At 38.7% G+C, this 62,044-nt stretch overlaps 3 protein-coding genes across 5 annotated transcripts; all 3 read left to right on the top strand.

Annotated features, from left to right (window-relative positions):
- The first annotated feature begins 1,967 nt into the window (after window positions 1-1,967).
- On the top strand, window positions 1,968-28,924 carry LOC127643728 (N-alpha-acetyltransferase 15, NatA auxiliary subunit-like). Of its 2 annotated transcripts, XM_052126567.1 has the most exons (21): window positions 2,144-2,207; window positions 7,906-7,990; window positions 10,029-10,714; window positions 12,123-12,227; window positions 13,404-13,561; window positions 13,896-14,030; window positions 14,571-14,724; window positions 15,147-15,266; window positions 15,388-15,483; window positions 16,149-16,255; window positions 16,348-16,420; window positions 16,612-16,781; window positions 18,839-18,991; window positions 19,096-19,224; window positions 19,384-19,597; window positions 19,710-19,903; window positions 20,129-20,237; window positions 20,470-20,568; window positions 25,563-25,706; window positions 25,790-25,887; window positions 28,296-28,924. In XM_052126567.1, exons 3-21 carry the CDS (start codon window positions 10,648-10,650, stop codon window positions 28,494-28,496), a joined length of 2,526 nt encoding a protein of 841 aa, XP_051982527.1. In that variant the 5' UTR covers window positions 2,144-2,207; window positions 7,906-7,990; window positions 10,029-10,647; the 3' UTR covers window positions 28,497-28,924. The 2 variants fall into 2 exon arrangements, with proteins under 2 accessions (XP_051982526.1, XP_051982527.1); XM_052126566.1 differs by lacking the exon at window positions 10,029-10,714 and having other exon boundaries at window positions 1,968-2,207.
- Window positions 28,925-29,608: 684 nt separating this feature from the next.
- LOC127643732 (ras-related protein Rab-33B) lies at window positions 29,609-34,287 on the top strand. Its single transcript, XM_052126573.1, has 2 exons — window positions 29,609-29,918; window positions 31,075-34,287. The coding sequence occupies exons 1-2, from the start codon at window positions 29,706-29,708 to the stop codon at window positions 31,552-31,554; spliced, it is 693 nt and encodes a 230-aa protein (XP_051982533.1). The 5' UTR covers window positions 29,609-29,705; the 3' UTR covers window positions 31,555-34,287.
- An 11,362-nt stretch (window positions 34,288-45,649) lies between these two features.
- Window positions 45,650-56,052, top strand: LOC127643731 (serine protease HTRA3-like). Of its 2 annotated transcripts, XM_052126571.1 has the most exons (9): window positions 45,655-46,355; window positions 47,952-48,051; window positions 48,308-48,530; window positions 50,803-50,997; window positions 51,298-51,330; window positions 51,412-51,526; window positions 54,144-54,201; window positions 54,452-54,547; window positions 54,694-56,048. In XM_052126571.1, the coding sequence occupies exons 1-9, from the start codon at window positions 45,938-45,940 to the stop codon at window positions 54,866-54,868; spliced, it is 1,413 nt and encodes a 470-aa protein (XP_051982531.1). In that variant the 5' UTR covers window positions 45,655-45,937; the 3' UTR covers window positions 54,869-56,048. The 2 variants fall into 2 exon arrangements, with proteins under 2 accessions (XP_051982530.1, XP_051982531.1); XM_052126570.1 differs by having other exon boundaries at window positions 45,650-46,355; window positions 51,298-51,526; window positions 54,694-56,052.
- Window positions 56,053-62,044: the final 5,992 nt, after the last annotated feature.

Genomic DNA, 62,044 nt, shown 5'->3' with positions numbered 1-62,044 from the left:
TATATATATATATATATATATATATATATATATATATATATATATATATATATATATATATATTCTACATTAATAATGTTATGGCAGACAAAACCTGCAAAAATAATAAATAATGGGGGCCTGGATGGCTCAGCAATTATTGATGCTGACTACCACCCTCGTGAGTTCGAATCCAGAGTGTGCTGAGGGCCTCCAGCCAGGTCTCCAAAGCAACCAAATTGGCCTGGCTCCAGTCACATGGGGTTAACTATTTGTTGTCACAATTAGTGGTTCTCGCTCTCAATGGGGCACATGGTAAGTTGTGCATGGATCACAGAGAGTAGCATGAGCCTCCACATGCTGGGAGTCTCAGTGTCATGCACAAAGAGCCACGTAATAAGATGCACAGATTGACTCTCTCAGATATGGAGGGAACCGAGACATGTCCTCCGCCACCCAGATTGAGGTGAGTAACCGCGCCACCACGACCGAGTAAGTAGTGATAATTGGGCATTCCAAAAAAGTGCTTTGCTTGACTATGACATTAATAATGACATTACCACATTTTCAAAATCAATGATTTAACAAAAGTTTAGCAAAGGATCTCGCTTTTACGGTTCTCCAGTCCAAACTATTCGCTGCATCGCAGAGCAACTCTGCTATCGACCTCCTCTTCGCCAAACTCCGACTATCTACCTGATAGTCACTGGAAAGTTTGTCTGTGATTCTTGAACAGCTGTTGACAGCCTCTCATTAGCATGTTGTGTGATGTAAAAATAAGGAATTGATAAGAAATAAATGAATGATTAAGAAATATAGAAATATAGAATTAAAAATCAACTAGAAATATAGAAATGTAGAATTGAAAATCAACCTTTCTTTAACATTTTTGCATTTTCCCCAACCATTTATGTTTTATATTGTATTATTTTTGCATTGATTGGTGCATTTATTTAATTAATTATTTGTATATTTCCTCGCACATGTAATTATTTATATAATTATTATGCATGAATATGCAGATTTATTTCTTAATTTATTTCTTTACTATTTTTCACAGGTTTCGTCCTCCATAACCCTATGTAATAAAACCCACTTTGTATCAATTTAATTGTAAAATGTTAAAATGTTATTATTTTCAGAATAAAAACTAAGAGTAATATTTCAATTTAATTTCACAAAATACAATAAAATCAAAATAAAAGTCCTAATCATCACGCCATCTCTTTAGAAAACAATACAATACAAAAACACTTCCGCATTATCTGTCAAAATAAAAGTCCCCATTTATTTATGCATTTCTTTTAAAAGACGCTGACATCTTCCCCTCTGACTCTAATGTCAAAATTAAAGTCCCAATTTATGAATCTAGTCCACAAGATTCTATTTTTGAACAAAGATATCATATGAGAAGAGCTAAAAACAGTTTTCAAATGATCCGTTATAACCACTAATCTCTCTCTCTCTCTCTCGCTCTCTCTCTCAATTTTCAATTTCAATTTAAAAGCACTTTATTGGCATGATTGTGTTTACATACAATATTGCCAAAGCATTAATACACAATACTCTCTCTCTCTCTCTCTCTCTCTCTCTCTCTCTCTATATGTCAGTGGTTATAACCATGTTATTAGGCCCATATCTCTGCCACAGCAATACAAGGCAGTTAATAGACAATTTTCATTCATGTAATGTAAGAGATTACAAATATGAATTAAAAAACATATCTAATTTAATTAACGTAATTTGTATAAGCCTCTACTCTATTGCCTAAGGCAATACAGATTGCATCTAACCAAGTAATGTGTATATTTTATCATCAAAGTTAACTTTACAGTTTTTTAATATATGTATTTTTTCTTAGACTTACGTACTAGTCCGTATTGTCAACAATGAAATGCATAAAACATTGTTTGGCCCATAAATAAAGCGCCTCCTGCTGTCCGTGTGGCGACGAGCATCGGAGCAGCTTGACCCGGAGGAGAAGCGCCGAATCGGCCATTTTGGGCTCAAAGGGGGCTTTTCTGACACCACGTGAGGGCTGGGTTAGTAGGTCCGTGTTGGGCACCAAATTGAGCCGAGCGAAGACTCCGAGATCAAGGGGGTAAAAACCAGTGTAGGGGCTGCCACTCACACCCGCACTCATTTCACATGTGCTGATAAAGAAAGCGGAAAGGATGCCGACCGTCCCTCTGCCACCCAAAGAAAACGCTCTCTTTAAGAGGATCCTGGTGAGTGCTAATGCTTCCCTGCAACATTTATCAGCCAAAGAAGGCCTGCTTTCTACCTTCATGAGTGTGTTTGAGAACCAAAGTTAATGCTTGGACCGAACTGAACCACCAACAGTGTCTTTCTGTCAAATGGAGGTTAGCTGGTTAGCTGCTAGCTGTCAGTGTGCTTATGTAGCTTAACATTTAGATACATTGCTGAATGTTTGAGGCTGTCATGTAGTATTTGCTCATTTTATTTGAATGGTAATAGACATATTGCTACGTTTACATGGTGAAACCGTGTGAATCAGATGTGATTCTGCATGTAGCATGTCAGGGACTGAAGTCAGACTCATGGCCTGTAATCCATCACGCCACTTTTAAAGATCCACAAAGGTTCACCACTTCACCGGTTAAAGCTAGAGTTTTTGTTGTTTACAGAATTAGTAGTTTAGATGGGAGGAGTTTGTCTGGTGTTTGCTGTTGAAGGAAACCCTGGAAGTTGTGTGATGCTCAATTTAAAACCTGCAAACACTTGCCATGTTTATTCCCTTGCAATGTGTTGTAAAACCGTAGTCTCTTCACCAATCTGATAAATGATGAATAGCTAATTTAAGTTAATATGATATTTAGGTAATCAGGCCTTTTGGCAAATAACTGTGATTCTGTAAGCAGTTCATGAACTTAAATCAGTTTCATAGCACTCAATTAAGCCTCTTTACATGCTTCTTTCACAAAGCAAAGTTGAATTAAGTTTGATCAGCGCTATCCCCTATTCTGGCTAGTTGGCTATTGCATGAGAGTTCACACTGACAGGAGGATGGGCCTACACAGACATGAACTACACAGACATGAACAGCCAGGCAGTGCTCTACAATTGTCATTCCACTTTTTAAAAACCAAAAATTGCTGTATTATTCACTGAATGCATATACAGCTCTGGAAAAAATTAAGAGACCACTGCAAAATGATCAGTTTCTATGGATTTACTATTTATAGTAAATATATTTATCGGCTGATCATTTCTAAAATGTATTTATTAGATGTTAAAGGAGCAATATGTCATATATTTACTGTACTAAAGCATACAATTATCATAATATGTTATCAGAGATTTAGGAAACGTGCCAAGTGGAAATACTGGCTTCTCCGAAAACAATGCTACAGCTAGTATTATACTTTGACATGCCCTTTCCTGCGGGAATTTCTGTTTGTGTTTTGGCCTGTGTGATCCCGGCCACTGGCCATTTCCCAATTGTATTTGACACCCTGGGTTGCCAGATTTGAAACAAGTTAGTGGACAAACTTAGTGAGCTGCATCCATGGAAGCCAGCAATACTAGCAAACATTTAGGCCTGTCATGATAACTACTTTTGCTGGATGATATGTTGTCCAAGACATAATTGCGATAAATGATATTATTGTCATTTTATACCATTTTATGCCATTACAGTATATAATCAAATCAGTGGCATCCTTTCAAATAGCAATGAACTTTTAATTCTTAAGAATATTCAGACATTGAAATGTCAAAAAAATTAATTAAAGTCGGGAAGGCCCCTCTCATTCAGTGGTTTGGGACTGAAACAATTTTTCTCCCTAACGTCTCAAAAGTCAGACAATTTTTGGTAACACTTTACAATAACATTTAACATTAAATAATGCATTAGATATCATGAACTAACAATGAACAATATTTTACTGCATTTATCAATCATAGTTAATGTTAGTTACTAAAAAAAAGTTAATTCTCACCAGTTGCATTAAAAATGGCTGTTTGATATTGACAAAATGCATTGAAAATGTTAACAGATGAAATCCTAAGAGAAACTTGCTGCTAAATAACTTATGTTGTATATTCAAAACACAATGCATATTAAAGATTGATAAAATGTTTTCATTGTGTATAATTTATTTATGTTATGGTGTAAGTATAATAAGTATTATTATAATGTATATTGATATACTTATTCAAATTGACTGATACATGGAAGAGAAAATACCTTGGATACATTCATTAGATGGAGCTCTAGAAAGATGAGAGAGGTAATGGGTGCATAAGTCTGTTTTAAGCATTTCTCTTCACTCTACAGATGGTATTATTACACAAAGCCTTTTTGCAATTTCTGCCTTGCTGTATCATGATCGAGGGAGTTCCAAGATGTCACACGACAAAATGAGATCTCTACAATGTCATGCGCTTGCGTTGAAGACAGCTTTGTTGATTATAAACAAGAGCAATAGTTTTATTGCATCGCTCGCATGTAGAGACGTGCTACAACACCATTTGCATGTCCAATTAACAGGTGGCAATCATTACTTCAACAGTCAATGCACAGGTGTACAATGAAATTCTGGACTGTTTTCTCATCCCAGCAATAGAAAATAGGTTTGGTGATGAAGTAATTTTTCAGGCTGACAATGCATCTTGCCACAGAGTGTTAGAGCTTGTCTTCAGGAAAGGCAAATCAACTCAGTGGCATGACCAGCAAACAGTCTGAATCTCAATCTGATTGAAAATTGAATATACCAGTTTATATACTGTATGTGAAATAAAGTTCAGTAGATACTTTCTCTCACCAGCTGCTGAACGCTGCACCACAAGTGAAGGGGATAGAGGGAATTCCCAGCATTTTGAAAGTGAAACATGTGGGAATTATTAAAATTGTGCGCAATCCCACGCTATTGAGCTAACATTCGTTATTAAGATTTTAATCAGGGTACTTGTCTGGTCAGGGAAGTAAAATTCTCTTTAACTTGCCCGTTTAAAAATTCCACTTGTCCTGGACACGGAGATGAGCATTAATGTCGAGTCACGTAATCTTCATCTATCACTGTCCGCTGTGTGTGTGGAGGAGCTTCCTGAGACCCGCCTCTTGAGGAAAAAAAGAGCGGACAGAAACCGCACGACTGATTAAAATGTTGGTGACATTCATTCTTATGTAAACAAACATGCATGTAAACACAGTGTGCAATATCAATGTCAGCAAAATTGATCGAGGTCATGTCCATATATCGAACGATAAGTCAATAACGTAATCATTGACCGAGATGTGAAAAAATCCACATGAGCTTGTTTATAATTTGCAAACAATAAAAACATTGCAAAGTGTACATTTGCTGATCAACTTGCAGTGTAAGGCTCGTCGCTTGCCATTGTCAGTTTGCTTGTTCCTGTTGCGTGCCCTCAACCTTGCAACCCGCATGAGCTTCGAGTCTGGGGAGGAAGTGCCGAGGGAGGCATCTCTCTCCAATATTTTGAATTTGAACTACAGTACCCATTTTCAATGCTTGATGTCAGGAATATTAAATGAACCATGAGAAATCCCAAGAGTGGCCCTCATAATTCAGCAGCGGCGCTGCAAAATACATATAGGGGAAACACTGGTGTCAATTTTTTAAGATAACCGATAGTTCCAAAAAGCAACTTTTGGCGCAGATAAATGGGTAACACCGATATAGCTAGGTAGTAGCAACTATTTATAAAATGTTATCCCCTTTTTCGACCAATTTGTAATTCCCAATTCCCACTACTTAGTAGGTCCTCATGGTGATGCGGTGACTCGCCTCAATCCGGGTGGCTGATTACAAGTCTCAGTTGCCTCCGCTTCTGAGACGGTCAATTCGTGCATCTTATCATCTGGCATGTTGTGCATGACACCGTGGAGTCTCACAACATGTGGAGGCTCATGCTATTCTCTGCGATCCACGCAAAACTTACCACATGCCCTATTGAGAGCGAGAACCTCTAATTGCGACTACAAGGTTACCCCATGTGACTCTACCCTCTCTAGCAACTGAGCCAATTTTGTTTCTTAGGAGACCTTGCTGGAATCACTAGGCACACACTGGATTTGAACTCGCGACTCCAGGGGAGGTAGACATTTGCATTTCTAAAACAAATACAGACACAAGTCTAAAAATGCAAATTAGTCTGCAGTTTGTGAGAGAACTGTAAGAAATAGGCTGAATGAAATGGGATTTACATATAGAAAAGCTGAACAAAAACCAGCACGAACACCTAAACAGAAGAAAACAAGGCTACAGTGGGCTAAAGAGAAGCAATCATGGAGTGTGGATGACTGGATGAAAGTGATATTCATTGATGAATCACAAATCTGCATTTGCCAAGGCAAAGATGCTGGAACTTTTGTCTGGTGCCGTTCTAATGAAACCTATAAAGATGACTGCCTGAAGAAAACAATCCCCAGTCATTTATGATATGGGATTGTATGCCAGGTAAAGGACCAGTGGAGATGGCAATCATTACTTCAACAGTGAATGCACAGGTGTACAATGAAATTCTGGACTGTTTTCTCCTCCCAGCAATAGAAAATAGGTTTGGTGATTAAGTAATTTTTCAGGCTGACAATGCATCTTACCACAGAGTGTTAGAGCTTTTCTTCAGGAAAGGCAAATCAACTCAATGGCATGACCAGCAAACAGTCTGAATCTCAATCTGATTGAAAATGTATAGGGAAAATTGAAAAAAATGGTCCATGACAAGGCTCCATCCTGCAAAGCTGATCTGTCAACCGCTATTCGAGAAAGTTGGAACCAACTAGATGGAGAATATTGTTTTTAATTAGTTTAGTCCATGCCTCAAATTCAGGCTGTCATTAAAGCCAGAGGAGGAGCAACAAAGTACTAAATATGATTTATAAAAAAAATTTAAGTCAATTTATGATTTCATATTTTTTTCCTCATTTTGATCTGGAATAAAAATATGCCACTAATTAAAATAATGTAATTTAATTTGTTTGAGGGATGTTTCACGAAGCCAGGATGTTCAGCTATTAAACAAAATTGTTTTGTGTCATATCTTGTTTATTTGCTACAAAGTATAAAAGCTGGGTGAACATCCTCTATGTGTGGTGATTCCAAATTTTTTGCCAGGGGTTGTAATTTTGCTGTTAACATACACTCAACAAGATCCAGTTTGTGCTAGTTCTCTGTGAAAAAAAATCTGAATTGCTTAATGGCGTAAATGTGGTCATAGGCTTTGCACTTTTTTGTTGCCAATCAGTTGCGATTAGCAGATCTGGCAAACGTCATATCTCGGATGATAAACAGCGTACGAAGTACAGGCCCTATTTAATATAATTGCTTATGTGTTTAAAAGAATACTTGAATTAGTTAGCTAAACTGAATGATTTGCAGTGTCATGAGCAATCGTAATAGGCTAATATTTACACATTTAGAATTTTAATATCCTTTTACACGCAGCTACCAGCAATACATTTGTTGCAGGGTATAAAGTATGGTAATAGGCCCCTTCACAGTTTCATAAACCTCAATTTTTGAGTTAGAAAGGTGGTGCATAAAACTGATCTGTAATCACTGATATGGTATTTCTGTATAGATTGAATGGGAAATGCTGATTCCAGATTTGTTGACAGAATGGGTTGATCTCAGTGTTCTCACCACATGGTAGCTGATCAGAGAGATGTGTAATAAAGAGGGAAACAGTAGCTCAACACTGCTCCAAATAGAACTACTCAGAGTGAATTACCATAATTTACAGGAGATTGTCTGTGTGCGTATGTGTGCATGTTCATGGATTGTCTCTGAAAGCATCAACAATTAAAATGGGAAAATCTCACTAGGCCAGTGAAAGCATTTAATGGTAAAGTTGAGAAATTGGCCTACATGTTACACTTGTTATAGAATGCATGTTTTGTTAATTAACTAAGCTTTTTTTTTTTACTTATGTCCTCAGAGATGTTATGAACACAAGCAGTACAGAAATGGGCTGAAATTCTGCAAACAGATTCTCTCCAATACCAAATTCTCAGAGCATGGAGGTAAGACACCCACCATAAAGTGTTCAATAGATAGATCGATAGATTTGAAGTTTGAAGTTTACATACACTTAGGTTTAAGTCATTAAAACCAATTTTTTAACCACTCCACAAATTTCATATTAGCAAACTATCGTTTTGGCAAGTTGTTTAGGACATCTACTTTGTGCATGACATGAGTCATTTTTCCAACAACTGTTTACAGACAGATTGTTTAACTTTTAATTGACCATTTCACAATTCCAGTGGGTCAGAAGTTTACATGAACCAAGTTAACTGTGCCTTTAAGGAGCTTGGAAAATTCCAGAAAATGATGTCAAGCCTTTAGGCAATTAGCTTCTGATTGGAGTCAGTTGGAGGTGTACCTGTGGATGTAAACTCAGCAAAAAGAGAAATGTCAATTTCAGATGCTTTTATTTTCAGCAAACTTAACATGTGTAAATATTTGTACGAACATAAAAAGATTCAACAACTAAGACATAAACTGAACAAGTTTCACAGACATGTGATTAACAGAAACTGAATTAATGTCCCTGAACAAAGGGGCAGTCAAAATCAAAACAGTCTGTATCTGGTGTGGCCACAAGCTGCATTAAGTACTGCAGTGCATCTCCTCCTCATGGACTGCACCAGATTTGCATCAGCAGTTTACGTATGCCTTAGCCAAATGCATTTAAACTCCAGTTTTTCACAATTCATTTAATCATAGAAAACATTCTCTATCTTAGGTCAGTTAAGATCACTATTTTAAGAATGTGAAATGTCAGAATAATAGTAGAGAGAATTTTTTCTTTCAGCTTGTATTTATTTCATCACATTCCCAGTGGGTCAGAAGTTTACATACACTTTTGTTAGTATTTTGTAGCATTGTTTAACTTGGGTCAAACGTTTTGGGTAGCCTTCCACAAGCTTCTCACAATACATTTCTGGAATCTTGGCCCATTCCTCCAGATAGAACTGGTGTAACGGATTCATGTTTGTAGCCCTCTTTGCTTACACATGCTTGTTCAGATCTGCCCATTAATTTTCTATTGGATTGAGGTCAGGGCTTTGTGATGGCCACTCCAAAACCTGGTCTTTGGAAGACCCATTTGCGACCAAGCTTTAATTTCCATAAGGTGTTGCTTCTATATATCCACATAATGTTCCATCCTCATGATGCCATCTATTTTGTGAAGTGCACCAGTCCCTCCTGTAGGAAAGTACCCCCACAATATAATGCTGCCACCCCCATGCTTCACTGTTGAGATGGTGTTCTTCGGCTTGCAAGTCTTACCCTTTTCCTCCAAACATAGCGATGGTCATTACTAAGCAGCCTTTCAGGTTATGTCGATATATCGTTTTACTGTGGATATAGATACACTTCTACCTGTTTCCTCCAGCATCTTCACAAGGTCCTTTGGTGGTGTTCTGGTATAGAATTGCACTTTCGCACCAAACAACATTCATCTCTAGGAGACGAATGTGTATCCTTTCTGAGCGGTATGATGGCTGCGTGGTCCCATGGTGTTTATACTATACGTACTGTTGTTTGTACAGATGAACGTGGTATCTTCAGGCATTTCGAAATTGCTCCCAAGGATAAACCAGATTGTGTAGGTCCACAATTTTTTTTCTGTGGTCTTGGTTGATTTCTTTGAATTTTCCCATGATGTCAAGCATAGAGGCACTGAGTTTGAAGGTAGGCCTTAAAATACATCCACAGGTACACCTCCAATTGACTCCAATTAGCCTATCAGAAGCTAACTGCCTAAAGGCTTGACATCATTTTCTGAAATTTCCAAGCTGCTTAAAGGCACAGTTAACTTGGTGTATGTAAACCTCTGACCCACTGTAATTGTGGTAGTCAATTAAAAGTGAAACCATCTGTCTGTAAACAGTTGTTGTAAAAATGTGTCATGCACAAAGTATATGTTCTAAACGACTTGCCAAAACTATAGTATGCTAATATGAAATCTGTGGAGAGGTTAAAACATTTGTTTTAGACACTTAAATCTAAGTATATTTAAACTTCTGACTTCAGCTGTATCTATATCCACAGTAAAACGAGACCTGGCTACATAACCTGAAAGGCTGCTCATCAAGGAAGAAGCCACTGCTCCAAAACCAACTTAAAAAGCCAGATTATAGTTTGCAAGTGCACATGGGGACAAAGATGTTACTTTTTGGAGAAATGTCCTCTGGTCTGATGAAACAAAAGTTTAACTGTTTGGCCATAATGACCATCGTTATGTTTGGAGGACATGGGGTGAGGTTTGCAAGCCGAAGAACACCATTCCAACTGGGGAGCATTGGGGTGGCAGCATCATGTTGTGAGGGTACTTTGCTGCAGGAGGGACTGGTGCACTTCACTAAATGGATGGCATCATGAGGAAGGAAAAGTATTTGGAAATATTGAAGCAACATCTCAAGACATCAGCCAGGAAGTTAAAGCTCAGTCGCAAATGGGTCTTCCAAATGGACAATGACCCCAAGCATACCTCCCAAAGTTGTGTCAAAATGGCTGAAGGGCAACAAAGTCAAGGTATTGGAGTGGCCATCACAAAGCCCTGACCTCCAACCGATCTGATTTGATCCGATTTGTGGGTAGAACTGAAAAAGCATGTGCGAGCAAGGAGGCTTACAAACCTGACTCATTTGCAGCAGTTCTGTCTGGAGAAATGGGCCACAATTCCAGCTATTTATTGCGAGAAGCTTGTGGAAGGCTACCCAAAACGTTTGACGCAGGTTAAACAATTTAAAAGCAATGCTACTAAATATTAACAAAGTGTATGTAAACTGCTGACCTACTGGGAATGTGATGAAAGAAATAAAAGCTGAAATAAATAATTCTCTCTACTATTATTCTGACATTTCACATTCGTAATATAAAGTAATGATCTTAACTGACCTAAGACAGGGAATGTCATCTATGATTAAATGTCAGGAATTGTGAACAACTGAGTTTAAATGTATTTGGCTTAGGTGTATGTAAACCTTTGACTTCAACTGTAAATAGAAACTTGAAACAATCATTGGAACTGGTTAACCTTTCTGTTCATAAGTCTACTATATGGAAAACATTATTCAGGCATGGTGTTCTGTCCACTAAGGAAGCTCTGCTTTCAACAAAAGCATTTTGGCAAACTTCAGGCATGCAGTAGACCACCTTGTCACGCTACTACGAAAAATTTTTGTGGACTGTTGAATTGTTTGGGATGAACATGCTGTAATATTTATGGTGTAAAAATGGCACTGCATGCCAACATTAAAACATCATCCCAGCTGTAAAGTACGGTGGAGGGAGCCTCATGATTTGGGTCTGCTTAACTGGCCTGGAACGCTTGCCTTCATCGAGGGGAAAAATGAATTCCCAAGTTTGTCAAAATATCCTTTAGGATAATGTTAGGGTGGCTGTGCACCAGCTGAAGCTCAGTAGAAGTTGGGTGATGCAGCAGGAAAATTACTTAACCCAATAGAGATGCTGTGGCATGACCTCAAGAGAGCCATTCACAGCTAAGAATATGACTGAGCTGAAACGGTTCTGTAAGGAAGAATGGCCCAAAAATACCTTCTGAACTTTGTGCAGGCCTAATCCGCATCTACCGGAAAAGCTAGTTTGAGGTTATTTCTGCCATATGAGCATCGACCAGTTATTAAATGAAGGGTTCACTTACTTTTTCCACAGCACTGTGAATGTTTAATGGGATATGTTCAATAAAGACATGAAAGATGATAATTGTTTGTGTGATGTTAGCTTAAGCACATTGTGCTTTGTCTATACTTTGTCAAATTTTATGACCAATTAATGCAGAAAACTGCTCATTCCAAAGGGTTCACATAATTTTTCTTGCATCTGTAGATCAATAGATACAATATAATTATACTATGATGCAATACAATGACGATAATCTCAAAATGAGATTAACTGATATCATCAATATTTCATGCAACCAGACTTGCCATATAGAATTGCATCTCTTCACTGCAGTTTTAGCATAAGAGATTACCAACTGAGCTCTGGTATTGATTGATTGCATTAATGAGACTTATGATTGCACATTCCTGAGAGAAAGTCACAGGGATTTGTTTACTTGCACCATGACAGTTTGTGTGGGGTTAATGGGCACAAGGTTAAAGGTTGTGATCTTTGCAGAGACCCTGTCGATGAAAGGACTGACGCTCAACTGCCTGGGAAAGAAAGAAGAAGCCTATGAACTTGTCCGAAGAGGCCTCAGAAACGACCTGAAGAGCCATGTCTGTATCCTTAAAATTTTGTGACAAACGCAAGCAATTGAAAGCTTATAGACTGACATTTTCTATGCACAATGAAGCTTGTCCAGTATTCAAAGCAGAGAAGAATACGATAATGGTCTGTATTTTTAACAGTTGAAATGAGTTTGTGTGCTTGTGTGTTTGGCAGCAGAGTTAACGCTTCAGTTTTGTTCTCAGTATGAAGCCTGTCACTGCCGATGGAGGTTGTGGACCCTCGGCAAGATTCCTACCCTGTCTGACTGTAGCAGAGCATGTGAGCGGAGTGATCAGAATTTCACTAGGCACTTGGCCACTCACAAGGCGCTTGCTTTCTGATCCAAAAAGAATGCGCTACATTTTGCGTGTGACCACATTAATATGTATGTGCTTCTACACTGGCAAATATCTGGTGTTGATGGCTGTATTAGGTCCAAGATTTTAAACAGAGTGGTTTATCAGAGATGAGGTAGCGTTTAAACTGTGATTCGCAAACTAATTGTGACAGGTGCCTATTCCAACAACAGGCTACAGTGAGGTGGGCACAGAGGCAGTTCAAAACACAGATTAGTTTCCCTGACATATGTCTGTTATCACACTCCTCACACGCTCTGATATTTAGAGATACCACCAACTCTTTAGAGAGCCAAACACAGTGCAATGTTCTTACTGCCAGTCAAAGCACATCCTAGTGTTTTTTGTTTGATATGCAGAAAAAGAAAATTGTCTCCTTTTTGTTCTCTGCTGTTTTCAGGGTTCCCATGATCTTTAAAAACCTGGGGATGTCAGGAAATTTCAAAATCTTTAAAGTCATGGAAAAGTTATTGACATTTAAATTATTAATATACATTTCTCTAGTTATGCTCCACACTAAAATATTTTTTTGAATAATAAATGTTTTTTATTTTTATAAAAAAAAACAATTGTCAGTTCTTTCACAAATCCATGTGTCAGAATAACTCTGAATTTATATCTGTGTGTGTGTGTGTGTGTGTGTGTGTGTGTGTAGTGGGTGAGTGAGTTTGGGAACCCTGTGTTTAGCTTAATAATTCTAGAGAGGTTCATAACTTAAGACTGTTACTTATTTTTTTCTGATACTGAGTTTTTGCTGAAGTTGATATAATCATCCCTTTAGACTCTTTACTCTGTCCAATGGGTTTTGCTGTCCTTAACATGACGTTTTCAGGTTGGCACGTGTACGGCCTGCTCCAGAGGTCTGACAAAAAGTATGATGAGGCTATTAAGTGCTACAGGAATGCATTGAAATGGGACAAAGACAACTTGCAGATTCTTCGAGATCTCTCACTGCTGCAGATCCAGATGAGAGATCTGGAGGGTTACAGGGTGAGTGTGAGCTCAGTCATTTGGCTTAATTTAGTTGAAAGTGCTTTGCTTGTAGTGTTTCCAAGATATGGATGCAGCTCTTCATGTTTTCTAGGTGCCGGTTGTCTTTGTCTTTCTAACTTTTCAGTTTGTCTCTCTCTCTTTGTCTTTTTGTTCAGGAACCAAGAAACATTCAATTTTATATATTTCTTACAATAATCGAATAATTTTTATGACTTTTAGTTCCTAAGCCTCATATATCCAATTTCTCCTCTGCATTAAGCGAGAACATATAAAGTTTAAAACTTAATACCAGTGCAAAACTGACTGTATGTAATCTTGTCTACTCTTATAGGAGACCCGATATCAGCTGCTACAATTGCGGCCAGGCCAGCGAGCATCATGGATTGGTTATGCCATCGCATATCACCTCTTAGAGGACTATGAGATGGCTGCCAAAATCATTGAGGAGTTTAGAAAAACACAACAGGTAAATACCGACATGACCAGCATAAATAACGAGATATATTTTCATTTAGCTTGGAACTAAAATGTGGAAAGAGTTGCCTAACCTCTGTGGTGTTCCAGAGTTTATAAAACAAGAGTTGCCTGTACTGTATGTTGAAGTATAGTTTGTGGTGTAAAATATGTATATTTAAGTGTCTTTGGAGTGATGGATAAAGAAAGAACTGGGGCAGAGGTAACAGTAGTGGTAAATGAGGTATTAATATGTGAGGACTTCAACCTGTTGTGGCAGGTCAGCAGGCAACACAATAGCACACAGTTCTTGCGGCGTTCACAACAAGACTCTTACTTCCTGTCATTGGTTTCTAGCACAACAGGAAGGTACATGTTGGCATGCTGAATAAGGTTAATGCTTAAATGGTTCCTAACTGATTTATGTAATGTTTTTAATTCAGACAACGGACATTAAATCTTGTTGTGCATGGGCTTCAGTTCTATTTATGTATATCTCTATCTGCAGGTGTTTTTTTTTATTTTTAATATATTGGTGTTTGTGTGCTTTCAGACGTCCCCTGATAAGATGGATTATGAGTACAGTGAGCTGCTGTTGTATCAGAATCAGGTCCTGAGGGAAGCAGGGCTGTGGAAAGAAGCGCTGGAGCATCTCACCAACTACGAGAAACAGATCTGTGATAAACTGGCCGTGGAGGAGACCAAAGGTACACACATTCTTCATACACCACAGTACACAGTTGCCTAAATATGAATAAACTGCAAATCTCCTCTCTGCTGTCTTTTTTTTTTTTCCTGTTTCTTTTGGTCTAATTTCTCTCTTTCTTACCTGTTTGATTTCTCTCCCTTTTTTTCTTCTTGTACTTTTTGCTATTAAATTGTACTAGAGATGGGTCACGATGGTCCAACATCTCAGTAGTCAGGCAACCCACTGTCTAGTTGATTTTGAAAATAGGTAGTTTTGCATATTCCTACATTTTACCCTTAATGCAGTTTCACTCATTGTCATTTTGTTTGACTTGCACATTGACTTCCTGTTTGTGGTTCTCTTAGCGTTAATTCTATGGAACGATGCAGTTTCATTGATGCAATGTTTTTATGTTCTCTCTCTTGTATTGTGGATGAGTAGGAGAGCTGCTGTTGAATCTGGAACGGTTTGAGGAGGCAGCAGATGTGTACAGAAGACTACAGGAGAGAAATCCTGAGAACTGGTCTTATTATCATGGCCTGGAGAAAGCCCTCAAACCTGGTACACAACCCAACCTACAAAGCATAGCTTTCCTCTATCATGTTATTACAGTATGCACATTAGTAGCATTATTTAACACCTCTCAGCAATTTTAAACTGCTTGTGTCTGTGTGTTTTTCAGTGAGCACAGAAGAGAAGCTGAAGATCTATGAGGAGGCCTGGGAGAAATACCCTAAAGGCCTTGTACCTCGTAGACTACCACTCAGCTTCCTGTCTGGTATGCAACATTCCCTCAAGTGTAACAGCATATCAGCTTCAAAGCTTAAAGGCATAGTTCACCCAAAAATGAAAATTCTCTCATTTACTCATACTTATTTCATCCCAGATGTGTAAGACTTTCTTTCTTCTGCTGAACACAAGCAAAGATTTTTAGAAGAATATCTCAGAACTGTAGGTCCATATAATGAATGGTGACGAGACCTTTCAAGCTCCAAAAATCACAAAGGCCACATAAAAGTAATCCATATCTTCAGAAGTGATATGATAGGTGTGGGCAAGAAGAAGATACATTTTTAAGTCCTTTTTAATTTAAATCTCCACTTTCACATTCAGTCACATTTTGAATGTGAAAGTGGAGATCTATAGTAAAAAGGACTTTTTTAATCACTGGAGTCTTATGGATTACCTTTAATGCTGCCTTTATGTGCTTTTTGGAGCTTCAAAGGTCTGGTCACCATTCACTTACATGGTAACGACCAACAGAGCTGACTTATACTTCTAAAAATATTAATGTTTGTGTTCTGCAGAAGACCGAAAGTAATACACATCTGGGATGGCATGAGGGTGAGTTAATGACGAGAAAATTCAAATTTTTGGTTGAACCATCCCTTCAATGTGCGCAAATGTTGACATTTTTTGTTTTGTTTTTGTTGTATTTTTCAGGAGATATGTTTCGGGAGTGTCTGGATAGATATTTAAGAATTAACTTTAGTAAGGGCTGTCCACCAGTCTTTACCACACTAAGATCTCTCTATCAGGACAAAGAGAAGGTGATGACATACTCTTACCAGAACATATACAGAACATACAGACTAGGGTTTATGTCTGAATGTGTATGTTTGACATTTTGTTTTATTTGCAGATGTCAATAATTGAAGAATTAGTTGTTGGGTTTGAAACATCTTTACGTAGCTGCCAAATGTTCTGTCCAGATGGTATGTTGCCATTGTTTTCTTTATGCCATGTATTCAAGTTCACCATTTAAAGTCATTTGCTTTAATATAATTTGAACTATTCTATCTTTGAAACTTTCCTCTTTGAATGAATGGTGTAGTTAGCCTCTGATTTGTTTTGAATAGAGATTAGTAGCATATTAAAGTTTTTTTTTTTTTTTTTTTTTTTGTAGATGATGGCAAGGAAGAGCCGCCCACAACATTACTGTGGGTGCAGTATTTTCTGGCTCAGCACTATGATCAGATTGGCCAGCACACCATGGCTCTCGAATACATCAATGCTGGCATTGAGAGCACACCTACACTCATTGAGCTCTTCCTTGTTAAAGCCAAGATATACAAGGTAATGTAACACACACACCAATTTACAACAGTTTTTTTCCAATTTGCAGTACATTAATTGCAGTTACGATCTACAATTATGATGCCATTATGTGCTTTATGATGCTTCAAAATGTTGGTACCCATTCACTTACATTGTGACGACCAACAGAGCTGAAATATTCTTTTACATTGTCCTAACCAGACACGATGCGATAAGATTCCAGCGACAAGCTATTTGTACTGCAATGTTCATATACTGAAATTTGGATAATTGTCAATAAAATGTAGAAATCAGAGCAATCACAGTCGGAACAGTGTGTTTATTGAACGCAACTAATTTTCTCACTGAAGCTGCGTTTGGGGATATACTTTCTACGGCAAACCCTGAGGGGATAAATAAACAACCACACAAATACACAGAGTAAAGTTAAGTTATAAATCGTTTCCGAATTCAGTCTGTTCCCATGGTTTGTTCACGTGTTACCGTACGTTTCCATTGGCGCGTTGTGAGCTAAACCGAGCGAGCATTTTTAATTTATTCCTATGGAAGCTGTGCGCCACACTCGCAAGGTGGATTGTGGGATTGACTGCGATGCAGAGCAAGCTGTTCCCTAATGGTGCGAGTGGCAATGAGCGGATTTCTATCACGCCAGTGGAAACGCAGCGTAACTCCTGCTATTGCGCCGATCTCTACATGACAGGGAACCGGAGAGAAAGTCAGAATGAGCCGGTATGCCTCCCCTCTGCCATTCTGAACCGGTGTGTGTGTGACAGAGCTCTGACCAAAGAGAAGACCTCAAGCACAACATTCATTATGTGTGTGACACCCTCAGCCAAAATCAAGTTGTTCTGAACTGGCTAGTCGACCAAAAGTCATAATGTATTTGTTGACTTTCTGCCTGGTGCTACCTCACAGAAATGGGAACAGTTTCAATAGCGTCACGGTTGGTTATGACAAAAACTCTGTTCAACATGGAAAAGATACCTTTTATAGTGTGTCGTGGCATCGCCTAGGATACATTGTTAGGAAAAGTGTCTTTTAAAGGGATAGTTCACCCAAAAATTTTAATTCTCTCATTTACTCACCCTCATGCCATCCCAGATGTGAATGACTTTCTTTCATTTTTAGAAGAATTTCTCAGTTTTGTTGGTCCATATAAAGCAAGTGGATGGTGACCAAAACTTTAAAGCTCCTTTACAGACTCCAGTAGTTAAATCCATATCTTCAGAAGCGATACGATTAGTGTGGGAGAGAAACATATTAATATTTAAGTCATTCTTTACTATCAATCTTTCACATTCTTTTGTTTTTGGCAATTCAATTTCACATTCTTCATGCACATCGCCAGATTTATTTATCATTTATAGCATATGGCAGAGAGGGGACATTTTAGTAAAAAAGGACTTGATCTGTTTCTCACCCACACTTGTATCACTTTTGAAAATGTAGATTTAACCACTGGAGTCATATGGATTACTTTTATGCTGGTATTATGTGCTTTATGAAGCTTCAAACTTTTGGTACCCATTCACTTGCATTGTGATGACCAACACAGCTGAAATATTCTTCAAAAAATCTTTCTTTGTGTTCAGCCATAGAAAGAAAGTCACACTTCTGGGATGGCATAAGGGTAAATAAATGAGAGAATGTTTGTGTGAACCATTCTTTTAAAAGTGTGAATCATTTTGAGTAATTGGGTGAAAATGTGAATAATTAGGTGGGTTCCCAGTATCTCTCTTTCTATGCAAATTATACATACTTTATTAAACTTTCTTATAGAAATTGGCAATGTGTATCCAAATTACACCTTTTCTCATAACAAAACACTTTGTAATATTGCTGAAATTGTAAACTGCATGTTAACAGACAAATACAAGTTAAGTGCTGTAAGTGTTCAGTTTGATTACTTGTCAAAATACTAGGAATATTAATGCATATGTTTTGATCTACATAGAGTATGTAATACGCAATTTCCAGGATACAGTGATTTGATGATCAGAGACCCTGCACAATTTAAATACCATCCCAGCTCTATTTTCTGACCTTTTATATTGTTCCCTCCTTTCCTCCCTCAGCATGCTGGGAATATTCGGGAAGCAGCTCGCTGGATGGATGAAGCTCAGGCTCTGGATACAGCTGACCGTTTCATAAACTCTAAATGTGCCAAGTACCTGCTTAAAGCAGGCTTGATCAAAGAGGCTGAAGAAATGTGTGCCAAGTTCACAAGGGTAAGGGTTTGTTTGTGTGCAAATTTGATCCTACAAACATTGAAGTAAATAAACATGAGAGTACTGTATTTGTGAGTGTATTTTACATTGTACCTCTGTCTCAGGAAAGAGCATCTGCAGTAGAGAATCTAAATGAGATGCAGTGTATGTGGTTCCAGACTGAATGTGCTCTGGCCTATAAATCCATGAACAAATGTGGAGAAGCATTAAAAAAATGCCATGAGATTGAGAGGGTGAGTCTTTCTCTGCTTTTTCTTTATCTCATGGCCTGTGTTAAACATTAGTATCAGACATAATATTTTATGTTTATAGTGTTTCATTACAAACACATTTTGTGCTTTCCATCTGTTTGTTTTCCTTCCTTTCCCTCTGGCTCTGTCACATTCTAACAGCACTTTGTAGAGATAACAGATGACCAGTTTGACTTCCATACGTACTGCATGCGGAAGATGACGTTACGCTCTTACGTGGACCTGCTAAAACTAGAGGACGTGTTACGTATGCACCCGTTCTACTTCAAAGCCTCATACACCGCCATCCAAATCTACCTCAACCTGCACGATAACCCACTAACCGATGATAGCAAGGAACTGCAGGCTGATACTGGTAACGACAGATCTTGCACATGCAGTTGACTGTTTCTAGTGATTTACACATTTTATGTTTTAACAAATAAGCATTGCCGTTTCCGTATTAAAGTGTGTGTTGTCTCAAAAAGAGAACCTGACTGACAAAGAGCTGAAAAAGTTAAGGAATAAGCAGCGGCGAGCTCAGAAGAAAGCACAGTTGGAAGAAGAAAAAAAGAATGCAGAGAAAGAGAAACAGTTAAAGAACCAGAAAAAGAAAAAGGAGGAGGATGACGAGGAGATCGGAGGACCTAAAGAGGAACTCATACCAGAGAAACTGGCCAGGGTGTGTGTGTGTGTGTGTGTGTGTGTGTGTGTGTGTGTGTGTGTGTTTGTTTGTTTTGAAGGAGTGTTTTGGGAAAGTGGGGAAGTCTAAGGGAACCTAAGATCTGGAAGACTTAAAACTTTTGCGTGTCTTTGTGTAGGAACCTCTAGGGGAATTTGGAGCCAAGTGACAAGAATTATTGTTGTGTTTGCACAAACCGAATTCTCCCTCACTTTCATTTTTCAGGTGGAGAACCCATTAGATGAAGCTGTAAAGTTTCTGACACCCTTAAAAAGCCTGGTGAAGAATAAAATAGACACACACCTTCTGGCCTTTGAGATCTATTTTAGGAAAGGTACTGAAACCTGTATTTTAAGGAAATCTCAGTTGTGCAATCTAATGATAGTTTTCTTAAGATATGTAGCTTTTTGTCTGTATTGTGTTTATTGTACAACATGTTGACATTTTTACTGTTGTTGTAATTGTATTTGAAAATGACTCATGCAGCAGAATCGTACTGTATTTTAGATATACATAGGATAGGAAATATTTATAGTTGCATAATTGTAATGTTCCTTGTCTTACAGAAAAGTTCTTATTAATGTTGCAATCCGTTAAGAGGGCTTATGCCATAGACCCAGACCATCCCTGGCTTCACCAGTGTCTGGTGCGCTTCTTTAAAGAAGGTGAGCTCACCCTTGAAGCCTCTTGTTTGGTCATCTTTTCTTTTTACTGTTCCTTTACTACTTCCCTTACAGGTCAAAATTAGAGGTAGACCGATGTATAGTGGCAAGAAAAAGTATGTGAATTAACTGGTTTTCTGCATTAATTGGTCATAAAATGTGATCTGATCTTCATCAAAGTCACAAGTATAGACAAACTCAAACTATTAAGCTAACAAAACAAACAATTATAATCTTATATCTTGATTGAACACATCCCATTAAACTTTCACAGTGCTGTGGAAACAGGAAGTGAATCCTTGGATTTAATAACTGGTCAATATCCTCATCCAAGTGTTTCCGGTTCAGAAGGAGTTTTCTTTTCAAACAATTCAATCTTTGTTTCATCAGTCCACAAAACATTTTCCCAGTAGCATTGTGGAGTGTCAAGGTGGTCTTTCGCAAACTTCAAGCATGCAGCAATGTTGTTTTTGTGTTTTTTTGGAAAGCAGTGCTTCATTTGTGGTGTCCTGCCATGGATACCATGCCTGTTTAATGTTTTCTGTATAGTAGACTCATGAATAGAGATGTTAACCAATTCCAAAGATTCCTTTAATCTTTAACTGTCACTCTAGGGTTCTTTTTTATCTCATTGAGCATTCTGCAAGATGACTTGAGTCATCTTGGCTGGATGGCCACTTCTAGGGAGAGTAGCTACAGGACTAAATTGTCTCCATTTATAAACAATTTCTCTAACTGTGGATAGATGAATATCCAAAATCTTCTAGATAACTTTGTAAACCTTTCAAGCTTAATACAAAGCAACAATTCTTGATCGTAGGTCTTCTGAGATCTATTTTTTGCAAGGCATGATCTTCTTGTGAATAGCAAACCCAAAATGTTTGAATGCTGTGCACAGTAGCTCTAACCCACACATCGTGATGTCATTAGCCTAGGTCTTCACATACTTTTTCCAACCTACACTGTGAATGTTTGAATGATGTATTCAATATGTGTTATTAGTTAAAACAGATTGTGTTTGTTCATTATTTTAACTTATGTACATTTCAAACCATATTTTAAGACACATTATACGCTGCCTGACCAAAACAAAAAACAGTTGTATATTCTAATATTTCGTTGGACCGCCTTTAGCTTTGATTATGGCACGCACTCATCATGGCATTGTTTCGACAACCATATGCAATGTCACAACATTTATTTCCGTCCATAGTTTAATTAATTTTTGGCTGAGAGCTTGTATTGATGATGAGAGAGTCGAACCTCTCCATAAAGTCTTCTCCAGCACATCCCAAAGACTTTCAATAGGGTTAAGGTGAGGACTGTAGAATTAATGTGTGAAAATGTATCCTCATGCTCCCTGAACCACTCTTTCACAATTTTAGCCTGATGAATCTTGGCATTGTCATCCTGGAATATGCCTGTGCCATCAGGAAAGAAATAATGTATTGATGGGATAACCTGGTCATTCAGTATGTTCAGGTAGTCAACTGACTTAATTTTATGGCTGCATAACTTTGCTGAGAATGGACCTGACCAATTGAAGCACCCAGATCATAACACTGCCTCCAGAGGCTTGAACAGTGGCACTGTGCATGACTGGTGCATCGCTTTATGCGCTTCCCTACTTACCCTAACGCACCCATCGCTTTGGAATTGGGTAAATCTGGACTCATCAGACCACGTTACCTTTTTCCACAGTCCAATCTTTATGTTCCCTAACAAATTGAAGTAGTTTTTTCTAATTAGCCTGACTAACAAGTGGCTTTCTTGAGGCCACGCAGCTGTTTAGTCCCAATTCTGGAAGATCTCGTCGCATTGTACATGTGGAAATGCTCTTACATTCACTATTAAACATAGCCTTGAATTCTACTGTCTATGATCTACATTTTATTTTTTACAATGTGACATCAAGCGTTTTAGTGATCTCTTATAACGATCATTCAAGATTGTTTTCCGACCACATTTATTTTGTGAAGCTAATGGTTCACCACTATCCTTCCAGGTTTTTTATAATGTGTTGGACAGTTCTTAACCAAATTCCAGGGATTTTAGCAATCACCTTTAATTGTTTTCTTTGCTTGATGCTGGCCAATAATTTGCCCCTTCTGAAACACAGTATCATCTTTTCCACGACCACGGGATACATCTTCAGACCTGGTTGTTTAAGAAATAAGAAGCTACACAGTACACACTGCATCAGCTGGCAACAATTATTTTAACCCTAACTGAAACATATTAATCACTGCAATAATAATCCAATCATTGGCACTTAAGTGTCTGCTCATTTAAATTTAAATGGTGACGCTCTTTTTTTTGAGCTAGGCAGTGTACATCCGTGATCAAAAGTATTACAAAGTTTGCTGCTTCAGTATTTGTAGATTATTTTTTTCACATGTTTCTATGGTATACTGGAAAACAATGATAAGCATTTCATTTTATTCAAGAGTTTTTATGGCTTTTATTGGTAAAAACATTCAATATATGCAAAGAGTCAATATTTACAGTTTGACCCTTGTTCTTCATAACCTCTGCAATTTGCTCTGGCATGCTGGATATCAGATTCTGGGCCAAATCCTGATTGATGGCGATACATTCGTGCCTTATTAGTGCAAGTGAGTTGATCACAATTTGTGGGCTTCTGTTTGTCCACTCGCCTTTTGAGGATTGACCACAGGTTCTCTATGGGATTAAGATCCGGGGAGTTGTCTGGCCAGGGATCCAAAATTTCAATGTAATGATCTCTGAGCCACTTCATTATCACTCTTGCCTTGTGACATGGTGCTCCATCATGCTGGAAAATGCACCTATCATCACCAAATTGCTCCTGGATCGTTGGGAGAAGTTGCTCTTGCAGGATGTTTTGATACCATTATTCATGGCAGTGTTTTTGAGCATAATTGTGAGAGCGCGCACTCCCTTGGATGAAAAGCAACCACACATGGATGGTCTCAGGATGCTTCACTGTTGGCATGACACAGGACTCATGCTAGCATCTACCTTTTCTTCTCTGGACTATTGATTTTCCAGACGTCCCAAACTTTCAGAAGGTGACTTCATCAGAGAAAATAACTGTGCACCAGTCTTCTGCTGTCCAATCCTTGTACTTCCTGCAGAATTTCAGTCTGTCCTTGATGTTTTTCTTGGAGAGAAGTGGCTTCTTTTCTGCCCTTCTTGACACCAGGCCATTGTCCAAAAGTCTTTGCCTCACTGTGCATACAGATGCACTCACACCAACCTGCTGCCAATACTGAGCAAGCTCTGCACTGGTAGCGAGACAATTCCGTAGCTGACTCAGGAGGAGATGGTCCTGGTGCTTGCTGGACAATCTGAGACATCCTGAAGCCTTCACTGCAGTTGAACCTCTCTCCTTGAAGTTCTTGATGATCCGGTAAATGGTTCTTTCTGGTGCAATATTCTTTGCAGCAATTTCCTTGCATGTGAGGCCATTTTGATGCAAATCAATGATGGTTGCACATCTTTCTTTAGAGGTAACCATTGCTAACAAGAACGCAATGATTGGAAGCACTTCTGTCTGTCAGTCTGCTTTTATAATCCAATCAGAATTCTATAGTGATTTCACCTGACTAGTACTCATTCACACTTTCCCAGGTACCGCTGATATGATTTAGTGAAATTATGTTAGCTTGTCATTTTGTGCCAGGGCCAAAAACAGTGAAATTTTGTTTTTTGTGATTTAAAGTTTGCAATTATTTAAAATGCATCTGATCACTCTGCACAATCATCTAGAAACCACCACAACAACTGAAGCAGAAAACTTTGCGAAATACAAAATTTGTGTCACTGCCAATACTTTTGCCACGGCTGTACATAAATGCATGTATTCCCAAGAGCTCACATTCTTTTCTTGCACTGTATCGGTTTACCAATAAATCGTTGCTGATAGTTGCTTTTTGGAACTATCGTTTTTCAGCAAAAGTCTTTTATAGTTATATATATATATATATATATATATATATATATATATATATATATATATATATATTAATTTATCCTTGACAACATTAATTAATATTTTTATCCTAACTTCATTGCATATTTTATTTTTATTATATAAATGTTCTAAATTGAAGCAAGGGCATGCAAAGAAAAATTTGACTATGGAACCACTGTGTCTCCAACTTCATATCTTGTGAATACTATCCCTAGAAGTGGCCATCCAGCTATGATGACTCAAAGGGCACACTGCAGAATGCTCATAATAATAATAAACCTTATTCCTCATTAAACCTTATCTGGCGAAAATTGTTTTCATATGGCACTCTCTGGCAAGATTCTGAGGAAAAACAGCAAGATGCAGCTCAATGGTGAGAGACCTCCGTCTAGCGCAGGTTTTACTAGGAAAAACTTATTTAAATAAAAGCTTATACAGATGCAGAAATGGATCTTCAATAAAATTGTGAGGTAGTTTATGTGCGTGTCATAGAAAATTGTATACATTTCATGAATAAAATTATATGAAGCATCATTGAATCATACTGTAAAACGCTTAACAGAGATGGTTACAACAGAAAATATATTCCAAAAGTTATGTCATTTAAAGTTTGTTTTAATACATTTGAGTGTTGAACAAACTGTTACGAATTACCAATATAATATTTGGTGTTTGAAAGTATAAAGTGTCATCAATATATTTTTTGTTTATTAGATGCTCATAAAGGTGATCAGTTAGGACTTCAAAATAAGAGTCCCCAGTGTGTTTTGAGCTTGTTTATAATTTAATGTCTCGCATTATACACCATCTGGGAATTTTTATTCTTGTAGCCTCTGTCTGTGCCCGTTACAGTCCACCATAGCCAATGAATTGGTTATCTTCCTTTTCCACTACCTTAGTTATCATATCTGCAAAATCCACTATCGATTGAATAACATGCTTATAACACATGTTTGCCTTCCATGTGCTGTGATTACGTCAACAAGCGCTTCCCTGATGATTGGCTGTTCTAATGTGTCCCTATGTATTGATTGCTTGACAGTGTCTGAAAGCAAAGACCTAGTAGAATCAGTGAGCATGGTGCTGAGACAGGAAATCTCCAGGCTGTTTGGAGACAGTAATGCCAAGAGCTTCAACCAGACCTTCCTCACGAAGCACTCCAGTTCCATCCCACATAGAGTAGCAGGTATAAACGCACTTCAAAGTATGTTTTCACACTCATCCATTTTCCATATTGCACTCTCACCTCTCTTACTCCTTATTTTAAAGCTGCCAAAATGATGTTCTACTTAGACCCTTCAACTCAGAAGAAAGCAGTAGAACTTGCTACAGCACTTGATGAATCACTGAACAACAGAAGTGTTCAGGTATACACGAGAGTGCATGACATTTAGGGGATTTTATTAGCTGGTTAATATATAAAGAATGGAAATATTTTAAATGCACTTTTTTTTTTTTACGAGGTAAAACGTTTCAGGACAGGAGTCCATTGTTTACTTTGCAGGGACGCATGTGTAATTTGATACAGCATAGTATTTCAGTGCTCTTTTTTTTTTTTCACAATTTTGAATTGACAACATGAGCAGTATTCATTTTTAGTTTATTTTAGTCATAGTTTTAGTCTCTTTATGAAAACGGATTTAAAATTTTGTTGATATTTTGTCATGTCGTAATCATTCATTTTAGTAAATTTACTACAAAAATAACGTATTTTAGTTGACTATAATATCAATACAGTTGTGTCAAACTGTAACCAATTAAACTTTAACCAAATATTGAAACATTTATAAAATGTCTAAACATTTTATTAATTTAAACATTCTTCAAACACGCAGTATAAAACAATTGAGGAAATCCCCAATATACACCGATCAGCCACAGCATTAAAACCACCTGCCTAATATCGTGTAGGTCCCCCTTGTGCTGCCAAAACAGCTCTGACCTGTCGAGGCATGGACTCCACAAGGCCTCTGAAGGTGTCCTGTGGTATCTGGCACCAAGATCCAGCAGATCCTTTAAGTCCAGTAAGTTGTTAGGTGGGGCCTCCATGGATCGGACTTGTTGGTCCAGCACATCCCATAGATGCTCAATCAGATTGAGATCTGGGGAAGTCAACACCTTGAACTCTCTTTGTCATGTTCCTCAAACCATTCCTGAACAATTTTTGTAGTGTGGCAGGGTGCATTATCCTGCTGAAAGAGGCCACTGCCATCAGGGAATAGTGTTGACACGAAGGGTGTATGTGGTCCGCAACAATCTTTAGATAGGTGGTACATGTCAAAGTAGCATCCACATGAATGCCAGGACCCAAGGTTTCCCAGCAGAACATTGCCCAGAGCATCACACTGCCTACGCCGGCCTGCCTTCTTCCCATAGTGCATCCTGCTGCCATTTCTTCCCCAGGTAAACGATGCGCATACAGACCCTGTTGCTGGTACACCGTTTGTTCTTCATTGGATCACTTTTGGTAGGTACTAACCACTGCATACCAGGAACACTCCAAAAGACCTACCGTTTTGGAGATGCTCTGAGCCAGTCATCACAATATGGCCCTTGTCAAAGTCGCTCAGATCCTTACGCTTGCCCATTTTTCCTGCTTCCAACACATGAAATTCAAGAACTGACTGTTCACTTGCTGCTTAATATATCACATCACTTGACAGGTGCCATTGTAATGAGATAATAAATGTTATTCACTTCACCTCTAAGTCATTTTTAATGTTGTGGCTGATCGGTGTATTATGACAGAATTATTTTAATTCTAAAAACATTGTGCGTTTTTTATTTCCGTCAACAGTATTTAATTGAAATAGTTTAATGATTGTTATGATGCGTCTTTTTTGTCTTGTTCTTTTTTTAGCATTGAAGAAATCAAAATTCCCTTTGTGACAAAATTGTCAAACTGTAACAGACTTCAACTAAATATTCAAACATATTAAAAAATTTGGAAAATCCCCACTATATTGTGACTGGATCATTTGAATAAATTTGTTATAGATTTTTCTTCTCCTAAAAACATTCTGCATGGCAATATTTTGCCATTTTATTATTCATTATTGCCATGATGCATCTTTCTCGTCTCATCTTTGTTAGCATTGACAAAATCTAATGGTCACGTCCACAAGACATTTTTGTTTGAAAACTCATCTTTTTCTCTACGTTTTGGCCTGCCTTCCACACTGTGATAGCGTTTTTGATAACAAAAACTGAGCTTTTCGAAAACGTTCTTCCAAGTGAATTAATTTGAATACGACGTCTTCTCGTAGTGTGGAGATATTTCAAAAACAATGACATATTTGTTGCTGTCCGGTGATGGAACATGAGGACAATTGCGTTTAAGACTGTACACGGAACAGCAATATTTTTTTGTTTGTTTATTTATTGCATGCGCTGTAAGGGGATTTAAAAGTTTTCATACGTTTCAGTGTGGATGAGAACCTTTTGGAAAATACCAGTGTGGACAGAAAAATGAAAATGCAATTTTCAAATGTATCCAGATTTATGTGGATGTAGTCTAAAATGCTTAGTCAACTAACATTTTTGCCAGTAATTTGCCACGGACCATCTTAACACTGCCCTTGAGTACTTGGTTTCTCATAAATAGTTTTTTGTAAGGCTCACAGGTGGATTTTATGGGACAGGAAGACATACAGCTGCATACAGCTTGTCAATACTGTTATTATGAAAGCAGGTGCAGGTGTATTCATGCAAGCCCTAAGAAAGCACCTGTTCTGTGGCTTGGTATATTGAACACCATTCTTATCTATTCTTGCAGATCTGCACAGAGGCTTTAGAAAGCCTCCATGACGGTAGTTTTGGAGATGCCAAGGAGATTGCAGAGTTATACCGGGTGCAGTGTCATAAGATCTACCCCTATACGCTGACCTTCATGACCCCAGGATATGAGGAAAACATGAAGATTGCGGTCAATGGTAATGTCTCCACAGAAACTGAGGAGCTGGCCAATAACATATGAACATCTGAAGGGGGTTGAAGGAATGAGAGAGGTGGAATGGGGAAGCGGTGCATCACCGCCACTGTTGATCACCTGTGACGGTTGCCATTGACTACTGCAATTCTGTGAGGAACTTCCTGTGATCTACACCCCCTGAGATTGCAGATTGGACAGAGACAATGACTGTGTTTTGAATGTAGGATGAAGAGGAGGGGCGTGGGTTGGGGGAGACGAGAACAAAATGCCCATTTTACATTTTTAACCTTGCTGATGATGACTCTAACTAAAAACTAGTCAAACATGCATCCCATCTTGAACTACAGTATGTCTGAATGCAAACTGTGCAATGGCGAGAACAAATCCCATAGTCAACAAACCAAGCAAGACAAATGCACTCAAACTCTTCTTTCTCCTGTTTTAAAAGAGTAATTTATATGAAAAATAAAAGCTTAAAAACTACACATGGCTTTTTTTTTTTTTTTTGGCAGAAGATTTTAATTGGTGTGAGCGTCTGAATCATCTAAAGTTGATTGTGATACACTAGGCTGTGGGTGGAGAGGAAGTGATGATGTGATGGGGAAGAGCATGTGTAGAGGTTCCTCATTGCATTTCTTCACAGAGGGGGAAAAGTGGTGGAAGAAGTTGTGCTCTACAACAGTGGAGCAATAGTGATCAAGAGACTTTGCACCAATCCATACACAATATTATTGACTCGCATTACCATCAGCTGAGACTTCAAGACTGGTAACTTGCCAGGACATTTACTGTTTTAAAAGCTTCATTTATCCTCCAAAGCACATGGAAACCATTTACACTTAAGGTTCCCAAAATGGAAATGAAACAAAATGTGGGTGGTTTTTGGTTTCTGTACTAGCTGTTTGTCAGACTTTAATAATACTGCTAATGTATTCCTTTTATAGGTGATGCAAAATTAATCGAATGCATATAGAATAACCATGCCATAAGTGTATTGTCTTACTAAGGTTAAAGGTTTGGATTAACTACATGCCGTTTATGATTTGATTTGACGGTGAGCACCCAATTAACTTTTCACAGAAATGTTTTTCCATGTTTCCCTTTCATAATAGCGGAAGTTATTGTAATCAGTTACCATCAGTTATGCGCATGTGAGGAGTGCTCACTGAATTATCCCGAGTTAGCAACTTTACACTTTAACTTCCATTTCGCCTTAATTCTCATCTTTTAGCCACTGGAACTACAGTTTCAGTGATGGATTCGTTGCTGGAGAGCTCAACCTCATCGCAGGGTAAGCCGGTGCGCTGCAGTCGCACATGTAAGATTATAGTGATCGGAGACGCCGGTGTCGGTAAGACCTGTTTGACCCACCGCTTCTGCACCGGACAGTTTCCCAGCAGAACGGAGGCGACGATCGGGGTCGATTTTCGTGAGAAACTTCTTGAGCTAGAAGGCGAAAAAATCCGAGTAAGAACTTCGTACCTACATATTTTTTAATAGCCTACATTTTCAATTTTATCAAGTTTTTTTTTTTTATTATTAATTTCCATTTTGAAGCTTATTTATGCAAGATTATTTTAGACTGGGAAAAACTGTAATTTTGTGAATGCAAATAACCTAGAATCATAATGCTTGTTTATCCTATAAAATCTGTGCAGCACAAACCCTAATATTTTCTGTTTATGACAGTTCATCGTGATCTGATATAATTTGTGAAGCTGTATCTTTTGTCTACATCCACTACTCAATTTAGACGTAAATCCTTGATTTTAAAGTTAAATAGTATCCTTGTGAAATGCCGTTTTTGAGAATCCCATCTCATAAACCATTAAAACAGACACCGTTTCAAAAGTGTAGCCACACGATGGAAAATCATACATGTTCACGTGATATTAGTGTGATAAAGTCAGAGATTCACCGGCTTAACATCTGTGGTAATATTCAATAACTTTACACACCGATAAAGTTTGTATGCAATTGTATCACGCTAGAATCATAATATTCACATCTTGTGGCTATACTTTTGAAACATGGTGTATTTTAATGTTTTTAGACTGGCCACATTCACCTCCATTGTAGGTGCCCCACCGTAACCTACATTTTTGCTTATTGTTCTTTATATAAAGTCAAATTAAGGACTGATTGTGGTCAACAATATGCCACATACGCTGCCTGTTGATTGAGCTTAACTTGTATTTAACCAGCAATATTCCTTTGAACTACAAACTACAATAAACCTTTTCACATAAAAATAATGTAAGTTACTATAAACTTGGTATTAGTCAATACTATCTATAGGCTTCTTAAGTTTTCTACATTTGCCTGAGGTAACTTTGTCTAAGAAAGTATCAGTTCAGCTTGTGATTTGACTGTGAGGTTGATCATGCGTAAAGATCATGTAGATTTTAAAAAGATGTTGTCTTGACCAGTACATTGCCATTTTTCTGCCTCTGCAATGTCAATGCAGCACTGTATTTTTAGTCATGAGTCCATTTCAGCAGTGTATATGTGACAGTCTTGTGCCAAAAACTAATTTACATATATTTTAATACCCTCAGGCCAAAGAATATATAGGCTAGAGTCCTATGTAGAGTTGCTCTCAAATCTTTCCCTCCGTCTCCAGGTGCAGTTGTGGGACACAGCTGGTCAGGAACGTTTTCGCAAAAGCATGGTACAGCACTACTATCGCAATGTGCATGGCATAGTCTTCGTCTTTGATGTCACTAACCCTACTAGTTTCCGCAATCTGCCATTGTGGATGGACGAGTGCCGTCAGCACTCTCTTGGTCCAGATGTACCACGTGCTCTTGTTTGCAACAAGGTCGACCTGATAATTTCAACGACTACTTCTGTGTTAATCGAGCAGGCTCGTCACTTGGCCGATGTCCACGGAATGACTTTATACCTTACTTCAGCCAAAGGCCCCAAAGGGGACCAGGTGGACACCATCTTTATGACACTGGCACAAAGATTGAAAAGCCAGAGGGGGAATTATGTGAACGAATGTGTGTTACAGTCCAGCAGAGCAGCAGCTGGGAGCTTCAAAATCCCAGCGAGATGCATAACCGAGAAAGAGATGAAGAATTGTACCTGCTCCTGCTAATGGATAGATGAAAGCATATTGTCTGTATTCCAATGTTCACTCAAGGTGGCACAGTAAAGAGCAAACATGTCCCATGAATCACAGGTCAATGGTTATGTCTAAGCAAAGGATGATGGATATTTTCCAGCCTTACATATCAATATGTTGAGACTTCAACAAATCTCACGCTGGCATTTAGTTTCTCAACTCAAACTCTGAACCCCCACAAGGTCTAATGCTTATTCATGTAACATATTGCAGGTTTATAGAGATATTAATATAGGGTGACCATATTCTGGTTTTCCAAAAAAATGACACCTTTTTTTCCGCCGGGGGGTATTGGGGTGGGGTGAAATAATAGGGTTCAAAACAGTGTTATTATATGCAAACTTCAATACAGTGAAAAATGCACTATTAGCATAACATAAATAAATAAAAATGTCCAATATTCTTTTGAATGCCCATGTACTAAAATGTAAAGCCAAACACAACAGCGCTTAGCGCTTTCGCGGAGAGATTGACAGACAGGAATTTGGCCAATAGTTGCTGCAAGCCTCTTATAAATGACCAATTGGCATGCAAGAAGTTGGGACTTACAAAGTGGGTTAAATTAATGCAAATATGCAAGCATACACAATGAAGTATTAGACCAGATGCGCATCATAATGCAACTAAAGCCGAATCCTGCAAATTTCGAAATCCAAACCTGATGCTTTTTTAAGGTCCGAAAAAGAGGACGTATGGTCACCCTAATTAATATAATAAAATAAACAAAGACAGCAGGGGCATAAAAAGTACTCTGAAATTATTCTTAAGTGAAAGTATGGATAGTGAGTGAAAATTTAGCTTAATTAAAAGTATCTAGCCAAAAACATACTTGAGTGAAAGTAAAAAAGTATTCCCATTTATTTGTACTTAATTATTACAAAAGTAAAATGTAACTTTTAAATCAAGAGAGGAGATTGTGAGAGAGGACGTTGTTGAATTCAGCTGGGTTTTTTTTTCAGTTGCCTGGTCATAAAATTGTGTTACAATAACAAAATCTTTGCTAAATTATATTTATGGTGTATATCCTGGTGTAATGAACACTAGAGGCGCTAAAACAACATTGACTCTTAACCCCTTTTCACTCAAATCATAAGTAAAACAGCAGATTATCAGTTCATAAACATTTATTTTTCATTCCATTCCACACACAATGCTAGTTTGAGTGCTATCAAATTGCACGGAAGCTCTACTAATAGTGTTGCATATGCATTACAAAGGACTTGGGTATGAGTCCTGATGAGCACACGAGTTGACACGTGAGCGAAATTATCATAGAAGTACCAAAAAATTAAGTGGTTAATTCAGAAATAGTTTTTCATGTCACATTTGCTTTTTCTGACACTATCGGTTTGGTTTAGGTTTCAGGTTTAGGGTTGAGTGGTCAGTTTTGTTGAATAAAACCTCTATGGAATATTAACCTTAACCTCATCTGTTCGGGAAAAAGTTCCTCTCTCTTTTAACGCCACACAGTGAACATTTCACTTCGGAACTGCCCTGAGACGTGTAATGACCCGCATAATTTTATTTAGCAGAAACTTTGCTACAGTCACACAATGTTCATTGTATGTGAGAAGGCACTCACAAATTGCGAAGTCAGAGCACCCAGTCCCTTGAGACATAGAGAAAGATGATGTTGGTTTTTTAAATTGTTTTCTGAGCATTGCTCCCTACCCCTGCTCTTAAGCAAATGGATGAATACAGTTAAATTCATAATTATTTACACAGATTTCCTTTTTTTAAATCATCATTATCATTTCTGGTTTTATAGTTATTATTATTAAAGTTGCCTAACAACAATAATAATTCAGTAATCATTCATTGATTATGATTTAAATATGAATGCAATTGTAGAAATAAATGACATGTACACATTAAATTACAAAAGCCTTTTGTTTTTATTTACAGTGTATATTTGAAACATGAATGATAATTTCATAAATGTCCAATCTGTACAAGTATCAGGTGTTTAGAATAAAGTTCAGGACCAAACCCGTCAGTGTTTATCACTTTTTGCTCATATTTTTGATTGAATATGAATTTCAAATCAGATCCGAAATTTCGTCTCTGCAGACAATCGGAATTCCATACAGCTGCCGCGCGACAGCTGTTTGTCAATCTGTCGTTTGTCGGATGCACTGAAAAGTCTGCTTCAGTCCAATAAGACGAAAGAAAATGATCTGCAAAAATGTAATGAGTACTTTTCCAGTTTAAATAAAATTGTAAGGAGTTAAAAAAGAATACAATTTTTTTCTTTAGAAATGTATTTAAGTAAAAGTACAAGTATTATGTTTAAATTGCACTTGAGTAAAGTACAAATCCCCAAAAATAATAAGTACAATACTTAAATATTTTAATGCAATTACTTTACACCCCTGCAAGACAGTGAGATTTGCTTTGCTGTTCCATCTGACTTCATTTCCTTTGGGGTTTTAAAAACTGCTGCTGCAGGAGTTTGGCCTGTAGACTTTTTGCAGACAGAGTAAAATATTGTCAAGCATTATGTTGGCCATCACTTTAAGGTCAATATTTATCTGTTATTTCAGCATAACTTCAAATATGGGAGCTACTGGAGAAAGCTGTACCACTGCTTTCCCTTTTCAAAAACTGTTTGATGGAGTTGCATGACAGAGGTGTGGCTGTCTACAGGTTAAAAAGAAGGCCAGATTTTGGCCATATAATCTTCACTTTGCACTTGATGTGGTTTGCTCAATCATGTATATTATTGTATGTGTGTTTAATGGATAAACATCTATAACATAATTTTACTGTGTTTGTATGATTTAATAAACAAAAAAATAAAAAAATATATATTTTCAGCATTCTTCTCTCTATTGGGAATTGATGATCCTGCAGCATAAATTCCAGCATGATTACACGAGTTAGTACTTTTCCATTTCACAGCAATATTATCCAGCTGCAGTTAAGGGCAGAAGCACCAGGGCTGCAGTCTCTGAGCGGAAGTTGAGGCAGAGCTGAAATATTACATCACTGCAGTAATTTTCTGACCAGCAGCATTCAATGACGAATGTTTACATGGCAGAGGTTTTCTTTGGGATCACCAAACTAGATTGCACAGCCTTAAAGCCCAGGGCACCCCCTGGTAGTCAAGGGCACCTGGGCACTGGCCCCATTGGAACAGTCAGTAATCCATCCCTGTATGTGTGTGTGTGTATATATATATATATATATATATATATATATATATATATATATATATATTATTCAGAACTACCTTTCATTATTTCAAGCTATTTGTAAGTACCGATTGATATTTGTAGCACGAATAGTATTTTACTAATATACTGATTTACTCATTTAGCCTGCTATTTAAATGTAGATGGAGCTGTCGGCATTTTGTCCATTATTTCTTTACTGCCAAACAAACAACATTTTTGAGAATAAATGACTTTGCAGTGATAACAGCAATAACAATATTCATATTATTTAGTGTTTAATAAAGTAAGCTATATTGCATCCACATCATTATTGAATCCTGATTCTTTGTGGGTTTTTTATTTTTAACTTTTTGTCTTAATGGTGTCAAAAAGTGCTGAAACTGATGGTGGTCACTCTATAGACTTGTTTGTTTAATCAAACCATTTGAGGATCAATAGTTACTATGGCTACTTGTGGAGGAACTGAAACTCACTACATGTCACTTTTTTTTTTTTACAGGCCTTTAATGCCAATCTTCATTTATCTTGTTTCTTTGTCTGGATGTTGTTGTATTTTTTAGGGCATATTTATTTTCATTTATTAATTTATTTTATTGTTTATGTTTTTCTTCTTTCTTTTTTTTTTTTTTTAGGGAGACCGGTCACACAGGAAAGTTGTCACAAAGGCTATATCTCAGAAGAAACTATAAGGTTTAGAGTGAATTTTTTTTTTGTTAAAACCTTAAATTAAAATGTTTTTAAATTACAATATCATCATATTGTTCCTGTTGCTGTTGGGTAAACAAAAAAGAAATGGTAAACAGTAAAACCAGGACAAGCATATTTTTCATGTCGGGGCAAGTTGTTGCATTTTATTGTAAATGGACAATATTTGTTGGCCTAAAATATTTTTTGATGTTATCTTTTACATTTAGCTGTTTTTATATATATTTTTGAGTTTAGTAATTGTTTTACTGTTTTAATTTTGATGGAAAAAAAAAAAAAAAGCAGTTTAAAGGCTGGTTTCTTTGTGAGCTTATCCCATAAAGTGTGTTGTTGTCACAAAAGCAGGGGCGGGTTTCCGACTTCTAAGGCCCCAAGCAACCGACCAAGTTGGGGCCCCATTTAGAGATTTCTTTGCTTAAAAAATGACATAAAATGTATTTTAAATCATAATTTTCATTTCATCCTATCAACCATTGTAGCCAAGTACATTCAAAATGTTTAATGAAATAAAAAATCTAGTTAAATACAATGAATTCATGTTTTCCAGTTTTCCACAATACAGTGATAAAAACCATTATTTATTAAAATTATAACCCAACAATTATTTATTGTTGTCCAGTTTGTTATTATAATATGATACAGTACTTTTATTACTCTGAGGATTTGTTGTATACAATAGTAATATATTCCTGTCTTATTTACTTTCACCTGGAGTTTATATTCTAATGCTGAGGCTGTATTTTATGTAAGCTTCATGGGCAACATTCGTATTGTAACAATAATCATACAAGGCACAACAGTCACTCAGCACACTAGAGCAGAAGGGGGGAAAACGACTCGGTTACTAGCGTAACCTCGGTTCCCTGAGAGGAGGGAACGAGTATTGCGTAAGTAGCTTATGCTATGGGGAAAACTCCGTTTCTCGAGAAATATTGAAGTCTTTATGTAAAACGCATTGCAGCTGCACAGCAGACAGCGATGAGCGAGGCAGCTCGGTCATTGGCTGTGCCGCGGCAACTGCTCGAACCAATGACGGGGTGACTCTGAACGCGCGACCAATGGCGCGCTACCATGCTGCAGCTCAGAGCCTGCCGAAATTAGCATAGGCAGGCTATATAATGGGCACCCCGTCACGCGAGTTCCTTTAGGTTCAATCGACTGAAGCGAACTGACCAAGCACAAGCATGGCAGCTTACGCAATACTCGTTCCCTGCTCTCAGGGAACCGAGGTTACACTAGTAACCGAGTCGTTCCCTATCGAGAGGTCTCTCCTATTGCGTAAGTAGCTTACGCTATGGGAACACCATGTAAAATGCCGTGCGTGCTGACTTCGCTCTATAAAACCAGAGGCAGGTGCCTGAGCTTTAAAGCAAAGTGATTATTCCCCGAGCCGGCCAACGGTGAGCTATATACTGGGATATTACAGAGCGTCCTTGCCCAAGGCGGGGCGCTCTTTGTACAAACACAAGCACACATCTTATGTACTGAGCTTTTTATGTACTGGTACGCATAATAAATCCTCTAAGTCGGTCAGAGACGGACCTTATAAGGGAGGAGGTGATGCCCAGCATACACACACTCTATTCCATTCTATAGTCAGGCTGATAGAATGTTGGAATGCAATGAGGGGACCTGTAGGTTATAAAACCTGATAAATGTCGAGGCGAGGCCCAGCCTGCCGCCGCACAAATATCTTCAATGGGTATCCCACTCGACCATGCCCACGAGGAGGCCATGCTCCTCGTAGAGTGAGCTCTGATGCCTAAGGGGCATTGTAGGCCCTTGGCTTCATAAGCCAGCGCTATAGCATCCACTATCCAGCGCGATATTCTTTGCTTTGAGACAGCGAGACCCTTAGTTCGGCCGCCAAAGCATACGAATAATTGTTCCGTCTGTCTGAACAGGGCAGAACGTTCCAAATATACTCTGAGCGCCCTGACCGGGCAGAGTAAATTTGCGTCGCCTTCGTCTGCTGGGGACGATAGCGCTGCCAGAGATATCACCTGTGCTCTGAAGGGTGTAGAGAGCATTTTAGGAATATACCCGTGCTTTGGCCTAAGAACAACTTTGCAGTCGTTAGGTCCAAATTCCAGGCAAGCAGCGCTTGATGACAGCGCGTGCAGGTCGCCCACTCTTTTAACTGAAGCGAGCGCCAGCAAGAGCGCGGTTTTGAGCGAGAGCTGCTTAAGGTGCACGGTTCGGAGAGGTTCGAACGGGGCACCCTTGAGTGCGTCCAGGACCGTGGCCAGGTCCCAGATCGGCACCGAAGGTGGGCGAGGAGGGTTCATCCTCCTAGCGCCTCTTAGGAAACGAACGATCAGATCGTTTTTCCCTAATGAATGTCCTTTATCAGGATTGTGTGACGCCGCTATGGCAGCCACATAGACTTTGAGCGTGGAGGGTGTGCGGCCCGCCTCCAGCAGCTCCTGCAAAAAGGCGAGTACACTTGGTATCTCGCGACGCTTTGGGGTTCAAACTCTTGGTATCACACCAGTCACTGAACACTTTCCACTTTCGGGCATACAAGCGCTCGTAGAGGGCGCTCGCGCCTCAGTAATGGTTCTCAAAACTCCACTGGGGAGGTTCTCGGGAACCCGTTGAGGGGCCATGCATGGAGGGCCCACAGATCGGGCGGGGATGAAGAATCATCCCGCTGGCCTGTCCGAGGAGGTCTTGCCTCAGCGGAATCGGCCATGGGGCAGATTGCATCATCTGTATCAGTTCTGGAAACCACGTCTGGTTTTTCCAGAGTGGGGCTACCAGGAGCACTGCACATTTCACCTCCCTGATCCGACTGATGACCTGAGGTAGCATCGCGATCGGGGGAAAAGCATACAAGGGGCGGCTCGGCCAAACTTGGGCGAGCACGTCCGTGCTTTTTGAGAAGAAGAGAGGGCAGTGCACGTTTTCCTTGGAGGCGAAGAGGTCGACCTCTGCCTCGCCAAAGGTTTGCCATAACCACTGAACCGTCAGAGGGTGGAGAGACCATTCTCCTGGGAGAACCTTGTCTCTGGATAGCATGTCCGCTCCTTGGTTCAGGACACCTGGCACGTGCGCTGCCCTTAGCGAGCAGCAGGTGGTGTTGTGACCATAGGATGAGCTCCCTGGCCATAGAGTGCAGGAGCTCGACCTGAGTCCACCTTGGCGATTTATATACTGAAACTACCGTCATGTTGTCCATTCGGACCAGGACGTGTTCGCTTTTTAGGTACGGAAGCAGGGCTCTGAGAGCCAAGGCGACCGCTTTCATTTCCAGACAGTTTATGTGTAGGCGCTTTTCCGGGTTTGACCAAAACCCGGAGACAGGCCTGCCCTCGTAAAGGGCCCCCCATCCTATTTTGGAGGCATCTGTCATGATCATTTTTCTCCGCGTACTCACGCCGGTTTGATACCAGTTGATGGCTTTCCAGGGCGTCAGGGCTTTTATACAGCCGTGATTCGCTCTGATCAAAAAGTGGCCCGAGCGCCACGCGTGAGTGGGGACACGGCTCTTGAGCCAGCGCTGGAGAGGACGCATGGGCAACAATCCTAGCTGGAGTACAGCTGATGCCGAGGCCATGAGACCGAGCATTCTTTGAAATCGTTTGACGGCTCTCAGAGGCGCAGGTGCGTGCTGAGCAGCCGTATTGAGTGCCGAGTGCAGGGGTGCGTGGGAGAGTACAGGCACGTGCGCTATCTCCGAGATGCTCACAGCATGAGTCGGAGAGATGCTTGAAACTGTATGAACAGTGTTTTGGGGTGGGGGTGCATACATCATAATAGGCACGCGCGCCACATTCATAAAGCTTTCTGCATTTAGCGGGGAGTTTCTTTGCTCGCGCATTGCATCTGTGATGCTTGCGGCATGAAATAGAGAGCTGTTTGAAACTGTATGGGTTTTTACTGGGGAAGTGTTTATAACTGTGGGAACAGTGCTTGTGTGTAGTGGCGCATACATGACAATAGGCACACGATCTACATTTTTGGGACATCCAGCCTGAACTGGGGAGGTATTTGGCACTGTTTGGACAGTATTGATATGTGGGAATGCGCACTTTAGTGTGGACATGTGAACCCTTAGTGACACAGGCAGAAAATGACTCTTTTTGTGATTTCTGTGTCGCCGTAAAAACGGCGTTTGATTGCACGTGAGCGAGTTTTATGACTGGCCCATTGACTGCTGTATAGACATTTCCAGCCGCCTGTAAGGGGACTGGGTAATGTTTTAGATGTTTGAGAGAGAGCGGTCCAGCTTTTGTGAGACACGTACTCTCTCTTTTTCTTCCTGTTGCTAGGAAGACTTACGAGGCTCTGTGTTCAGAGTGATTCTGGGACGAGGACCTCGTTGCTCGTGCGGCTTTCTTTGGCCAGCGGAACGCGAGCGGCGTCGAGCGTCCTTTTCAGGTCTGCTCTTCGGCTGGGAGACGGGCGGCTCTGCCCTGGCTCGCTGCTGCTGCTGGGGCGGTTTCTGAGACGAGCTGGAGCGCTTGGGCAGGAAGTGATGCATAGCTTGCGAATCCTTCCAAGCCTCAGTGAATTCTCTCACTACCGGTCCGAACAGGCCGCTTGGAGTGACAGGCGCGTCAAGAAATGGTGCGTTATCCGCGTCCTTCATCTCCGTTAGCCACAGATGGCGCTCAAGGACGGTCAAATTAGCCATGGCCCGGCTGATGGATTGGGCAGTGGCCTTTGGTCCTTGAAAGCCTCGGGTTCAGGTCCAGACTCGACCATGGTGCGGAGGAGTTTGGCCTGAAAAACTTGTAGAACTGCCATCGAATGCAGCGCTGACGCAGCTTGGCCGGCAGCGGCATATGCGCGACCAGCGAGAGCTGAGGTGGTTCTGCAGGCCTTCGAGGGGTGAGAAGCTCTGGCCTTCCATCCAGCAGTGGAGGGTGGGCATAGATGGTTGGCCATGGTCTCCTCGAGGGGCGGAGTTGCCTCGTAGCCTCTTTCTCTCACGCCGTCCACTGAGGAGAGCGAGGAAGAAAAAGAAGGCTTTAGGCAAGCAGAGTGCGGGGCTTTCCACGACTTTGTGAGCACATCGTGGACCTCAGGGAAGAAAGGAGAGGGTCTCTGTCGGGGGGCCTGCCGGCGCCTTTGCAGGAACCACTCGTCCAGCCGGCTGCGGGCGGGTTCTTCCGGGGAAGACCAGTCGAGCCCGAGGTCTTCCACGGCTTTTGATAGGATACGGACGATTTCCGAGTCCATGCTGGTGCCCGCGCTCGTGTCCGCTGATGTCGATGGCGCGGGGTCGAACGAGCCCGGCCAGTCGTTGGATGCAGCATCAAGAGAGAGGCTGTCATCCTTTCCATCGTCGTCCCCTGATGTGCCAAACGAGACGAGACCCACCGCCTTGTTGGAGGGGTGCAGGTCCGCTCTCGTGAAATGGGTTTGCGGTGAAAACGGCAAAGCGAGCGTGCAGCTCGGCGAGGCCCAAGGAGTCGCATTCGGGGCATCCGCCCTGAATGAGTGCAACTTCTGCGTAGTCCAGACCCAGGCAGCGAGTGCAGATGATGTGCCGATCTCCGTCGTGAAGAGGGCCTCTGCACGAGGCGCAGGCTGAAGGCATTTGAAACAACGCCTTGGAAAATTACTCTTTTACTTCTAAAAGCGTCGCGGGGGCGAGCGCTTGCAGTAAAGGATATGCGATGCGCATAGCAGAAGGCTTCGAAGGCGGCTGAAGGCAGCGGCGTCCTCTTAGCAGACCCGCTCCAAGCTTGTCAACGGCGGTGAAAGACTCCAACAATCCGCAGGATCCAGCGAAGAGAAGGTCTACAATGGAGGAGATTACAACTAAAGAAACTCGCATAAGGGGGTGCCCATTATATAGCCTGCCTATGCTAATTTCGGCAGGCTCTGAGCGCGCGAACGCGAGGCGCGCGCCCATTGGTCGCACGTTCAGAGTCGCCCCGTCATTGGTTGGAGCAGTTGCCGCGGCACAGCCAATGACCGAGCTGCCTCGCTCATCGCTGTCTGCTGTGCAGCTGCAATGCGTTTTACATAAAGACTTCAATATTTCTCGAGAAAAGGAGTTTTCCCCATAGTGTAAGCTACTTACGCAATAGGAGAGACCTCTCGATAGGGAACAGCCGTTTATCAAGCTTTGAAACTTTGCTTGTTGCGTAACAATCTGGACTAATGTTAAACGTCGTAACAGTCCCCTCTTTGCAACATGAACTTGTTCAGAACGTTAAATCTTTGTGACATCTGTGCTAAAAAAACAAACAAACAAACAAAAACAATCTAGACACATTGCAACGACTGAAACAGAACGCATGTGTCTCGGCATGCATTTTTGAAAAATTCTCATGCATTGAGGAGTAAGGGTGCGTGGTGGTGGAATAGGGAGGAAGAGGCAGAGGAGCACGAAGACACCATGCTGTCCCGGATGAAATTAGGGCCACAATTATAGACCATGTCATCAACCATGGCCTCACAATGGCGGAGGCAGGTCGCCGAGTGCAGCCTAATGTGCCTCGCTCTACAGTCCTCTATCATCCAAACCTCTCGCAGGGAAAACAGGTATGTAGTCAGTCAATGATGGAATTATATGTTGTATAGGACAGGACACTGTGCATAGAGAAAGAAATATATTTATTTACACATTTACCTATTCATTTAGTGTGTGTGTGTGTGTGTGTGTGTGTGTGTGTGTGTGTGTGTGTGTGTGTGTGTGTGCGTGTGTGTGTGTGTGATAGGCCTACAGTAATATCTTACCTCAATGGGATGTTATAATACTAAAAATGACAAGAAAAACATTGGAGAATATAAACTATGGAATAGTTTATTTTCTACAGTATTGTAGTATTCCAGTCACTGTGCAGTGATGCATTAGAATTGTGGTAAAGTAACTAAAGTAACATTCTGTAAGGAATACATAAGGTATACATTACGAATGGAGTGTTGTCCTTTGAAATATATGTCTAGGATTGGACGACAACCTTGCACGGGTGGCAGAGGAAAACTTCTCAATGAACAACAAGAACAAGAGATCTGTAACATGGTGATGGCAAATAATGCCATTACATTGAGACAGATCCGCGCTGCAATCCTACAAGACAATGCCATATTCCAAAATGTCAACTCTATAAGCATCTCCACAATAGACCGGATATTGAAGAAGCATCAGATGACAATGAAGAAAATGTACAGGGTACCATTTGAGAGGAACTCTGATAGAGTGAAAGAGCTGCGGTACCAGTATGTACATGTAAGTCAGTTACTGGTTGTCCATCATTATAACCTTTTTACTATTAAGCAGTGGTTCCCAAACTTTTTGGCTTCAGTACCCACTTTACCTGATTTGTGTATCCAGGTAATCCAGGTATGAAAGTATTTTATTTATCTGACTTCAACATTTCACCTAAAAACTGCAGCTTACTGTATGATGCAATTATCATTATAATCCTTATTTGGAAGAATATAACATACAATAAGAAAAGGGGTCAAAGAGCTGCAATTAGTGCCTCCCATGTAAATCTATCTAATACTGTGGGTTTTACTGTAACATTTCAGTAAGTCTAGTCATTGATGATTTTCCCCCTCCCCTTTCTGTCAAATACCCCCTGTAGTACCTCTGCATATGGGTACATGTACCCAAGGTTTGGAACCACTGGAGTAGTGGCCAGTAGTATATTGAACTTGTGGAGAGCATAGAGCATTCCTATGTAATTGTCTGTAACTGTAGTGTATGACTCTTCTGTATGACTGATTTGATGTTTTCTTTTTTTACGCTATTGTAGAGAATAATGGTATTGGAAGGAAACGAGACCCATCACATCCTCGTGTTTGTGGATGAAGCTGGCTTCAACCTGGCCAAGGGCCGAAGACGTGGTCGTAATATTATTGGCCACCGGGCCACGGTGGATGACCCAGGCCAGCGAGGGGGCAATATAACTATGTGTGCTGCCATATCTGAGAATGGTGTGGCCACTCACATCCCCAGTCTTGACCAATACAATACACAGAAGTTCCTCATCTTCTTGGACCGCCTTCATTTGGGTTTGATTCCTGAAAATGAGAGAGGTCTCGTAGGGCCTCACCTACCACAATATGTCATTGTATGGGACAATGTGAATTTCCACCGTGGCCTGCTCATCAGGGCCTGGTTCACTACTCATCCAAGGATGGTCATGGTGTTCCTACCACCTTACTCTCCTTTCCTCAATCCTGCTGAGGAGTATTTCTCCGCTTGGAGGTGGAGAGTTTATGAGCATCGGGCTCAAGATCAGAGGTCCCTGTTCCATGCAATGGACGCTGCGTGTGAGGATATTACAGGAGATCAGTGTAGGGGATGGTTGTGACATGCACGCCGTTTCTTCCCTCGTTACATTGCAAGGGAGAATATACGCTGTGATGTGGACGAGAATCTGTGGCCAGACAGACAGCAGCGTGTGGATGGCCAGGAGGGTGAGGACGGTGGCCAGGAGAGGGAGGGTGAGGACAGCGACCAGTGAAGAACTGTTAGTTGTGAAACTCCAGCTTTATTTACAGCACTGTAGACTGCATATAATTTTCATTGTTTTTTGTTTGTGTCTATTCAACAGTATATTATGCTGTATACATTTTCTTTTTACTCTGATGTATGGAAGTTACTTTATGTGTGTGAATGATAATGGTTACAATTTCCTTGGCAGTATGAGTGCAATGTGTGATGTCAAATCTTGGAGGCTACTCTTACACTAAAATCCTATTTCTTCTTTTCAGTTTTATACACAAATGTATTCTGTTAGCTAGACAAAAAACAGTACAGTAACCATTGTCAATGAAAGACTGGGCTAAGACTGAAAGGTGGACATGAGGGATATTTCAATGGTCCTCTGCCATAGTGACAAAACATCTAAACATTTTGACTTGCAGTGCTTACACAATGCCAAAGGGACGAAGCATTTTGGGGGCACTGACTGTTTAAATGAGAAGGAAATTTAGTTTTGTAGCGTGAACAGTTTTGGGAGAGATATGAGCTTTTGCAAGTGAGCTAAAGTGTTGTGCTGAACTGTAAGACTGTTTTGCCAAATGATCTTAGAGGTTTGAGAATGTAATTTCTGTTTCAAGAAATGAGCCAAACCAATGGAGAAAAACTGTAATATCAGTATACATATGTTTTATTTTATTCATTTTAAACCAAAAAGGCTGATGATAATGATAATAATATTAATAATAGGCTAATAATAATAATAATATTACTTAATAATAATAATGAATGCATAACATTTTGATGGTAACAACAAAGTAGTGGCATGATTACAACCAGAGAGAGAGATACCTACAGTATATTGGCTCCTCATCCTCATCTCCTCTTGCTCTCTGTTGTATAGAACCGCACTGTTGTGTGGCATTGCTGTTACCATTATCACTTTTGGTAGTAACGAGCAGATCTCCCTTTGATTGGTGAATATTCTACGAACGTTCTTAATTTTTTGTGTCTCTTCAACACATGGTGCGGGAGAGAGAGCCCAGGATGAGGAGCTATTATACTGTATGGACGATTTTCATGCACAGCAGCAAGCTATTGACATTTTTCCTTCTCTGTCTGATTGTAATTTTTAAAGTTCTCTGCAACAATCATCCCACCACTTTGTTGTTACCAACTAGTTGCAAATTACTTCATTTGTTTACTTATTAATTAATATGTTAATACAATATTGACTAACCACTTTCTGCATTTATGATTATTATTAATATTAGCTTTGTCGGTTAAAAATAATATTAAAATAAAACGTTTATATGATGATATTTTAAATGATCATAAAGTGTAGCTATTGGTATTTAAATTGTATCAATAGTATCAGTGTAATTTCTCGATTGTCCTGCAGGTGTCTATATACATTTTTTTGATAACTATATTCTTACTCATTAATCTACAAACATTTTCAAGTGGTAAAGTTACGATGCATTTGGGAAACGGGCAGCAAAACTAAGATGAATCGTAAGATGGATTCTACGATCTACTTAGACTTGCGATGCTTTTGGAAAACGCCCTTTGTAGTAAAGAGTTATTATTGAAGTTTGGTTGAAGCGTCTTTGTGGGATGGATGGATGGATGGATAAATAGACAGATATGCAATTTTGGTCTGCTGATATTTTAACATACTGTAGACTAATGTCAAAAATTCGACCAACTGCATTGTTGGGTAATGACTGATGGTCTGCCTCGCCTCTCATTCCTCACACTGTGCTCAAAAGGAGTGGAGGGGGTGTTGCACGCATGTGACTGTTGAGTGTGAAAATTAGGGAGATACTTTTCCACCACTTTATTTTTAAATGGCATAGCACAAGGAGCATAAAGTAGAACACGATCTGAGACTGAACTTTCTATGCATTTATGTTTTTTATTTTTTATTTTTCACGGTTGATGTCGCGGAGTGATGCTCTCTATGGCAAATCCCTGCAGTGCATTCCAAGCGGAGTTGCTGATATGTTTTGGACTATAGCTCACGCAACAAACTAAATACCTGAACTGCAGTTTTCTCCAAGTGTACCTGAAATCAGTCAGAATGCAGGTAATACTGTTTGCAGCAGCAGTGATATTTGCGCACGACCTCGTCGTGGCCAAGCCGAAAGTGAAATGTCCATCCAGGTGTGATGTGAGTAAATGTCCCACCCCGAGCTGTCCGAGCGGGTATGTGCCCGACCACTGCAACTGCTGCCTTGTGTGCGACCTGGGCGAGGGCGCATCGTGCGGTCGGAATGATGACATTCCATGTGGTGACGGGCTTGTATGTAAATTTCCAGCCGGCAAACGACGTCCCAAGGGTGTTTGCCAGTGTAGGACGGTGCACAGACTGTGTGGCAGCGACGGCAAGACCTACGGTAATGTGTGCAAGATGAGGGCAGCCGCGCGTAAAGCGCAACATCAAGGGCTCCCCGAAATAAACCAAACGCACAAAGGTCCATGTGCACCATCAACCGCAGGTCAGTCTGTCTGATCAATTCTGTTACATTTCTGTTAGGTTACACTATCAAGGTTGGAGTCGCATGTGGCTAAATATCTGAGGTGCTAACTGAAAGGTTGTGTGTTCAAATACCACTATCAGCTCACCATTGTACCCTACAAGGCATTTGTCCATTTAGATGAAAGAGCACCCCCATACTACCATCTGAGTCCACATGATGTGGGAGAAGTAAGTATTAGATCATAGATGAGCAGTGATCCAAATTAGTGAAATACAAATATTGTATCTGCTCTATGTTTGGCAGGGTTACATGTACCTACCTACAATATAAAATAATAATAATAATCTGTATCAGTGTTTGTTGCCAGAAATTAACTTAAAAAAATACAGTGATTGTGTTCCAGGCATCACAGGATGTCATTTTGGTGCCTGTAGTCTATATTTTAGTTCACTGCAGGCAGGGTTGGGAGGTTACTTTTGAAATGTATTCCAGTACAGATTACAGAATACATGCTGTCAAATGTAATTTGTAATGTATTCCATTACATTACGCAAGGTCAGTAACGTAATCTAAATACTTTGGATCACTTCTCCAGCATTGGTAGATTATTCATTTGTTTTGACTAAAAAATCTGCCAGTACAGTAAGACAAAATACTATAAATGTTAAAATATATTCTCTGAAAAAAGCCTAAATGTCTTATGCAGTGTTTCTTCTAAAACAAGAAAAAGCAAATTGATCTTGTTTTAAGGATTTGTAGATACAATACAAAAATTATCATCAAGAATAAGATTTTTGGCCAAATATCAAAGGTCTTACTATAGCATGAGAGAGGAAAATATCTAAGGTGGATTTTCTTGATAAAAAAAATATGATCGTGCCTGGCATGTAAAATGGCTAGAAATAGCATTTTAGCTTAGCACAAAGCTAAATGTTCACATGATAATTTACACAAGGTTTATTTCTCTTTTTGCTGCTCGAAACTTACTTCAAACTTACTTTTCTGTCTGCTCGTATGAATATAACACAGCTTCACAGTTTCACCGCTGTTCAAACTCTCTTTGGATATTAATATATGTTTTCCAATTGAATAGACTAGCCTAAATATTAAGTAGAACAATTGATGAAGTAATCTCTTCAGTAATCAAAGCAGTTTCTGAATGTTACTGCATTCTGATTAACATCTAATAAAACTGTTACTGTAGTGGAATACAGTTAATAATATTTTTTATTTTAAATAAATAATCCTGTTACATGTATTCTGTAACTCCCCAACTCTGACTGCATGTTATATTATTAAAATTAGGTAAACTTAATGTACCAACCTTCTGGAACTATAAAAATCAGTTTTTCGCTTATTTTGTTAAACACTGTAGTGACTTAAAGTTTATCAAGAGTGGATAAATGACCAATACACATATAGAGACAATGCACAGAGTTACTTACACAAACACAAAACACCATCAGTGTAACACATGTGACACTAAAATAATGCAATAACACTGGGACTTCTGGGAATGCCCAGTTATTACATATGTACTCGTTTGAAAGAAAGTGACATTACCTGCAAAATTGTGTTGTAACAGTGTTATAGCAAAAGTTGCTGCTTGTATAGGTCCTGCACATCTGAACAGCCCAAGATACAAGTTTAACTTCATTGCTGATGTGGTGGAGAAGATTGCCCCTGCTGTGGTCCACATCGAGCTCTTCCTCAAGTAACTACAGATTCAGTTTTCTGTTTACATACTTTTGGTAATGTTTAGTGACCATAGCTATTTATTAGAGCTTGGTTGCCAAAAGTATTTGTCATGTTTACACACAAATTAGGACAGAAGTTCTTGTTTAATCTAATAATGTCATTATCTGCTAATTTCACCTCACAGATAGCCCACTGTGTATGGAGATAAGAGAAAAGGAATATGAAATATTTTGTGTAACATACAAGTAGTCATTCTTTCAATGTTTGTCTAGCCATCCGCTGTTTGGCCGTGATGTACCATTGTCAAGTGGCTCTGGATTTATAATGACGCAGTCCGGTCTGATTGTGACCAATGCTCATGTGGTAACAAGCAGTGTGACAGTAACAGGCAGCCAGCATCTACGAGTGCAGCTGCATGATGGCCAGACATACAAGGCCTCCATCAGAGACATTGACAAGAAGTCTGACATCGCCACTATCAAAATTAACCCAAAGGTGAGAATCTCCATAATTTTTCTGGTTAGCTTTACATTTGTTTCCTTTGATAAGGGGTTTATAAAGGGGTTCATTAATTAATAATAAGTCATTTGTAAATCCATTATAAATAATTGATATTGAGGCATAAATAAAAGGGCAACTTTCATGCAATACTTGCCAATTAGTGAACATTTTAACTTATGTGCTATAAATGCTTGATTAATGAATTTATTCATACAGTATATTAAGCAAAGACATATAATGCCCTGTTTCATGGTTTGTCTGACAATGCAAACAATGCAAACAATGTTTTCATGAACTCCTTTATAAACCCTTAACAAAGGGAACATTAATGCAAAGTGTTACCATTTTTCTTTACAGTGGAGTTTCCTGACACAGTGCCAATTTGCCAACAGTCCAAAGTTCGTGAAGTTTCACGAAGACCTTTAATAACATAAAACTTTGCAGAGACCACATTAATCCAAAAAATTCAATATATTTGACTCTTAAATCTCATGTTAATATGTCCATTGGCAGAATGTAATTATGCTGGAAATCATCCCTTATGTTTAGTGAGATGGTTTATCTCACACTCTACCTCGTCTAGACACTTGGACATGTTAATGGTAGTCTACTGCACATACTGACCTACTTTTGTGTGTGGGAATTCACGAGGTGTCGGATTATAAGAGGTGTTATGTTTCCTGATGCATTTGGATCTGATTATGGAGATGCGTAAACTGTCTAGTGCAACTAGCTCTTGTGTGTCAATTGTTTTATGTAGAATATTAAAGAGAAACTATTCACCCCTTTTTGAGATGGGTGACTTTTTTGGAAATATGTTTTTGAATGCTCCCACGTCAGGGAGTTTGAAGTGCTTACACCACACTTTGTTTCTGTTTATACACTGTAAATACAAATAGTAGTCTCAACTTATTAAAGAAATAGTTTACTCAACTTAAGTTCTTACTATTATTACTAGTGTTAATTAAGATACTGTTACTCTCTAAATCCTAAAGTTGTCATTAATAAAAACATTTAAGTGATCATAATTAAACATTTCTTGAAATGTCAAATTTTTTAATCATAACTCGAATACATATGTTCTTTAAACTTTGGCTTCGAGTACTACAAACTCAAAATGACCAAGTACAAAATTGCGGCTGTGTGGAATACCCATAAACCCTTGCGCTTGAATAAATTGTTTGTTTGGTCAAAAAAAAGGGAACTTATGTAGTAATATAATATTTGTTTTATTTAAAAATGTATTTAGTTTTTATTCTTATGTTTTTGTTTTGTTGTAGCTGGTTGATAATTGAGATATTTCACCATGTGAATGTCACCATGAGGGCGATTAGTGTTACCTCAGGTCAACTTGGAGCCTGTAAAGTATAAATCATTCTTCTTTACTCAATTGTACTTTACAAAAGTGCAGATTTATGTGCATTAAGAAGTAATGAATAGAGTCCAGTGTGGATATGGCTCCTAGAGTCTAGTCAAAAATTCCCTTATACTGTATAAGAAATGTTATGACCCTAGTTAAATCAAAACAATTATATTATAATTATAGATGAGTTAAGCGTACTTGTAACTAGTTAATGTTACTTAAAAAATTACATTCAGTGTACTTGAGCCAAATAAGTGTGTTTACTTAGAAAAAGCATTCATACAGATTGCGTTGATAAATCTAAGCCCCCAATTGTTCTAATCAGCCGGAGAGGGATAATGCCAAGCCAGATGCAGCAGTTCAGGAGAGAGAGAGCCACATGCAGATGCCCTGTGTGTGATTATGTCTTTTGTTTAATTATTTAATTAAATATTACTTTGACTGTTCAGCCGGTTCCCAGCTCCTCCTTGCCCATTTTAAACCTTGTTACACATGCGTATCAGCGAACGCCACACATGCATGAGGGTGATTCAAGTTCCATGGCCACGCATTCCCACAGTTAATTTTCTCTCACAGAAATAACCTCTTAACCTCTGGTTAATGGAAAAAAAGATTAAATGTAAGTAAATGGTGACTGAGACTAACATACTTCATAGCACCTCGTTTTGTGTTCCACTGAAGATAGAAAGTCACACAGGTTTGAAAAAAAAACATCAGGGTGGATAAATGATGACAAAATTAATGAACTATCCCTCTACGGCCCTGATGTGGCATTTCATTTACATGGAACCACAGCCTAAAATCTAAGCTTACCTAAAATTTTAACTTTATTCTTTTGCTACCTGTCAAACACTTTTTTCTTCAGGAACTGCAAATCTATTGTTCTGTTGTTCTGTCCTGCAGAGAAAATTACCAGTGTTATTGCTGGGCCACTCTGCTGACCTGAGGCCTGGTGAGTTTGTGGTTGCCATTGGCAGCCCATTTGCTCTTCAGAACACAGTCACAACCGGCATCATCAGCACAACACAGAGAGATGGAAAAGAGCTAGGCATCCGTGACTCTGACATGGACTACATCCAGACTGATGCTATCATCAATGTGAGACAAAAGACAATGCAATTTTCACATGACTATATTATTTCTTCTGTCCCTAGAGAAGGAACAGCATTTGTTTGATGCAAGGGCATAGATTTGGCTTGAACTTTGAGGGGGTTGCAACGTTTAGCATTTACATGTTTCCATTGATCATGGTATAAATATTGGGGGAAGGGGGTTGTACTTGCTTCTTTTGATTATTGGAGGGGGGGGCGGTGGTCTACACCCATGGTTTGATGCATTGTTTTGGTGGAAGTTGGATGTGTTTCTTTCTTTTCTTTCTCTTTCATCATCAATGGGAAGTATGGAAACTCAGGAGGCCCACTTGTCAATCTGGTGAGTGTGAATGGGTTGGTAAATAAATTTTTCTACCTATTCAATGTTAACTTTTTCCCCTATAAATCTTTTTCACATCAGGATGGTGAGGTGATTGGGATAAACACACTAAAAGTAACAGAAGGGATCTCTTTTGCTATTCCGTCAGACAGAATCAATAAATTCCTTGATGAGTCTACTGTTAAACAGAAGAAAGGTACTTGCTCAAATGCACAAGTCGCAAATGTTACGTTTCAGAATGTTTTTGTTTTTCATTCAATTTTATGTATTAATCTGAGATTAGGAACTGGGTCCCACTAATTAGGTTGTGTTCTGTCAATTTAAACCAAAATGGTCATGGCTACAAAATATGTATACACTACCATGTCCTCTCAGTTACATTTGTCCATTATATCCTTGGTGTCCTTTACTTTGATTTCAGTTAAACAAAGGGTAGTCAAAACTCACAACATGCAGTTTCAGCCTGTGAAATGCCTGACTGCCTCAGGTGAGGCACCTTAGTTGCTATTTGAACTGAATTAACTGTTTGAAAGGGATAGTTCTCCCAAATATTCTCTCATCATTTACCCACCCTAATACTAATTCACATCTAAGATGTGAATTAATTTAAAAGATTTTTAGAAGAATATCTCAGCTATGTAGGTCCATACAATCCAAGTGAATGGTGACCAGACCTTTTGAAGCTCCAAAAAGGAGATAAAGTCAGCATAAAAGTAATCTATAAAACTCCAGGGTAGGGTTGCACCAGCTGTGTGTAAGATCTCACTTTAATTAAGATGTAAAGTTCACACTAAGGGCTTAGTAACTACTAGTTATTTTGTAACTAAGTCAGTGCTTAATTTGGTTGCACCACCTGCTCTTAAGGCAAAACTTAACAAGTATGTTGTAAGCTCTCCGTAAAGTAATGCATAGTTGCATAATATGACATTTACCTGTATTGATCCAATAAGCAGCCTTGAAATTTGTAAACAGAATTGTTAAAAAGCCGTGAATTTCATCTTGTTTGATCTTGTTACGGTTCATGTTCAAAATTTGTTTGCTCACATACTGTAACTGTCAGCTGTAATAAATTATATCCCTATTAAAATACGATACATAATACAACAAGATTTCATGTAAATAATAATATTCATTAACTGTATCTAAAATGAATAAGGGGCAATATATAAATAAATACTAATATAGCAGGCTGGAAAATTTTTATTCATTTTAATATCTATTTCGTATGTTGAAACTTGACACCGGGCGGCATACACAGGAAAGTGCACCGTTAGATCGGTTTCATTCTGAAGAGGTACTTTTTTTACATAATGTTTTCTCTCGTAAATGTAAACGAGTGCCAACATCATCATATACATGTCGAAAGGACTGAAGCCTGTCAACCAAAACATGAGCTCTTTAATGTCATTAAATGAGACATCATGAGCTCCTGGTCTGAGGCTTCTGTAAATATTTAGTTTATTGGTAGGTTTACGTCTTACCTAAGTTTAATGGTGCTACGCTCAAATATTTAGTAGTGCGTAAAATGTGACTTAGTGCCCATTTACGCCACAACTAGGCTTAGTTGTATCTTACATATAGCTGGTGCAACCGGCCCCAGTAGTTTAGTTAATGTCTTCTGAAGTTGTTTTGGGCGAGAACAGACCAAATTGTAACTCCTTTATCACCTTACATCTTGCCATTGCAGTCTCTAAGCACGATCATGATTTCAAGTTCGATTACACTTCCTAGTGTTTGATTCATGTGCAGAGTGCTATGTGGCGCTAAAGAAGTGTAATCGAGCTTGAAATCATGATCGCCATGGAGACTGCTGTCAGTGTGAAAGAATGTTAAAGTTAAAGTGCAGATTTATTGTAAAAAATGACCTTATATGATCTGGTTCTCTTGTGATATGATAGGTGTGGGTGAGATATAGATATATATTTAAGTCCTTTATTAATATAAATCTGCACTTTCACTATAACATTTTTCTTTTTGGCGATTCTCATTATTTGTGTATTTCGCCACCTACTGGCAGGGAATTTATAGTAAAAAGTTTTAACACACCTATCATATCGCTTCTGAAGCCATAGATTTAACCACCAGAGTTTATGGATTATTTTATGCTGCCTTTATGTAATTTTTGGACCTTCATGGTTCTGGCCAACATTAACTTGCATTGTATTGACCTTCAGAGCTGAGATATTCTTCTAAAAATCTTTGTGTTCAGCAGAAGAAATAAGTAATACACATCTGTGTATTAAAGAATTTTCATTTTTGGATTAACTATCACTTTAACTTGCTATAGAACTTGTAGGTTTAAGCAAATGCTATAGCTCATCTAAAAAAACAAACAAACAAGAAAAACAAGATTAGGCTTAGATTTGTTCATTTGCGGACAGTTTCTAGCCAATTTTACTTTACAAGCTAGCTGCTAGTCATGCTGGCCGGATTATGTGAAATTTGTACTCAACATGCAAGCTACAAACTAGCAACAGTATTTGACTTTTGTGTGGTTAGTCATACCTTGTGAGAGGAACTACTGTGGCGCTACTATTGAAGTTATTTGTTGGGTCCAAAAATGGTGAATTGGGTTGTTAACCTTATATCAGACAAACCGTAAAATAGCTTTTTGCATTGCTCCTAGCTAACTGCACATGTTCAAGTACATCACTCTCTGCTTCAGCAAAGTCACTTATACTTTTGTTTACTGTCACATTGCAGAGCATCATTTTTTGCTAATCTCGAGTTTGTGAGGAACACTCATATGGAGTACTACTACTGTATCTGCATTTGTAAAAACAAATTTAACACTGCTGCTAATTTCTCCCCAGGTATAAATGACTCCACAAAAAGGTTTATTGGAATCAAAATGGTCACTTTAACTGAGAAGTGAGTTATCTCTATTAATTCCTCCATCAAACTTCGATTTCTTTTGAAGAAACCCTAATGCTTTTTTCCAGTATGATCCATTCAGTGTTAAATTAAGTTTACACAATAAAGCTGGAAAAAGGTGATGTCATTGCTTTAAATGTGTAGGTACTGTACTACAGAGGCAATCAATAGGCTTTGAGAGTCCTCTCTTATTGTATCTCTCCTTTGCTCAGACCTCTTTATTTTCTGTTTCTCGTCTTTTTCTCAGCCTTGTCCAGGAGTTAAAATGGCATAATCCAGACTTTCCAGATATTATTAGTGGAATTCTTGTACACGAAGTTGTCCCAGATTCCCCAGCTCAGAAGTACGTATGTCTCAGACTAATAATAGCTATTTCTTTCCACCCTAGATTCTTTTGAAATGATTTTTATTGTGTGAGGTTTTAAATATGCAATTACAACTCCCAAAGTAATCATTTGAGATCATCCTTTTATTGACTGGTGTTCGCAGGAGTGGGATTGAAACAGGTGATGTTATAGTGAAGTTAAACGGCCGTCCATTGGTCAGCACTGTTGAATTACAGGAGGCAATTCAGGAAGAAATTTCCCTTCTTCTGGAAGTTCGGCGTGGTAATGATGATCTACTATTCAACATTGAACCTCAAATCTTTATGCACCGACAATGACAGAGATCTACAGTAGTGGACAAGCACAATTGGAAAGTCTACAGAGGTTGAGACCTATATGTGCTACAGCTGGATGGATCCGTGTGGATTGGAGAGTTAAGATATGATAAAATACAGTTAAGATATGCCATCACTGTTGGCCTACAGAGGACAATTAGACAAGAGCATGTGACTACTTTACCCACTGACCAGTTTCATAATTTGTAATAAATTGTCAATGTGAATAATGTAATGTTACTTTACAGTAATCACAGGTATTGCAGTGCCTTCCTGTCAGGCCTGACTTCACAATAAAGATGTTTAGGGTTAAATAAGAATCATTTCACTCTGCATTTATATTACACACTGTATCCTGGTCTTGGAACAACAGAGGCGAGGATGCTTTCCATGATAGTTTTGTCAGACTGAACCAGGATGGAAGAGGAGAACTTCAGCTTTTTGAATTCTCTCTTTTGGCCTTTTTTGATTATTGCACTGATGTTATTCTACCCTTTTTCTGTCCTCATCTCCTGACTGTGTATTTTGGATTTAGCATCAGATTATTGGCAGAAAACATGCTGCCATTTGGACCACAACCTTTCTAAAGATGGACTCATTGTTGATTGTTTATGGAGATGATGAGACTCAATATAGTGGTGTAATGGTCAAATAGGAAGGGCTGGCAGTGAGACGGATGTTGGATGGGGCAAAGCAGGCCTAGAAGAGGGAATAAGGAGAAGACAGAGTTTTTGATGGGTGCATCAAAGTGGCAGCATAACTAGTTTAGCTGGTCTGCTTAAGTTGAGGGCATCTGAGTTTGTAAGGGGCCAGTTATGTTTTTTGTTTTGTAAATCTCGTCCCAGATTACCATGTCTGTACATTAGCAAATTGGCAAATTAAATTAAGAAAATGAACAAGAAATCTACACAAACACGGACTGAAATGCTTAGATTGCTACAACCTCGACTGCTTAATAGATTTGTTTCTTGAGATTACAGACTGTTAATTTCATTGGTATTTTGGTATTGTGTTTGTATTGGGTACTAGTCAATTGCACTGGATTCTGTTGCACCAGTGATATGCATTAACAAACTCCAACCTAACACAAAAGGTCTGATATAATTCTTATAATAAGCTGTAAGTGTGAACTCTCAGTGTTTAATTACACTGAACTTGATTCACTTGTGGACAGTGTTTCCACATGTTGGAAATAAGTTATCTCAACTTAAAGGGTCTTGAAGTGCTTTTTTTTAAATTATCTTCCCTGAGGTCTCATGATAATATTACTGAAGTTTGTTTTCCACCAGTAAACAGTCACAACAGTTACTCTGAAACGTTCAGTTTTTGTCTAAGTACCTCCTTAAAACTTAAACGTAAACGCCCACATTTATGATTGGCTAACATCATGCAGCCCCTCAAATTCATCTCAATCCTAAGAACATTATAAAACAAAATTGCGGGGTTTACACATAACGCAGATCCAACACATTGCATCTGAATACACAATATTAAACTGTTCATGTCAAGCACAACTGTTAACACTCAGCACCATAAACTAACAAACAGTCATGACATTTAGAATATTCATGAATGAAACAGTTTACTTACATGTTTGAAGTGTTTTTAAGTGCCCAACCACAGCTCATTTGCAAAGCTTGAATCGTATTATGACGGTTCACAAACAATTGACACTGATATGAACTGAAAAAAAAAAAAAAAAAACCCTGAACACATCATAGTCCAAAGAATGGAAAAATGATGCGCACACATACTGAAGATGCACTGAGGTGCACATTGCCGGAGATACATCGAAATGTTCAAAGACATCCATCGTCAAAGATGTCCTATGCTTACACCAACAATTTAAAATAGTGAGATATGCGAAAGAACGCTTCCATGACGTGTTTGTGCTCAAAGAAACATTGGAAACAGCTGAATAAAAGAGAATCGCTTCTCCTTTTCTGAGTTGTATCTTGAAACCATGTCTTTTAAAAGCGGCACAAGATATGTATCAAGCGGTTAAAGATGTCTGTCTAGTGCATGAATATATTAAAAAATAATCCAAAATAGTCCAGATGGGTCCCCTTTGGTGTTATGTTTGGAATAGTTAGCCACACAAGACCTCCTCTTTCGAACTGTGAGCCAGTGGATGGGGCCAAGTGTGCAAATGAGCAATGTTTCATGACGTCAAGAACAAACAGATTTAAAAACGAGACATTACAGCAGGCTGGCAATTATAAATAGTCTTTTTAGACTGGGGAGGAAGCTTTGAGTTCTGAAACTTAAAGTATGATTTTATAGTACAGTTACCACTTGTATATCTAAATATCAAGGAAAATTTGATTCTCCATCATGAAATCATAAAATTACTATGTAATCTCAACACAAACACTTTGTGTAGAAATAACCTAGAACCAATTCTCCATCATAACAAAAAAAACCTTTACTGCATATACATCTTGCACAAAAACATATAGAGTAAAACTTCATTTTATCATTTACTTTCCCTATCACAAAATTATGCTGGGAAATACAAATTCTCTGCTCAGTTTCATTAATGATATATTAATTAATTATGTAGTTCCTATTAAAATGGTTTAAGTAACTTGATTTTGCTAATTTGAATGGATAGAGCGAGTTTTTCTAAAATGGTATTTCTTTGGTTCATTTGAATTAAATAAATTAAGTAAAACAAGCAGCAAAAATAAACTGTTTGTTCAGTGTAGCTCCATGTATTTATCTCATGATGAGCTTATGGGACAGTTTTTAATGTTTTCCCTTTTCACTAAATAAGCATTAAAATGTACATTCAGAGATAAATGCTGAAGGGTTCAGGTTCATGGTTAGATAAAAAAAAAAAGACGACTTTAAAAACTTAGTAATAAGAAAACTTAGTGAAAGTATTACTTTCTTCTTATCTCTGAAGTGGAACTGGTATGAGGATGGTAAGAAACCTCTACTTCCTAGAATTCATTTCTCTTTCTTCATTATCGCAAAGTCACACAGAAAATGTCATGGAATTCTGCTATCCAGAACTTCCTTTGCTTCCAAAAAAAAATCACAGTTTATAGTTGCTCAAAATCAAATTTGAGGAATGTTGCTGGATTAGATGTCCTCAACAAATATTGTAGCCTACTTTCCTTCTAAGGTGATCTTAGGCAGTCGAGAGCAGTTCTGCACTGTTATATAATCCAGACACAAACCGCAAAAAAATTTTATAAAGCACAGCCTGCAGAGTCTCCACTGCTATCTTGAAGACAGGCAGGTGTGAATAGAACATTGGAGGAATGTGACACTGAGGAATGCACACACACACACACACACACACACACACACACACACACACACACACACACATGTTGTGTTTCCATGTTTTATGGGGACTTTCCATAGACATAATGGTTTTTATACTGTACAAACTTTATATTCTATCCCCTAAACCTAACCCTACCCCTAAACCTAACCCTCACAGAAAACTTTCTGCATTTTTACATTTTCAAAAAACATAATTTAGTATGATTTATAAGCTGTTTTCCTCATGGGGACCGACAAAATGTCCCCACAAGGTCAAAAATTTCGGGTTTTACTATCCTTATGGGGACATTTGGTCCCCACAAAGTGATAAATACACGCTCACACATACACACACACACACACACACACACACACACACACACACACACACACACACACACACACACCAGATCATCCAGAAAATGCACAAACATAACATACTTTATTCTGGTTTCCTCTAAGACATATCAGCCGTGCATGTACAAAAATGGCACAATAATGTTAGTTGCATATTCATTCTAGACATTATTTCACACATTAAGCAGAATCTGAAAAATGAAATCATTTTGATTAACACTCAATAGTTGACTAATGGAAAACACTTTTATTTCTCTGAAAAAGGATAAGAGTTTGTTTGGCAGGATGCAGAACTTCAGATGTTAGCGTTTTTCCTCACTCGCTGTCTGAATTGTAGATGACTCATGTAAGCTCAAGTCCACAGACTGCCTTTTTCTGGAAGTAGGTCACTTCTGAATAAATGTGTGCACACTCTGACTCACACACCAGTTTCTCACTACTCTGTTTTGAGGCAGAAGTGCTTATGTATTTTGGCCAATTGGTTGTTCATTACACAGAAAAGTACATACAAATATTTGACCACAAATCAGTTTACTTAGAACCTTTTCTAGTTATGTTTATAGAGTTGATTTGAGACAAGTTTGCACCTTTGTTACACTGGGAAGTACATTAAATCAAGCTTTGTGCAACGATTGTGTGTTTGATCGGTCAATCACACCTATATGCACTTGCATTCAATTACAGAGAGACATGATGTTGCAAATGGCACATTAATTGAGTAGACGAGATGAAAACATGAATTTTATTTCAGGGGTTGGCAAGGCTTAATATTTAAACATAAAAAATATTCTAACACAGCTCACATGAGTAACCACACCACACTGGTCTGCAAGTGCACAAAGCTGCACCTGACAACCTATTACAAGTTTTTCATGGTACATGTGTGTCTCAATGTTAGTGAGAAAGACAAATAGAGTACAGCATGACCAGAAACCAGTTAGATGCAGTTAGAGTTAGATGGATGATGCAGTATTCTTCTTGACTGCCAGCATACACTCTTTTCTAGTATATTTTGGAGAATGTAAAACCAAAGTTGTAATAAAGCGGCCTGAAACAATTTTCTGGTTATGACCTTGCCCCCAGACTTTATTATTCTTTCTAATAAGAATATTTCAGCTCTGTAGGTCCATACAATGCAAGTGAACGGTGAACAGAACTTTGAAGGCCCATAAGCACATAAAGGCAGCATACAAGTAATCCATATGACTTCAGTGGTTAATTCTATATCTTCAGAAACGATATGATAAGTGTGGGTGAGAAACAGGTCAATATTTAAGTCCGTTTTTTATATAAATTCTCCTCCCTGCTCAGTAGGTGGTGATGTGCATGAAGAATGCGAGACAAAAGAAGAAGGATGTGAAAGTGAAAGTGGAGATGTATAGCAGAAATTACTTAAATATTGTTCTGTTTCACAGTCACATCTATTAGATCGCATCTGAAGACATGAATTTAACCCCTGGAGTTACTTTAACCGCTGCCTGTATATGCTTTTTGAACCTTTAAAGTTCTGGTCACCATTCAATTGCATTGTATGTAGGGTAACCAGATGTCCTGATTTTCCGGTGACAGTCTCTGTGTTTGATGGTCCGTCCCTGATTGGAGCTGTCCCCGGAAATGTCAATTTAGCAAAGAAGGAAGACAGGTAGGTAACTTAAAATTGGCAATTTCCCTGGTTTGCAGGTTTACAATAACTCAGTGAACTCAACAGCTTCACGCTAACTGAACGGCTTCCCACAATCATATCAGCGTCACATTAAGCCTCTCGACCCAGTAACTCTCTCTCTGCCCGTCTGCTGGTGGCGTGGGTGCTTTTACACCGCTCTCCCCATGCTCACTGGAATTAGAGACAGGTGTTGTAGGTATAATTTAGCTCAGGTGTAAGTGCCCTTACCGCTTTCTTTCTCTTCGGATGTGCACTTGACCACGCCCCCGCTGCCACAGTCCATGTTTCTACTGCACATTCAAAACAGTCTGCTAAGTGAATGGTATAAACATGGCATAAGGCCCATATTGAAGCCTAGCGGCAACAAGGTTAATAATGTGCTGTTTATTTTGACCAACAGAGAGGGCTGCTCGCTTTAACAGCTTTAAGTCATTTGTCTTCCTTTACTGATTACATGTTCATGCCAGTGTTGCCATTAAGAACAGGACTAGGAAGTAAAGTTTGCAGGGTAAACTTTGACAGCGGTGAATGGGAGATTACAGCACATATTATTTTCATTGCCCATTTGCACCAAGACTTAAAGAAAAAAATCCAATATTACATTTAACTGACTTTCCAGAAGAGTTAAAAAATAGTGTTGAATAAGAGTGTTGGATAAAGTCACAAACTAGCTATGTTATAAAGAAGTTATATTGTTATGTATTATATAAAATTAATGCATTTTAAATAAGAATACAACATTAATAACATGGACAAATAAATAAAATGTATAAGAAAGTATCTGCAAAGAACAACAATAAATTTAAGTCATACTTATATCACCCGTAAACTCATACATCGGGCCTTTAAAGACCCGAACCTCATTCCACTCTCTGTAAATCATGTATTTCTTTTTTTGGAGTTGTGCCCCAAAATTATTTTTATTTCTCAATCTATCCCTTATAAGTATTGTAACACACACAAAAATGTCAAAATCTCAAAATAATAATGAAAATAATAATAATGCAAATATTATGTTGGAACAAAACTGTATAGGGTCTTTAGAGACCTGAGGTATGTAAGAGTGTCAGTTTGTTTTGCACTTCCATAAATTATATCTTTTTCAGATAATTTCATGTCTATTTAAGTTTACTATCACAGAATATCTATTTCTTTGTTTATAACAAGAGAAATTAATACTATATTCTTACAAATAAAAACTATGTCATGATGATTTTCTATGCAACAATTTATCATCAACAATGATGAATTATCAGTATATATGCATGCATGTATGCATTATACTTCTTATTTTACTCAAGGTGGCGCTGATTGATTTTATTTACATTTGACAATGATAGCTGACATAGAAACAACACTGAAGTAAACTATAGCAAGTGTAACACATGAACAGTATGATAATACTAATGAAATTTGGGTGCACTACTGAAATAATGTAAGTTGTGCATTAATTTAGACTCAAAAAGTCCCTGAGAAAATACATACAGTATGTGTAACATATTTGTAACTTAGTTGTAGCTGATGTGTATCTTATGTGTAGATTATGTGTTATGTGTAGCTCAATATGTGTTTGACAGCCATTTGCATCTCATAAAATTTCAGTGTGAAAATAATGAATCCTGTTCTAAAATTGTCCTTATTGAATTATCCCTTTGATTTATGAAAAATAAAACATAAAAACATATCAAAATATATTATATTGTATTATTTTCTAATTGTCGTGAAAATAGTTTGGAAATTTGACACTATCTGAGCATTTTGTACATCCATTTTTTATAGATATCAGTTATATCTGCAACAGATATAAGTGCTGGGTCTCTAAAGACCTGAATATGTAAGAGTATTTAGGAACCTCCATCTCTGTTCCAAACCTGTATTACTTT

Source organism: Xyrauchen texanus, chromosome 5 (assembly GCF_025860055.1).
Source record: "Xyrauchen texanus isolate HMW12.3.18 chromosome 5, RBS_HiC_50CHRs, whole genome shotgun sequence".
Lineage (NCBI taxonomy): Eukaryota > Metazoa > Chordata > Actinopteri > Cypriniformes > Catostomidae > Xyrauchen > Xyrauchen texanus.
Note: the sequence above shows the minus strand (reverse complement) of the source record. Positions and strands in the feature narration are given on the sequence as shown.

Bases quoted from the DNA above. Each gene is read 5' to 3' on its own strand.
- LOC127643728 (XM_052126566.1), top strand. From the start codon at position 2,154: ATGCCGACCGTCCCTCTGCCACCCAAAGAAAACGCTCTCTTTAAGAGG. The intron at 14,725-15,146 runs GTACACACATTC...GTGGATGAGTAG, and splicing joins GGCCGTGGAGGAGACCAAAG to GAGAGCTGCTGTTGAATCTG. The intron at 15,484-16,148 runs GTATGCAACATT...TGTATTTTTCAG, and splicing joins ACCACTCAGCTTCCTGTCTG to GAGATATGTTTCGGGAGTGT.
- LOC127643732 (XM_052126573.1), top strand. From the start codon at position 29,706: ATGGATTCGTTGCTGGAGAGCTCAACCTCATCGCAGGGTAAGCCGGTG. The intron at 29,919-31,074 runs GTAAGAACTTCG...CTCCGTCTCCAG, and splicing joins TAGAAGGCGAAAAAATCCGA to GTGCAGTTGTGGGACACAGC.
- LOC127643731 (XM_052126570.1), top strand. From the start codon at position 45,938: ATGCAGGTAATACTGTTTGCAGCAGCAGTGATATTTGCGCACGACCTC. The intron at 46,356-47,951 runs GTCAGTCTGTCT...CTGCTTGTATAG, and splicing joins ATGTGCACCATCAACCGCAG to GTCCTGCACATCTGAACAGC. The intron at 48,531-50,802 runs GTGAGAATCTCC...TCTGTCCTGCAG, and splicing joins CTATCAAAATTAACCCAAAG to AGAAAATTACCAGTGTTATT.